The sequence below is a fragment of the Biomphalaria glabrata genome, chromosome 5, assembly GCF_947242115.1.
Source record: "Biomphalaria glabrata chromosome 5, xgBioGlab47.1, whole genome shotgun sequence".
Classification (NCBI taxonomy): domain Eukaryota; kingdom Metazoa; phylum Mollusca; class Gastropoda; family Planorbidae; genus Biomphalaria; species Biomphalaria glabrata.
The window spans coordinates 15,652,974-15,724,827 of record NC_074715.1 but is presented as its reverse complement, the minus strand read 5'-3'; the positions used below and the strand labels follow the sequence as shown (position 1 = coordinate 15,724,827).

General features: G+C 34.8%; 6 protein-coding genes across 11 annotated transcripts in view; 4 read left to right on the top strand and 2 right to left on the bottom strand.

Annotated features, from left to right (window-relative positions):
- The first annotated feature begins 751 nt into the window (after positions 1–751).
- LOC129926225 (uncharacterized) lies at positions 752–1,495 on the top strand. The gene has a single exon (XM_056028789.1). The coding sequence runs from the start codon at positions 752–754 to the stop codon at positions 1,493–1,495; it is 744 nt and encodes a 247-aa protein (XP_055884764.1).
- Positions 1,496–7,022: 5,527 nt separating this feature from the next.
- On the bottom strand, positions 7,023–11,981 carry LOC106064436 (transcription elongation factor 1 homolog). Its single transcript, XM_013222995.2, has 4 exons — positions 11,830–11,981; positions 9,990–10,111; positions 8,948–9,018; positions 7,023–8,536 (listed from the first exon to the last, which is right to left on the bottom strand). Exons 2-4 carry the CDS (start codon positions 10,103–10,105, stop codon positions 8,472–8,474), a joined length of 252 nt encoding a protein of 83 aa, XP_013078449.1. The 5' UTR covers positions 10,106–10,111; positions 11,830–11,981; the 3' UTR covers positions 7,023–8,471.
- Positions 11,982–17,902: 5,921 nt separating this feature from the next.
- Positions 17,903–30,326, top strand: LOC106059434 (pancreatic triacylglycerol lipase-like). The gene is made up of 10 exons (XM_056029151.1): positions 17,903–18,130; positions 19,418–19,610; positions 20,518–20,638; positions 22,869–23,097; positions 23,280–23,399; positions 24,455–24,583; positions 25,714–25,962; positions 27,653–27,767; positions 28,739–28,906; positions 30,175–30,326. Exons 1-10 carry the CDS (start codon positions 18,037–18,039, stop codon positions 30,260–30,262), a joined length of 1,506 nt encoding a protein of 501 aa, XP_055885126.1. The 5' UTR covers positions 17,903–18,036; the 3' UTR covers positions 30,263–30,326.
- Positions 30,327–31,133: 807 nt separating this feature from the next.
- Positions 31,134–52,755, bottom strand: LOC106064391 (tetratricopeptide repeat protein 39B-like). 4 transcript variants are annotated; one of them, XM_056029148.1, is made up of 20 exons: positions 52,618–52,746; positions 52,180–52,271; positions 50,937–51,023; positions 48,204–48,241; positions 47,386–47,499; positions 47,195–47,270; positions 46,531–46,663; positions 45,857–45,989; positions 45,634–45,733; positions 45,394–45,459; positions 44,605–44,716; positions 44,196–44,263; positions 43,159–43,218; positions 42,755–42,846; positions 41,630–41,788; positions 41,405–41,522; positions 39,818–39,929; positions 38,413–38,539; positions 37,206–37,322; positions 31,134–36,285 (listed from the first exon to the last, which is right to left on the bottom strand). In XM_056029148.1, exons 3-20 carry the CDS (start codon positions 50,994–50,996, stop codon positions 36,099–36,101), a joined length of 1,872 nt encoding a protein of 623 aa, XP_055885123.1. In that variant the 5' UTR covers positions 50,997–51,023; positions 52,180–52,271; positions 52,618–52,746; the 3' UTR covers positions 31,134–36,098. The 4 variants fall into 4 exon arrangements, with proteins under 4 accessions (XP_055885123.1, XP_055885122.1, XP_055885124.1 ...); XM_056029147.1 differs by lacking the exon at positions 52,180–52,271 and having other exon boundaries at positions 52,618–52,755; XM_056029149.1 differs by lacking the exons at positions 52,180–52,271; positions 52,618–52,746 and adding an exon at positions 51,433–51,998.
- A 120-nt stretch (positions 52,756–52,875) lies between these two features.
- LOC106064408 (prolyl 3-hydroxylase OGFOD1-like) lies at positions 52,876–65,212 on the top strand. Of its 2 annotated transcripts, none has more exons than XM_013222974.2 (13): positions 52,876–53,125; positions 55,466–55,617; positions 55,742–55,788; positions 56,703–56,800; positions 57,612–57,731; positions 58,212–58,303; positions 60,326–60,454; positions 61,016–61,129; positions 62,158–62,237; positions 62,459–62,631; positions 63,602–63,739; positions 64,446–64,504; positions 65,059–65,212. In XM_013222974.2, the coding sequence occupies exons 1-13, from the start codon at positions 52,876–52,878 to the stop codon at positions 65,203–65,205; spliced, it is 1,599 nt and encodes a 532-aa protein (XP_013078428.2). In that variant the 3' UTR covers positions 65,206–65,212. The 2 variants fall into 2 exon arrangements, with proteins under 2 accessions (XP_013078428.2, XP_013078420.2); XM_013222966.2 differs by having other exon boundaries at positions 62,459–62,640.
- A 3,567-nt stretch (positions 65,213–68,779) lies between these two features.
- LOC106064382 (uncharacterized) overlaps positions 68,780–71,854 on the top strand; it is a 16,632-nt gene continuing 13,557 nt past the window's right edge. The window contains exon 1 of one of the 2 annotated variants that reach the window (XM_056029154.1): positions 68,780–68,916. The gene's annotated coding sequence lies outside the window, so the exon portion shown is untranslated. Of the gene's footprint in view, positions 68,917–68,962; positions 68,984–71,854 lie in introns of those variants that run through there. The other variant, XM_056029155.1, reaches the window with a different exon arrangement.

Genomic DNA, 71,854 nt, shown 5'->3' with positions numbered 1-71,854 from the left:
GAAGCCAGGAAAACCAACCACTTAGTTTTAACTCATTGATTAACACACATGACTCGATGGACACATGAAATGCGTGGAACGTTATTATCTTCTTTTTTGAAGTCACGTCTTTAGTATATAAGATACATCATGTGGAAAGAATGAGTTCCTAATAGTAAGCCAAGCGGTTTATGCTACTATTATTTGTTACGTGTTTACGGTGTTTATTATCTTAATATAAGACAATAAGAGTAGATGTACGAACAAAATATAAATTCCATTATTAACATTGTTAACAAGTTTAAAAACAGACATTCTTTATTTAGACCGGTTCTAAAAACGTATTTGTCAATGTCATACATAACAGCTAGAATGTTATGTCAAGGAAGAAAAGTATCATTAAATTTCCCCGCCCCCCCCCCCCCCCACACACACCGATTCGTTTGTTGTGCCCTCTGTGTCTTTAACAAACTAACAAGGTATGACGCCTAGTGGCACCCAAAACAGATCGGACATTCACTTCTAAGATTTAGGATGGGCAGGTTTACATCCTTACTGCAAAATAATTTTTACAAAATTGTTTTTTTATATAGCGCAATTTTCATGATCGGAGCATTTTGGTCCAGTTGGGGGGGGGGGAGGGAAGAGGTATCTGGGAGAAGGTTTCTGTGGTGCCTTTAGGCGTTCAGTCGAGAATCGAACTTGATTGATAGCCAAGCGGCTTTTGCAACTCAGCCACACATGCCACTTCTCTTACGTAACAATCATTAGAATGAGAAGAGTCACACAGAACTTAATGGAAGCCTCAACTAGAAGTGTCATACAGAACTTAATGGAAGCCTCAACTAGAAATGTCACACAGAACTTAACGGAAGCCTCAACTAGAAGTGTCACACAGAACTTAATGGAAGCCTCAACTAGAAGTGTCACACAGAACTTAATGGAAGCCTCAACTAGAAGTGTCACACAGAACTTAATGGAAGCCTCATCTAGAAGTATCACACAGAACTTAATGGAAGCCTCAACTAGAAGTGTCACACAGAACTTAATGGAAGCCTCAACTAGAAGTGTCACACAGAACTTAATGGAAGCCTCAACTAGAAGTGTCACACAGAACTTAATGGAAGCCTCAACTAGAAGTGTCACACAGAACTTAATGGAAGCCTCAACTAGAAGTGTCACACAGAACTTAATGGAAGCCTCATCTAGAAGTATCACACAGAACTTAATGGAAGCCTCAACTAGAAGTGTCACACATAACTTAATGGAAGCCTCAACTAGAAGTGTCACACAGAACTTAATGGAAGCCTCAACTAGAAGTGTCACACATAACTTAATGGAAGCCTCAACTAGAAGTGTCACACAGAACTTAATGGAAGCCTCAACTAGAAGTGTCACACATAACTTAATGGAAGCATCAACTAGAAGAGTCACACAGAACTTAATGGAAGCCTCAACTAGAAGTGTCATACAGAACTTAATGGAAGCCTCAACTAGAAGTGTCATACAGAACTAATGGAACCCACATCTAGAAGTGTCAAAGACAACTAATGGAACCCACATCTAGAAGTGTCACAGACAACTAATGGAAACCTTATCTAGAAGTGTCATACAGAACTTAATGGAACCCACATCTAGAAGTGTCATAGAGAACCTAATGGTATATTGTACTAGCTACATTGTTGCTATATTTATGTATGTTCAGTAATGGTTGCTGCTCGTAGTGACTGTTTAGTGGAGAGGCATGGGGGGTTTGAAATGTCGCCAAGATGATTTTGAGTTTGAATCTTGTTCGCTGCCGTCCCCACATTTTCTGCAGTTGGCTTGGACTAAGACATAAGATGTTTTCATTATTATAGAAACGTCCGAGACTTTGTCAAACTAAAAAATACAAACGTTATTGACAAAGCCATGATCCTATCACTTGTTTGGACCAGTTGAAAAGGGGTAGAGGGAGAAAGAACGGGGTATCTGGGTGATCGCTTTTTAATTTTTTTTTTAAAAGGCAACGACATAAATTCGAACTTGTGGACTAAAGCCTTCTCAAGCCAACACTGTAACCACTCTACTAGCGAAGAGTCTATGACCATGGAAGGTTGTAGAGTTATCTTTATTTTTCTACTTCATGTTTGTGTTCACTAAGCCTCGGTGGCGCCTGCGAGTGATAATAAATAATTTATTACCAACAGATAATTTACTAACTGGTAAATTTAAAAAAAAAAGGATTCTTGTTTTGTCAGGTAAAAGACATCATTTGGACCAAATTTCAGCTTGATCCGAGATTGGGTGTGGGAGAAATAACGTGTACAAGTTTTTGGCCAGACAGACAGAGTGAGTTGATGTAAGCTTTGTTAAAACAAGCAAATGTTCCGTTATTTAGTCAGAATATAGGAATGTTTCCGTTAAGGAAAACGTTTTGGAAACACTGAAGCTAGAACGACATGAAGACAAACTGTTGAGTTTTTTGTGTTGTTTTTTTTTTTTGGCATTAGTGACCTTTAAATGTATCGTCCTTGACAATAACGATTTGACCCCATCTATTCATTTCAAACTCTCTACCAATCTTCCAATCTCATTTTCTTTCCTTTGTCTTTAGGTTCCCTTCTATTGAGCCCACATGTACCTATGTCGCTTTCTCTTCTTCACATATTGCTAGAGGTATTTCATCTCACAACCCATACGGTAGTGAATACCTGAAGTCTCGTCCTATAGTCTCATCCCAATGAAAGCACGAGAAACATAAAAAAAAAAAAACTGTAACAAAAAATATTGACCAAAAAAAAAAACAAACTCTAAAAGAAAAAAAAAAGACACTTTGTCCTCATTCAAAGAATAAATAAGAATTGTGTTGGTTATTTTTATTTATTTTAAATATATATATTTACCGCAGTGTACCTGCCACTGTTGTTTTAAATTTGAAATGTGTCTTATAAATAAACATTTTTTGATAAAAATGAGGTGGTTACACCTTTGAATCGCTCTGAGAGTGACGTTGATAAGAAATAACGTGAGAGCACCTGGAGGACAGCTCATTATGACAGGATGTAAACACTTTCCTGACATCACCAGCACTCAACGCTCTATCTCTTCAAATCATCTTCATCACACCGGAAAGAGGGAGGGAACTCGTCTGTATCATTATAATATATGGGGGGAGGGGGGGACTGTAGGAACACCTGGTCAAACCAGTTACGTACAAAGATGACACTCGTAGCTGGGTTGACAAATGCCAGCCCGATGCCAACGCTGGCCTTTATGACACAAACGACTATTGATGTTATCTGTGAATCAACAGATATACGATTCATGATCTGAATGATCATTGCTCGAGGCAGGCGGAAGAAAACAACAAACAAACAATTGTGTTGGAAAGTCGCTTTGAGATTTCTTCATTGACGAGCTGAAAATGTTCAGTTTATATAATAAAAAAAAACTGCTTACAATAAAGTGTAATTGTATTAATACATTTGAATCAGTGCTGTCATTATATAACAAATCGACTTTGACATAATAAATCTGTGCCATTACAAATATTTTTATCAATTTTCTTTTGTTTAGCTTTTAGCTTTCTCAATGCGCTATGACCTATGACCTATCACATGTCTGGACCAGTTGGGAAAGGGAGGGGGGGGGGGGAGAGGGAATCTTGTGAATGTTAACATTATCGTTTTTTAAATGCATTTTAAAAAAAAGTTCACTGATAGATCAAGAGTCCTCAATGGGACTAATTCAACCGTCAAGTACAATTTCTGTCCCCTTTTTTCAAAATACTAAACAAAATAATTAATTATAAATAGGTAATGAACTTAATTGTTGTTGTTTTTTTATTATTATTTATTTTTGTGTTGCCAGGTCAAAGAAATAATCGTGCATAATTTCAGCTTGATCCGTGATTGGGTGTGGGAGAAAATAAAGTGTATTTAACCTTTTTGTCAGACAGACAGAGTGAGTTAATAAAAGCTTGGAAAAAAGTGCAAACAATGGATCCCATAGATTTTTAGTTTAAATATCTATGGCCTCCTTGAGCTGATAAGCGACTAGGGGTCATAGAAATGAGATGAAATCGTGGGTGGGCATTAGTTATGGTCGGAACGAGTACCACCACAGCTCTCCTCTCCCCCAAAGCAGTCCAAAAGGAAAGGCAGCCGATCCACGAGATATCAAACTCAGTAGCATTGGATCACCAGTTCTTCATTTTTTCCCCAGGGTTGACTTCTGAAATCTTTCCAGTTTGTTGGGTAAAGCCGCTAAGCAGCGGAGGTTTGAATTCATAGTAGCCGGTTCCCTCCTGCCCGAAGCCTACTGATACCAATGGTCATATTACCGTCATATTCAGTTATAATAATAATTCCGAGTGTGACATAGTTATTATATGTTCAAGTAGGAGAAATACATTGTTCATATCTCGTATGATACAGTAGCTGAATACAGTTTTTATATCTTTTACTTAAAAGACCATTTGTTTACCAACAGCTCAACTGTGCTGAGAAAAATAGCTTTTGTCCATCGACACTCTTAAAATAATAATAGTAAATATGATATTAATAATAAAATAATATAATAAAATGCCTGGTTGATCTATCTCCCAGTCTGCGAACGAATGGTTCATATCAATAGTTGACCAATTTTTATTTTATTTCAGATAGAAAAATACACCCTATGTCTACTGCAGACAGAATATTTAGTATTGAAATTTGTGATAATGTTAAGGGAGGTAATAAATAAAAAATACGAATCCGGAATTATAACCAAGAGTTATCTTTCATGCATACATATCTGTAGCATAAAACTAGAGGACTCCTTCAGTCGCGAAGCCTAACGGTACAAAAATCATCAGATCTATATATTGTATAGTCCTATAGAAGTCGAGTTAGTGTGGCATCTTAAACGGGACACTGAACTAAAAAAAAAATTAGTGGCCTAAGTATTTCTTTATGTTATGAGGTAGTTGATTCTGTAGATCCATAAGTTGCCAAAATTGATTCGTAGATAAGATAATGCCCGGCCAAAATGTGTATTATACAGAGTGTTTCGAAAAAGAATAATTCAAAACCATTGCGCTAAATAAAAAAAAAAATTGATTTCTAACTGGACGTATATAGCTTCAAGTTTTTATTTCATGCTTTACGTGTGCTCAATGGGACCACCACACAGGGCCGGATTTAAGCATAGTAGAGGCCCAGAGGCAGGATTTTTTGGAGCTTTAACGCACACTTTTTAATCACAACATTTATGCTAGCCTTAAAAATGAGAAAAAAAAATATATAAGAAAAGATACAATAACATTAAATAAACAATAATGCACCAGTGGATCCTGTAGGATGGCTGCCTGGTCGTGCGGTTTGCGCGCTGGACTGTCGTTCAGATTTATCGGTGGTCAAGGGTTCAAACCCTGCCCGCTCCCATCCCCCGTCGTCCTGCGGGAGGTTTGGACTAGGAAGTAATTATCTTTAACTCTGAAGGAACATCCGAAACATGTAAAACATTTTTTACAAACTTACACTAATTAATGGCATGTAGTAAGTTTATCCGAAACAAATTCTGAAAATCCGACTGCATTGATGAAACACCAAGTGGAAGCACTAAATCTGGATGTTCGTCTGTGAGGCGACTACGCAACATTTGTATCGCCCCTTTACGCTCGCTAAATCGTAAATGAATAGTTGCATTTTCGTGTAGAAGACGCTTATTTCAGCTATTACATGTCAAATCAATTTGTTTCTCTTGTAGTTTGTGTTATGAAGTGTGTGTGTGTGTGTGTTTCTATGATGAGAAGATGTAAGTGGGAATGATGCAAGATAAGTGGCAGTGTCGTCAGCGGTCTTAGGAAGGACAGACGACTCCAGACTGAAAAGACATGTTTTTGTAGTTAGATTTTGTTCAGAATACCATTTGTATATTATTGCTTAAGTCTACTACATCTATTTCATTTGATCTCAAGTTGAATTTGTCAATATTGTAATAAAAGTTTTATTCACAGCTGGAATAACCTGCCCAGTGTGCAGCCGAACATTCCGGGCTCACATAGGTCTCACCAGCCACATGAGGAGGCAAAAACCCCAGTGCAAAGCCATCTGCCCCCTGGATGACAAAGTGGTCATCATCGAACCACGATGGACGAACTATAGATCTATTACAAATTTAATTGTATGACTGATCCAAACTAATTGATACAACTAGCTACACTCCGTAAAGTATTTTTTTTCCCTGTTATTTATATTTTTGATCTCATAAAGCTGTTTTTATTGAAACAGCCATAAAGACCTATATACAAATCAAACATATTTGCTTATTTCCATGTTCCACAAAAAGGTAATGATCTGTCTACTTTTCTACATTCAGTCTACTTTTCATTTCTTCAAATCTCCCATTTTATTGACGCACAAATATTAAAAGGTACGGCACCCATTGGCCGTGAGAGAGGCTTCAGCTCCTTTCCTATCTCTACTTAGAATATCTTTTAGTATGCGTTGAATTTTTTAAATGAAGAGTGATGACTCAAAAATTTAGTTACCGAGAAGAATTTCGAATTACTTCCCTTTCAATATACAGATTTAACAACGAGTAGGCCACGTCCTCGACTACATGGTCTCTCACATGATCTAGACATAAACCTTGAAAATAGAAATTTCAATGCCAACATTGTATTGTTTTTTAATGTGGTGAAACAAATTGTGTTTCTTCCCCCCCACTGAGGCCTTCTCAAGATAATAACTTGAGTTTAGTGTTACATGTGGATGCTTGAAAGATAATCTATTTAATTACAACCATTGGGGGGGGGGGGGAAGCAAAATATGATTGTAGACTTTTTATTCTCTTCAAAATTTAAATGTAAAAGTTCGTAGATTTAAAGAAAGTTGAGCTGACATTCAGAATACGATTCACCTAGAAATTGTCACAGCAATTGTATTATCTTTACTTCTTTATTTTGCTGCATTGGGTCACAAGTTTCCATTTTGAATTACACAGACATAAAGTAACTATTTATTTAAAAAATAAATAAACAAACACAAAATAAACTATTAAAAAAAAAAACAAATAGATTCTCAATAGACTTGTGTTTTAATTTCTTGAGTTTTCAACTGAAACATGTCACATTCATGCAGGAGGCAATCACCTCACCCATGACAACTCACACAGCACTCTGTCTTGCCTCTATGCTCACTAACTATTTTTTTAAAAAAGGTTTCAAGGTCAAGTTTATAAGTAGTCATAAAAAATGTGACAACTCTTGATAATCAAATCAAAACACACACAAACCTTTTGATGAAAAGCTGCAATGATCTACAAGATAAATTATATAATAAATAAAAATTATTGCTGTATAGACAATAGGTTCAATGTGGGCCAATGTCTAAACATATTCACTCAAGTTTGTTTTTTTACTAGAAAAACAAAAATATAAGATTAGGCTTAGCTTAAATCATTTTTTGTGCACTGTAGGCTGGTAGCTTCCTGAAAAAAAAAAGACACCACTTGAAAACAGGAGACTTGCTATGAACTCACATGACGTTTCAGAATTAAGTGAACAGCGCAAAACAAGGATTGCTGGTTAGATTTTGTCATGTGTCCTGTGGAAGCAGTTAAAATTGTTTTCTTTTTAACACTGGCCCTTGTTTGTTTCAGTGCCGAAAGGTCTGCAGAAAACATCATTTCTACAACTCAAAAGTATTTATTTCTTAGAATCTAAAGAGGGCATTAAAATAATTTTTTTTTACAGATCTAGTCAGAAAAAGGAAATACAAAACATGTTATTTATTTTCTCTTATATTTATTATTATTTTTTTGTTACAGTTAGCAAGATGAATCTAATGTATGAGCATACTATCACAAAGCATTCAAAGAAATCACCTAGGGATAAGTGCTTTAGAATCTTCTATACACAGACACACTTCATCAGTCCAATACACATTCAAAGTAGAAAATAAAATACTATACACAAAATGTAAACCTCCCAGAAATAAGTTGTCATCTGGTAAAACATACCTATAACTGTAAGACTTTAAATATAAATCATGTATCAAGCTCACTTCCATTTAAACATCACACAAAGTCTTTCTGATTAAAAGCAATTAAACCAATGAACATAGGTTAGAACATAATAGTTTTATCCAGTGTGTAAATTTAACCTTGGGCCTGCCTTGTACGACCAAGCACAACATTTATGTCCGAACATCATATCAGCATATACAGCACATCTATAAAACCATTGGACCATCCAAGCATCGCATATCTGGCTTATATATTTTTTATTTTTTTTTACAAAAGACTGGTCAACATTCAGAGAGACGATTTTTGTTTTGCTTTCAAAGATTAAAGCATCATTGGGCCAATGAATCCACTGTAAGTTCAGTTAAACTAAACAAAAAAAATGTAATAAGCCAAATCTATGTAACCCCAAAACTGTAAAAAACAATCATTCCGTGACTTTTGTTGAGTCTGTAGATAATGAAAGCTTGTGACCCATCTTGGCTGGGCCACAAAAACCATTGCTACTGATTGGCAGACTCACAAGCATCAATCCAATCACTGTAGACATCTACAGCTTCTGACAAGTCTGTGAGATTGTTAAGGAAAAAATGAACTCTTCTAATAAAATAAAAGTCCTTGAACCATTACTTTGAGCACTGGAACATTTTTATAACTGGAAAGTGATTTGCGACCAAAATATATTATTCAAAAAGAAAACCCCCTGAAAACATCAAAATTTTTTAGGTCTAAGAATCACTTCTTGAAACTTGTTCAAAAAATTTTGAAGTCACAAAAAAAATTATTGCGTGGTGCGAGCACGGTTAAGACTACATGCATTTAATTCTCAAAGTTGAAATAGTCTATTTTTAAAAAAAATAATACATAGACTTGGGTTTGGAATCAGAGCACTCTATACTTCTTTAAAAAAAAAACAACAACAGTTGAACTATTCAAATATGTTTTGCATGCTCTAAAATAAAGTTTTGTGCAAGGATACAGTTGATATTTGTTTGAAAATCCTCAAGACACACATTGCAAGTAATTATTCCTGTGTTACGCTCTCTGTCCCTACAAAAGAAAAAAAAATGTTCTAGTGAAAAGACTAGCCTAATACATAAAAAAATGTGGGACATGTAGCTGAGGTGAAATAGAAGCATAGCTAATGCCGAGACTAATTAATGAGGATGGCATGTGATCAAAACAATAAATACTTTTTGCCCCAACAAATTTAGATAACCTTCCCTACTTAAATAACCCATAAAAGGTGAATTGTGATTTTACACATTTTCGCTATCAGGAAATGTCATATATATATATATGCAATCAGATGTCACAAATTTATTAAAAAAAAAAACCCACACAAAAACAAATATTCTTTACAATGCAGGGCAAATCCTTACACTGGTTTAATCACACAAGAGGGCTGCTAAGTAATTTGGGCAAAGTAAATGTGAAAAGGTAACTAGTTGAATCCTGATTCTACACTGCATCAAATAATACTCTTTTAGATGGTAAACCAATTAGATCCTCTGATTTATATACATTTTGGTAGTTACAAGCCCAGCAAGTAGAGGAAAGGTCCTAAGAGCTTATTTTAATTAATATTTACATTTGATAGGCCATCGTCTTATAAAAACATCGGGTTTTAAATATTAAGCAAACAAATTTTTTTTTTTCTGGCACATATAGTAAAAGTTAAGTACCCTTTTCAAACTTTGTGATCTGTAGGGCAGAAGAAGTAAAGGTCTTCTATTTCTAGACTGAAGGTAATCAAGGGTGTCAATGTGGGCAGAGAGTTAGCTTTTTTCCCCAACTAATTTACTTATATCAGGTACCCATTAAAGCTGGGCGAGCTCAAGGGCGTCCTTAAGATGTGAAAATGTATAATGCCAGTTAACACAGTGATTAAAACAAAAGACCCACCAATTTGAAATCCAAGCACTTTACCACCTAACCGCTACACCCCATAATTTAAAGACAAATCTAATGAAATATTTCAAACTAATCAAACATCAAATAAACGTTTAATCAGTACTTACAATTTGACTTCACATGATTTTTCATGGTTACAAAATGGGCAGTTAAATAATGTATCTAGTGGTACAATTGCTTTTCGTTTAGGTGGAGGTTTATTTGCCTTCTTGCGTCGACCCATGTTTTTCTATTTTAAAAAAAATATGCATAAAAAATAGATAAAATCAATAAGCAAATAATTTTGATCCATATTTTGTTAATGAAATTTTAAATTAACTACGAGATTTAGGCAAATATGCCAGGAATGTAAAACATAAATGGTGACCAAAAGTTGCAAATATTGTTGGTGAATCATCAAGTGAGTTTCGATAACTCATTTGTACTAAGCATACTAAGCTATCCTAGAATACTAGAAGCACAATCTGTACTTTTGATCTGTACAGTCGCCACAAATATTTTCCAAGAGATTTTTATACTTCTCCAGAAATGAAGCGAACGTGTCAGAGTCAACTTGCTTCATGTTACCTCACAACTTCACATGTACAGGTCGAAGTCAGAGTCAAGAACCAGTCTATGTTTAGTTGGTCTAGAATAGAGAATTGAGTGCAAGTCTAGGAAGAGGGAGTGTGAAGCTTTTGTACAGTCAGTGTTACGTTGTTGCCAATTGTACAGTATTGGCTGTGATTTATTGAACATTAAAGTATTGTACATTATTAAGGAGAGCCCTAAGTTATCTAGTGTGGTGGTGTCGTGTGGAGCAGTTTGTAGAGTGCCTGAATATTGAGAAACGTTACAATATTAATATCTAGTCCAAATCTAGTAGGACTCGATAGATCCATGTACTAGTCTAGTATATTTTTATAAGTTTATAAGGTAATAAACTAGACTAGACTCTGTCTCAAGTCTACACTCAAAGACTCATCAATATGAATAGTCAATAAATTCAATACAAGACAATAATACTATAGTAATAATACAACATTATTGACATTATCATTTATGATTCAATGTCAATATCTATCGACTTTCGACAGTCATCTTTTAATCTGACTGCCATTCTTATGAAATTAGAGAGCTTATCATCTAGATTTAGATCATTTATGACATTGATGTCTTATAATTTTTATTAACTATATTTTAATATAGTCAATATAGATCTAGATTTATAGATCTAGCTAATAATTCTAATAGACAATAGTAGACCTAGAAAAAAAATGCCTAGATGTAGTTAGATTTGATTCTCAAGGCTAGTCTAGATCTCTACTAGATCTAAATGTCTATATTCATTGATATAACTATAGTGTCTATAGTATAAGTATAATAGTTTAATACAAAACAATATAATATGACAATACCTAGAGTTAGACTATACTAGAATAACTTGATCTAGAAATACTGAGTAATAATAAAATAGTCATAGGTCATAGATGATTAGACCAGATGACAGTCATATCACTGATTATCACTCACTGACTCAGTAAGAGTAAGTAAGAGTCAGTATGATTATCATTATCAGAATTAATTATTATCTTACTAGAATAACTAGCTAGATCATGACAATCAATGATCATCATGTAGACTCTAGATCTAGAATCTAGAGATATATTAATAATATTTAGATCTAGACTAAGACTAGTATTCTATAATTTAATCAAGTTTAAGTGACTAAGTCACTAATCACTAATCTACTAAGACGTCTAAGTCTAAGACTAAGTAAGATCTAGAATCTAAGTTACTTCGATTATCATTAGTTAGTTACTTAGTATCAATAAGATTCAATATCATTATTTAGATTTACAGCTACAAAAATTATGAATTGTACTATTATCATACTGGACCATTAGCTGGTCTACTTGTAGATCTAGATCTATAGTTTTAATTCGAAGTAAACAAATAATTCATTACCAAGATATAGATATATAAATCACCGTATGTTTGTATTGTTATAAGACTAGACTAAATGTCTCTGTAGGTCTATAAATCTATAGTAATCTATACCCCCGTTGCTGTCTATTGCTTGCCACGTGCACTGTCATATTTGTATTTTATTTTTCACTTGGTTTTCTTTTGGATGGAATAAAATACATCGTAAAAAATTACATAAATTAGATATTTATATTTAACAAAAGCTTTACAAAAATATATATGATATATATTGCAAGTATAATTCGATTTGTGATATTTAAAAAATTAGAAGTTCATTTGTAAAAAAATAAATAAATAAATAAACTTAAAAGCTAATTTGGCAATTTCACAAGGCCTACTTTTTTGTTAGGTTATTTAAAATTGTGTTTTTCCGGAATTATTTATTGCATTGTGGGAAAGACAACATGTAGATCTAATCTAGATCAAGAAATCTTTAGAAAAGATGCTAGCTTTAAAAATAAAATGGTTTACAAAAATTATTACATTTTGATCTTTTGTCCATCTGAACTTGTTTCTTTATTAAAAGATCAATACCCAAGTATTATTAATATATATATATATATATGCATTATCTTCATAAATAAAGGGGGAGGGGGGGGGGCGAGGAAAACAGCTTATAGACCTGACCTGGAGAGTGAGGAATCTATGTCGATTTGTAAATCTGCGAACGGCAATTTAATAGGTCAACTAAAGATTCACATACCACTGCACTATCTACTGTAAAAATAAAAAAAAGTAAAGTACCCCTTCGTAAAGTGCAAATGATGTAAAGGTCATCTGTTGCTTTGGCCAACGGTTGACGAGATAATCACGTGGCCAGCACAACGACCAACTGCCTAAATTTGCAAGAAAATTCAGGTAGGTCTACCCATTAGAGTTGGGTGGACTCAGGGGCGTCCTAAAAATCTGAAATGATTAAAATTCTAACACAGGACCTCTCAGTTTGGAAGCCATGCGCTTTACCACACTGCACTCAGCCCCCACTAACTACTATAATCGTTGATGCTGGATATTATAAACTGTTTGAGGCCGATAGACTTACAGGGTAAAGAACGTTTCAAACGATCAAGTCATACGAGCTTAGATCAAATATTACAAGACATGCTAGAGAACACATTGGCTTTGGTTGAGACAGAACAAAAAAGTCTCAAAACAAACCAGACATGTATGCAAATAGATTGGCCTGAAATACATAGGCCTACGGTACGTTTACATTATTGAACGGGTGCATTCAGATTTAATTTTTAAAAAAAGGATACATAATTAAATATCGAAATCATTAAAACAAGTTAGTTTCATCTTAAGGTCATTTATTTTAAAACAAGTGTAAAGATAAAGATAGCATACACTCACTCTGCATTTAAATCTTAAAATGCATTCCCAAACCTAAAACCAGCCTTAGTATCTTTCTATATCTCTAAACAATCTCCAACCTCAAGACAGGCTTAACATGGGGATATAGGCCTATATAAACTATTTGTTAGCCTCCATATACTAAGTTGGGGGAGCGGTGGTTGAATCGGGGGGGGGGGGAGCTAGTTCTCAGATTCGAGTACTGGCAAAGTCTGGGATTTTTAATTTCGGGATCCTTAAGGCGTCTCTGAGACCTGAGTCCACCCAACTCTAATGGGTACCTGACATTATTTGGGGTAAAGTAAATGTTTCTCTGGGTTTTTCTATCTCAAAGGTGGCTCCGCACAAGGCAAGATCCCCGCATGCACCAGTTCTATCGTTCACAAGACAAATTTAGGAGTCTCGCTAATGGAGACAAAGCTTTTTACCTAGAGCTCGTACTATGACCCCCCCCCCCCCTTCCCCAATCGCATTGCCTCGCATAGGCCTATCTGGAAGCTCGCCATCAGCTATGCGGCTTAATATGTCTCGCTTGAAGCAATGCCACTGTGTATAGAAACTACTTTCGAAAACCCAAACGCTTACTTGCTCGCCTAAACGTAGCGTGGAGCCTGTTACTTTGGTGGACTGTAGTGTCCATTGTCAGACTCTCACACATCAAGGGGGGAAGGGCTGAGCGTCTAGTGCCTGCACCACTCGCTTGGCCATAAAAAAGTGCGCGATTGGCAACAATTCTCTGTTAGTCACCACGATATAGTCGTGTGTGGTGTTTATAGCGGCCAGTGCGGAGAGGTTGAGAGTAGCAGAGGTATCAACGATAGAAATGTACACTAGAAAGTTTAACAGTAACGATATATATAGACCATCATCAAAAATGTTTGTAACTCTCCAATGTGAAACAGGAAATGGGGTGGCGATGTAATGGAACGTAAAGAAAAAAGTGAAGAAATTGAAAAAAAAAAAGTAAGATTAGGATATATTTTGTATTCAATAGTTCCATGATTAGACAAAATAAACAATGTCAATGACGCCATATTGAAAGATTACTGTTACCAACTAGATAATAAAAAAATAATTTCTGCTAAAAAAAAAATAATCCTATAGTTATGGTTACCAGACACATGCACTCATAGAGAAGGACAAAACGGAGGACGAGGCCTTACAAAGGAGGATTCACAACAAAAAATACAAAGTAAAATTTAAAAAAATAGATTAAGGATTACACGGTATTAAATGAAACATTTCAGCCAATCAAAGGCCCAGAACTTCGCTATATTTAGTAGTGTATTTCTCAGACACATCTTTCCCTGCTGTACGTCATTGGTGCCATCTTAGTTGTAGAGTTCCGTGCACGACATTTTGTTTCAGAGAAGAGGCGACATTTGGAGAAAAGTGTCTCTCGCTGGAGGATGTGTTTCCCCATGTTGCCCACTGCACGCTGATTAACGAAAACGCCTTTTCAACTTTATTATTATGCCTCGGCGTGCAAAATCAACACTAGCAGATCTTTGTGTATTTTGAGTAACTGGTATAACTGGCATAACTATGGGTATATTCACTTAGTTCTGTTAAATGTTAACATGGTAATGATCACTTATATGCATTTAGAATTGAGGAAAGTTAATCATATTCCAATTTCAGTTTCATGTGTAAGAAATCTTCAGAATATTTCGATCAGTAACTAAAGGTTTGATTAATAAATGCAAGTATACATCCTTCCTTGCCTGCTAAATCATTCAAACGACACTTCAATGTATTCTGTAGAACTGACATGATGTTCAAGACTTTATTTAAATGTGGGAATCAAATCTTTTTTTTTAAATGACGGATAAACAGTTTTAACTTCATTTTGAATCAATGATATCATTGTCAAAGCTAGAAATTATTGTGTCCTTGCTCCTTGCCATGCAGTTTTAGATTTTGGTAATTGAAATGTTTAAATGATAAGTAGCATCAACTAACAACTAGTAGTACAAGAAAATGGAATTCAAAAACTATTAGCCAACACCAAACCAAATAAAGCGTCTGGACCTGATGGTATTCCAGCTAGATTACTCAAAGAACTAAGCAATGAGCTTGCCCCAGTGTTCAAAATACTCTTTCAGGCTTCACTTAACCAGGGCAGAGTACCAAAGGACTGGAAATAAGCTAATGTCACCCCCCTATTTAAAAAAGGAGAAAAATCTGACCCAGGAAACTACAGACCAGTATCACTTACCAGCATCACATGTAAAATCCTAGAACACATAGGCCTAATATGTAGAAACATCATATAAACCACTTAGACAAACATAATGTCCTCACACCATACCAACATGGCTTTAGGAAATATAGATCATGTGAAACACAACTAATAGGACTAATTGATGATTTTTCAAAAGGTTTAGATAATAGTGAACAAATAGATTCTATCTTACTAGATTTTTCTAAGGCTTTTGACAAAGTTCACCACCATAGTTTGCTTAAAAAATTAAAATATTTCGGCATTAATGGTCCACTGCATCAGTGGATTAAAGATTTTCTGATAGGGAGAGAACAAACTGTAATAATAAATGGCTCTAAATCAACACCGATAACAGTGAACTCAGGTGTACCTCAAGGAACAGTCTTAGGTCCACTACTATTTTTAATTTACATTGCAAACAAAAAATTATCATTGAGCTTTTGAAAAAGAATAGTATAGGCATTATTAGCATATCAACATTTGTTGATTCCCTTCATCAGATACACCAAAAACAACGCTTGCTATGAAGTAGTCTCCCCATGTACGCACATCTTCAAGAGTAAAACTATGAAGTAGTCTCCCCATGTACGCACATCTTCAAGAGTAAAACTATGAAGTAGTCTCCCCATGTACGCACATCTTCAAGAGTAAAACTATGAAGTAGTCTCCCCATGTACGCACATCTTCAAGAGTAAAACTATGAAGTAGTCTCCCCATGTACGCACATCTTCAAGAGTAAAACTATGAAGTAGTCTCCCCATGTACGCACATCTTCAAGAGTAAAACTATGAAGTAGTCTCCCCATGTACGCACATCTTCAAGAGTAAAACTATGAAGTAGTCTCCCCATGTACGCACATCTTCAAGAGTAAAACTATGAAGTAGTCTCCCCATGTACGCACATCTTCAATAGTAATACTATGGATTCAAATAATAATTTGTAAAAAAAATTAAAAAAAAAAAAAAAGCAAAAAAAAAAATAAAAAAAAAAAAATTTAACAAAACAATGTAAGAACGACTCAAACACATTGCCAAAGTTATAAGGGAGTCCCTACATCAGGGGTTCTCAACCTGTGGGTCGCGACCCCCTTGGGGGTCGATTGACGATTTGCCAGGGGTCGCCAAAGACCATCGAAAAAATGGATTGTTTTTGTCTATTCTTCTATTCCTGTGCGTGTGTGCTGGAGGGGGGTCGCGGCGGAGTGGTGGGTTCTAAGAAATGGTCACCGAGCTTAAAAGGTTGAGAACCGCTGCCCTACATCGTTAAACGTTTACCGTGTACCAATAGTAGGGGGAGGGATGAAGCGGTCAAATGCTCGACCTAAACACAAGCCTGACTCTTGAACTCAGCAGCAACTGATAAGACGTATGTTTTAAAACAGCTACATCTTTCTCGCTTCACCCTACATCATGCAGATTTCTGTTTTTAAAACGAAGGTTCTCGTGTTCTCACAGATACGTCTTGAGGAAAAATGGCGCAGAAACTAGACCTAAGGCAGTCATGAGCTACACAATATCGTACATAACAACAAATCGACACATTCTGATCGATTTATTAAATGCCTGCCTACTCATATTCAATGATGTGAGATAAACACTTCCATGTTTGGAATTGAACAATAGTAGGCCTAACAGAAGCATTGACTCTCTGGTTTGAAAATTATATACAGAACTGTGTGATATAAAAACATGTATGAAATTGAAAGCCTTAATTACACTCTCACCTTTTCAAATAAAAGTGCCCTCTTATGTTATGTTAGGCCTGCCATTGAAATACAAACATCACTTGAAAGGATGCTTCTATGAGTATCTATATTGTATTTTAATATATCGATTATAAACATGTTGTCCAAAATTAAAATAATCACACACATAATTGTGTCTAATACTACATTGAAGATATGGAATATCTGCCAGTGGCTTTGATGCCCATTTGAAGCTTTATCGAGATGATATTAGGCAATATTTAGGTGTAAAAGTCGAATCTGTGGCTCTATGTAAAATAACTATTTCAGTTTCGATTGTTCAACCAAACATCAGTCCCTATAGATCTGGTTTTATTCATGCAGGTCTTTTCAAAGTTGTTTTTAAATAACAAAAAAAAAACACCACATTTTTAAACAGATGAAAATAAGTGTAATGTTTGGTTATGAACAGTTTACAATACAACTATTTATGTCTTTTCAAAGTTTTTTTTTAAACAAAAAAAAAAAAGACAAAAAAAAATGCAAAACATTTTTATAAAGGTGAAAATAAGTGTAGCGTTTTTTAATCTATGGTAGAACTATTTATTTCTCAAAGTTGCTTTTTAAACAACAAAAAAAACATTTTTATACAGGTGAAAATAAGTGTAGCGTTGTTAGTCTGTAATAGCCCTGGCACCGCCACCTGCATTGAAACATGAGGAGAACCCTTTGCACCTACATTTTCAGCGAATCACAACTTTTATTTACTTGCGTTGTTTTTTTTTTTAACCAGCATTTTTATTTCCTTGCAGAAAAGTGTATTTAATATATCGACTTTAAAAAAAAAGATCTAGGCCTAAATATAAATGTATTTTTTTAATGAGCAAACTTTAAATAATTACTTGTATTAACTTAGTAAACTAAAATGGAACTTGATAGGACAACTCGGACTTTCTTGGTGTTTTTTCTATGTCTAGCTTTGGAAGTATCAAATTTGTGCGAGTCATCAATGAGAATAGGTAAGCAGGAGTTTTACATCGGCAAACTTCTCTTAAACATGATTTCTAGTTTATTATCAACGAAGAAGTGCACAAACGGTACCTGAAAGAAGAGGACACAGTGAATGTTGAGAAGCTGATGTACAATACAAATATATAATAATAAGGCTTGTCTTCGAGTCTGAAGATTAGCGAGGAATGCAGTATTTCCAGTGGCTACACAGCCCCAGCTGCGACCTACATACTTTGTCACATCCAGCGCAGAAATAACCATTGACCGCGGATGGTCGATTTATATTTATGTATACGAATAACAAAAGTTTATGTATTGGTCTAAATATTTTATTTAAAAAAAAAACAACACACTATATGTTTTTAAGTTCTAAAAAAGTCTGATTTGATACACAGCGTCATGATCCTATATTATTGTCAGTTAGCAGCACCATATAAATCAAATTATTTTTTTTATTTCATGATTTCTATTAGTAGGCCCTCTATATGTTATGTGATGGTATGATTCTTGTTTTAAAATGGATACATTTGTTACATTAATAATCATAACAAGGTGAAAACAGGTTTGCATTGTTTGCATATATAAGCCTACATTTAAAAATACAAAAGGATTTGCTTACAGGAGACCAACAGAAGCCGTTGTGTTCATTTTCAACATGCTCCAAAACACGGAGAAATCGGATTTTCCATCAGCGATTTGAGCGATTCTATTATTATTATGAATCCAGACTTTTCGAAGAAAGCAGTTCTCTTTATCAATATATAAATATATATTATTTAAAAGTAATAATAAAAACAATTAAAAGCCTGCTGTTAAATAAAAAACAACAAAAAGTAGACTGGTAGCGGAAACATGTTTAGTCCGATCAAATTACTGCAGTAAAACAACGTCACCTACCCCTTATTTTGTTGAACCGTTGGGTCACCACACGTGATCTGTTGACCGTCTTTCTCCATTCAACTCTGTCTTTTGCCTTGAATAAAATTTTTTTATGTTGTCTTCCCATCGCTTTCTCTGTTCGCTTCTTCTTTTACCTTCTTCCAGAAGGAAGGTCTATCCGCGCATTGAGGACCTAGTGATATTGATATGGCCATAGAGTTTATGCTTGCTTTGTTTTGTTTGTTTACAGTAGTTAGATGGTCATCGTACAGTAGGCCTGGTATTAAGGGAACTTGAAGATATCTGGACACCCGTAAGACGGAGGCATTGATTACTTTTTTTTTTTTGTAATTTATGAGTTAAACTTTGTAGTGTATCAACTAGTTGTTGTTGTTTTTTGTGTACATGCGTACAAGTTCCATCACGAAGAAGAGTTTCGCTCAGCAGATGCAGGGGCGTGAGATACTCCAGGCTGGGGTGCTTCACCTTGGACCCTCCCTTCAACAACACCCAGTGGCTACCTCAGAGTCCTTCGGTGGTGAACACTCGGTTTTTGCTGTACACCAGACATAACCCTACTACCGGACACAGACTGGACGCAGACAACAGGTAGGTCTTTATAAGTATGTCTATTTCGTCTCTCATTTAGCTCCGTGACAGTTTTTTAGTCATTACCTGGTGCTCAAGTAGTAAGTAAAGTAACTTTAAAAAAAAAAGCTTTTGAAAAAGAAGCAAGGAAACTCCCCCCCCCCAAAAAAAAAAAAAGAGGGCCACAGAAGTAATTGGGCCATAGAGCCCTGGGCATGCTATAAGCAAGAAAGTTGCGCTAATAAAAAACAATAAACTATTTCCAATCGCACAAATTTATTTCTGTTAATCTAGAACGACCAAAAATTAATTAAATGATTGATTCAAAATAATTGATGCAATTTCATCCTATATAAACTTTGTTTTAAAAAATGGTATTTGTTCATCAGGGACTCAGGAAAATACTTTATAACTATTATAAGTTTGTCTCCCAGTTTGGTCAAGTAGGCTTTAAGTCCTCTTTTGTGGTCGAGGATCAGCACGGTCTTGAAGATTGCTTTGAAAAGCCGGCCACACACAAGTTAATGGAAGGTTGGGTCTGTCGTAGAGGTGCCAGCTTTTACTGTGATCTGCGTTCTTAGCTCAAGACTGAGCCTCTTGTCTTCAAGTCTTCTGGATTATTGTTCTTTATAACCTTAACTGAACCTCAGTTGTTTAGAACCTAAACAGAACCTCCTTTTTTAAAAAAAAATTATAAAAAACATGAAAACATTTTTTTTTTACAATGATCAGTAGACAAGGGATCAAGCTCACGACAATATTGACCAGAGTCCGCAGAGCACATCACAAGGCAGTCAGTCACTGTCAATGTGCGTGAAAGTAAAAGTTTTTTTCCTATGAGCGGCTTCCATATTTGGAGATGTATGTCACTTGAATGGCGTTAAATAATACAAATGTATACATGTCTCTTTGTTCTACTTTGAGCCAGTTCCAGCATTACTTCTTCACATCTGACTGGTGACAAAGACATCAAAATATTGATTCATGGCTTCTTACAGTACGGCAGTATGGAGTTTCTGGTCAACATGACAGAAGCCTTACTTCATGTTGTAAGTTGATATGTTAGTTCTCTGCGTTACTCTTGCTGCCTATTCTATTCTAAACATTTACGGAGAATGGTAAAGCGCTTGGCTTCCGAAATCCGGTGTTTCTAATTCAAACACAGAGAAATTTAAATTTGAGATTTTGAATTTCTGAATCTTTCGCACCTGAAATTTGATGCGTAAGTAATGGAAGAATGATTAAACCTATGTAGGCTACCCACCATCTTTAATGATCATTGGTTTCCTTGGCTGATTCAGGCAGCCTGTTATATGGCACTTAGAAAAGTAAAACTAAAAGTCAACTCTGCGACAGACTTTGTGATCTATAGGGCAGACGACGCCACGCTGTTGCTTGAAGAGATAGACATGTGTAGTATCCTTACCGACGTCACGCTGTTGCCTGAAGAGATAGACTTGTGTAGTATCCTTACCGACATCACGCTGTTGCTTGAAGAGATAGACTTGTGTAGTATCCTTACCGACGTCACGCTGTTGCTTGAAGAGATAGACTTGTGTAGTATCCTTACCGACGCCACGCTGTTGCTTGAAGAGATAGACTTGTGTAGTATCCTTACAAGAGGTGCCGTTGATACAAGACCATAACTTCTAAGAATCAATACAATGACACGGGTGTAGATATAATCTTGTTGAGTTTTATTCTTTTAAACTCGAACTCTAAACAATAAATATATATATACATACATTGTAAATATGATTCAGATAATAGAATATTTATGATGATACAAAAAATAACTAACCAACTATGTACGTTGACTAGCGACATCTAGCTCTTACTCTGTAACTCTAAAAGGAACACAAAAAATTCAACTAACCCTTTATAATGTCGTCACCAAAACATCTACATCTGATTCTATAAAGTAAAGTAAAGTCTCCCTTTCAAACCTTGTGATCTATGGGGCAGATGATGTTAAGGTCATCTGATTCTATGGCCGACTGTTAACGAGGGTGTCATGTGGCCAGCACACCAAATCAACCACTTTTTTCTTCTTTTCTTCCCCAACTTAAGTCGGGTACCTTTAAGAGTTGGTTGGAGTCAGGGTAATCCTAATAAAATTCCAAAGTTCAAAATACCAATCTTCATCGAGATTCAAACCCGGCAACCTTCGGTTAGGAAGCCAAGCGTTTTATCACTCTGCCACCTCATCCTCCGGGAAAAAAAAGTGTTCCTGAGATGAACTATTGAATAATCAGAGCAGGAAGGACTCAATCCTCCCGTAGTGCTCTGGCAAGAAACTGGGCCGTTCGTCGTAATGCCTCGTAGCTACCCTACAAGTCGAGTGACTGCTCAGACACTCCCCCCTTAGCTCTCGTAGCTGGGGACACTCGTACAAGATGTGCGACACTGTTTCAACGCTCTCTCCACAGTGACGGCATCGGGAGTCGTAGTTCGGGCGGAACCGGGCAATGTATGCCCCAAAAAGACAATGTTCCGTCCAACACTGTGCAATGATTGCTTGTTCTGACCTACTTAACCGCCACTCACGGATCGTCGCGATCTGGGTGACGCATATGCTGCTAGACACTACGTGCTCTATCGGATTCCTCCCAGGACTTGAACCACTTCTCAGGAATGAGTGCTCGGATTTCTGCCGTTGCTTGTAAAAACGTGCTTGGTGCTTCGAGTGGCTGCCAAAGCTCCCTCTCTTGCAAGGGTATCTGCCGTTTCGTTGCCCCTCACTCCGCAATGTGAGGGCGCCCTCTGCATGAAAACGAGGAAATGAAAGTGTTCCAGCTTCGTTTAGTCTCTATAACCATGTGTTGTTGTTTTTTTTTTGTGTTTGTTTTTTTTTTTGTGTTGGTTTTTTTTGTGTTTTTTTTTTTGTGTTTTTTTTTGTGTTTTTTTTTTTTTGTGTTGTTTTTTTTTGTGTTTTTTTTTGTGTTTTTTTTTTGTGTTGTTTTTTTTTGTGTTTTTTTTTTGTCTTGTTGTTTTTGTGTTTTTTTTTTGTGTTGTTTTTTTTTGTGTTGTTTTTTTTGTGTTTTTTTTTGTGTTGTTTTTTTTTTGTGTTTTTTTTTTGTGTTGTTTTTTTTTTGTGTTTTTTTTTTGTGTTTTTTTTTTTTTTTTTTTTTTTTGTGTTGTTTTTTTTTTTGTGTTCGATAACCAAGCTAACAGTAGACCAGATTTACTTTGGACAAATGTGTATGCTTCATATTTAGGCCTACTAGAGATAATCACGTGGTTTATAATCATATGTGTTTCCTTTTTCCTACCACTAAGGCTGATGTCAATGTTGTAGTTGTTGACTGGGGCGACGGTGCCGGCTTTCCCTATACGCGCGCTGTAGCCAATGCCCGACTGGTGGCAGCACAGACATCAAGGCTACTAAACAGCATTTTCCAGCTCACTGGAGCCAACTCCGATAGAGTCCATCTGATTGGACACAGCCTTGGCGCACATGTGGCGGGCTATGTTGGAGCAAGCATCCCTGGTATTAGTCGGATCACAGGTCAGTGCAGCCATTTTACTATGACCAAATCTTTTACAAAAGTATGCAGGAATTGTTAACACTTTGTGATTGTTGAAGCTACTTGTCTTATATGTTGCCCAGTATTTTTATTGATTCCAAACACGTGAAAAGAATATGTAAAATTGTTACATTCTTTTAAAACTTGGAAATGTCTTCTTTAGGTCTGGACCCAGCTCAGCCCAACTTCTCTGGATTCAGTCAGGCGGTGAGACTGGATCCTACTGATGCTAGTTTTGTGGACGTTATCCACACAGATGCTGAGCCTTACGACACAGTTAGAGGTGAGACACTTTGGACATTGTCTGTGTCAATTATCTTAGTTGTCTTTTTATTTCTTCAATGACAGCATAGTGCCGAGTTCAGGCACATTCTTTGTAGAATTGAAATGAGAATTTTGTCCCGTATAAAGCTAAGGTATTATTAGGTTGTATTAAGTTATCACAAATAACCAGTAACTTAGTAACCATGGCGTGAAGTAGTGCACCTGGGCCCGTGACTCTTAAGGGCCAGCAAGGGGCCATTGAAAGATAGTTGTTTGCGACATCTGTATGGATAATGGATAACCAAGATTTGAATGTTACAAACTATTTTTACTCCTACAGTATGAAGTCGAATTTTTTTTTATTCATTCATTTGAATATTTCTTTGTTATGCACTCCTCATATGTACTCGATTTTGTTTGTGACACTCAGCCTTCTAGTTCGGGGGGAGGGGGGGAGGGGCAAAACCAGATTCCTGAACAGGGCCCAAGTTGCACCTTGCTGCGCTTCTAAATATTGGATCTAATTAATAACCCTGACACCCAGAGGCGGACTGGGTGTTAAGATCGGCCCGGGCATTTCTGTAAAATCCGGCCATCAAAATGTTTATCATTTCAGGAACATCCACTTCTACGTCTACCTGTCCTCAAAATCATTCTGTTCAGTTTGAAAATCTATCGATAACTGAACGCATGCTTACAATGAACTCTGTATCTTTATAAGAAATAATAGCCTTATGTTGCTTTTTAATCGCTAAGTGTGTAGGCCTTAAAAGGATGAAGCTTACCAGTAGCACTGTGTACGAATATAGGCTATTACATTATTTTGGAAAATGTTTTAGATTAAATTAGTATTACATTTTAGAGTCTGTAAAAGATTTTTCTCAGAAGGCCCCTTTTACAAGAGAATATTATCCAAACAGTTAACAATGTAATACGTTCTATAGTGTCATTCATGAGGCCCTTTGGGTGGCCCTACAGGTCCATTTGGGTACCGGCCCACCGGGCATTTGCTCAAATGCCCATATAGCCAGTCCGCCCCCTGCCCTTTATCAGCCTACGTTTTTTACTCTGAAGGTTACGGCATGATTGAGCCAGTGGGTCACGTTGACTTCTACCCAAACGGGGGACGTGCTCAGCCAGGATGTCAGGAGGAGACCTCGGTCTTAGGATTCATGGAGGACGTGGTCAGCAATGGAATTACAGGTCAGTAGATAATCGGACACCAAATCGGACACATGAGCCCTTATTGAATTGCAGGGGCTCTATTCCAATCTATCTGGTAAGCTCAACCATATATAAGTAAACGACTGAACATACAAGAGAACACTAACATGACGCAAAACTTTGAGATAGATACAAAAGCTTCTCCCGACAATTGGAAAAACGTTTACTTACAATAAGGAAAATATCCACCGACAATAAGCGCTGAAGACGAAACTAAGCTTTTAAATTTCTTTGTCCAGTCTATACTAATCGATAGTTTTGTTCAAAGTTGCAGCCCTAACTTCTCATTACCGGGTTCTTCACCCCATACAAATCTGGAACATATAAGGTCTATGTCTGGAACATATAGGTCTATGTCTGGAACATATAGGTCTATGCCTGGAACATATAGGTCTATGTCTGGAACATATAGGTCTATGTCTGGAACATATAGGTCTATGTCTGGAACATATAGGTCTATGTCTGGAACATATAGGTCTATGTCTGGAACATATAGGTCTATGTCTGGAACATATAGGTCTATGTCTGGAACATATAGGTCTATGCCTGGAACATATAGGTTTATGCCTGGAACATATAGGTCTATGTCTGGAACATATAGGTCTATGCCTGGAACATATAGGTCTATGCCTGGAATATATAGGTCTATGCCTAGAACATATAGGTCTATGTCTGGAACATATAGGTCTATGTCTGGAATATATAGGTCTATGTCTGGAACATATAGGTCTATGTCTGGAACGTTCTCCAATTTCAGAATCTCTTCTTTTTATTTGTATCGAATTTAAAGATCGTCACCGTTTTTTTTTCTTAGTTACTTGACAATACTAGTAGAACCCGCGGCGTCACATGTTTATTGACGGGTGAACACTTCCTGAAAGACACAGTTGTCCAAATGGGGTGGGTTTGGGCTAACGACTGCATAAACACCGGAAGTATTCATGTAGGCAGCGTATTGTCGACCAGAGTGTATGCCTATGCTTCCGTGAGTAAGAACAACGGACAGGGCGTCGCCATAGTTATCCCAATGTTCGCAAACAAAGCTTGCAGTCATCTTGCGAAGATTGTATATACCTTGATGTTTTCATGTGTTTATTCTCTGACATCAGATGCAGAGTTTCACGTCAGTTGCAGCCATGAGAGATCCACCGAGCTGTTCACTGCTTCCATTCGGCAGACGACATTCGGCTCGTGCCAGTTCACAAGTTACCCATGCTCCTCGGCGGAACGTTTTTGGCAGGGGGAGTGCCGTCACTGCGGTAACAGACCGTGTCCGGTCATGGGCTACCATGCTGACTTGTACTTCAGGTCAAGGGGATCGTATTATCTCAATACAACTGGATCGCAGCCTTTTTGTAGTAAGTTTTTGATGTGTTGAGGGGTGTGTGTGTATGTGTCGCGAGTTTCAAATATTATATGTAAAAATTAAATGAATACACTACAATACACACCATTCAACAGATGAATATAAATCAAGTAAAACGCCCTCTTTAGAAATAGAACTATTTATTGCATAAGAAAACACATCTTATCCTAAGCACTACTGAAATGGGTCTCTTGTCCGTTAATTTGTCTCTAAGCTATTTCCGTTCTAAGTTTTTAATGCACTTCGCGTCACTAAGGAAATCCCCGATCAGTCCCAACTTCTACGCGTCTGCTGACTTTTGAGTCATAAGAATGACGGGATGGAGTGGAGAGTCATCAATGAAATGAAAAACTCGATCTAGTTAATGCGAAGCTAAGTGCTAAGTACATGCAATACAACAATGAGGACCAAAATATAGATCTGGTTTCAGATTGAACCAAATTGATATATCTTATTTTATAGACGTTTCTTCAGAAAAAAAAAAAAAGTTCCATTTCCATAATAAATAGAAGTGGAATGTTTCTCAATTAATTAACCGACCATAAAGGAAAAGGGGATGGGTATGAAGATACTGCACGCGCTGGAGCAGTTCACTTCTGCTTGTCCTTTATGCCGGGGATAGATCGGAATAATTGGCCTCTTAGGAGAGCACTACAAATATGCTTGCATTGAGTTTCCGTTGGTTAATCTACGAGTTATTGCAATTTCACGGCATAGTTTGGGTATTCGTCTATTTGTATGATTCCGGTAGTAAACTTGAAATGGGTCACTTATAACAAATCATAATGTAAATAAGGTTTTATGTAAATGTAAATGCGACAGCAGCTGTAACAGCAAAAAAAAAAACAATTAGGGCCTTCACTTAGTGAAGAGTTACACTGAAAAGGGCCAACTAACTGCAGCAGCTCGCAACAGTAAACCAATCAATCGCATTGTTTACAATACTGCACGCACGAAGTTTATCTGATCTTCTAAGTTTATAGTTGCTGGTGTTTAGCTCCAGACAGCTAGTAGGCCTACAGCTAAACCGATGTAGGTGTAGTACGTTCTTTATGAAATAAACTTCAACAAATTTCTTTCTTATGACAAAATACTTAATATTGGCCTAACTTCTATCATTAATATTTAATATACACAGATTCAACTTGAGATGAGCTATAGATCTAGTAGTAACAAAATCTATATCTATATATATAGGCCTATATATATAATTCTCTTCATGGCTCAAGAGTTTGGACACCAAGTAATGGAAAGATCACTCTTTTATTTCTGCAAGTCGGACGGACTAGAGTTACCCCACGTAATTTTAGTGGTGAAAAAAAAAAAAGAGGGGGGGGGGGGCAATTATTATTCACCCGTCACTAAATAGCAGGGCCGGACTTAACCATTGTGACCAAGAAGTCATGGAAAGAGAAAAAGTAATCTACTCTGTTTTCGCCCGTCACTAAATAGCAGAGCCGGACTTAACCATTGTGGGGCCCTATGCTAAACGAATTTCGTGGGGCCAAGTTTGGATAGGAATACGAATTATAGTTTTCTAAGGGGGAAACATGTTAAGTCCATTTTATTTTGAGCCATTTTAAGAGAATTTTGCTCCCCCCCCCCTCCAGCATGCCTGAACTGCAAGACTGGCTAAAACTGGTTGTCTTACTATTTACTTGTTATTCTTTGTTCTCTTGTAGCATACCACTATGTGGTCACATTGAGGGCAGCGCCACGCACGGACAATTTGGCAGGAACGGTCATGTTTCAGCTGACGGGCAGCCAAGGAAGTGTCGGCTGGATGGAGATGACGTCGTAAGTCGTCTGCAACAAGTCAACCATGTCGAGTCTTGCCTAAAAATAAAAATACACTGCACATGCATTTAGGTTCATTATAGATGGGTAAATAGGAATAAGGCTCTACGCAAAATTCACCAACATTCAAATAAGTCTTCTCATGGGGTATCTCAGAGGAGTACTATTTATAATAATAACTGCAGTAATACATCTTTATTATAATTAATGAAATTTTACAATTGTATATTTGACATAACAAAAACGTTTTAAACGAACTATAGGCCTACGTTCGTACCACAACTTCAACATTAGATCTTCAGGGGACATTGTCATCTAAAAGTTTTGAGTTTATAAATGCTTTGATTAGCAAGGAAACAAAAGAGTTCTTATGTAGATTTCTTTGGTGATCTGTGTCTTGTATCTTTCTACATTGGCGGTAGAATGTTACAATCATGACACAAAAGGTCTAGATGGGGGCTAGGGGTTTGTTGTTCGGATAGGTTAAGTTGTGCAAACCAATAAGACCCATGTACATTAATATTATTTTAGTTCCTTCTATACTGCTGCTAATGGAAACGAAGAGCTCAACTCTTTCTCTCCTAACTGACGATACCAGCATTGATTCCACCAGAATGTGGTAAATAATTACGGAGAGAAAGAGTTAATTTTTAAAAAATCATTAAATAAATAGTGTACATAAAATTCACCTACTGCTTATAATCCTAAAATAATGAAAAAAAAAAAAAAAACTTTATCCACGTTTTGATGGGTAGGCCTATTTTTTTATAATACTTTGTAACTAAAGTCTACTGTTTTATTGAAGTCAAAGACACTTTTGGGCCATTGCCTTGAAAGTATGCATGTAACATTATACATAAGGATAGCCAACCTAATTTGAAAGGACATGAAACAAAAGTGTGAGTGGAAACAGCGTGCACGCTCATTAATCCTCCATTTTCCTTTTCACTTCTTCTCCAAATGTATCCCAGAGGTCAACAGCGGATATCAGGAGACATGTCGAGATTGGTTGTTGTGCACTTTGATATTGGCGACGTCACTCGAGTGGACATCCGATTCTTAAGTGCAGATGGACAAACAGACCAGAGACTAGTAGATGTCCAGTGGATTGAGGTGGACAACATGATGCATAACCCAACGTAAGCTTCTCTCACTCCCCTCTCTCTTTTTCTTTCTTTCTAAAGTCTTTCACTCCCCTCTCTTTTTCTCTCTTTCTAAAGTCTTTCACTCCCCTCTCTTTTTCTCTCTTTCTAAAGTCTTTCACTCCCAACTCTTTCTCTCCCTTCTCTCTTTTTCTCTCTTTCTAAAGTCGTTCACTCCCCTCTCTTTTACTCTCTTTCTAAAGTCTTTCCCTCTCTTCTCTTTTTTTCTCTCTTTCTAAAGTCTTTCACTCCCCTCTCTTTTTTCTCTCTTTCTAAAGTCTTTCACTCCCTCTCTTTTTCTCTCTTTCTAAAGTCTTTCACTCCCTCTCTTTTTCTCTCTTTCTAAAGTCTTTCACTCCCCTCTCTTTTTATCTCTTTCTAAAGTCTTTCACTCCCCTCTCTTTTTCTCTCTTTCTAAAGTCTTTCACTCCCTCTCTTTTTCTCTCTTTCTAAAGTCGTTCACTCCCCTCTCTTTTACTCTCTTTCTAAAGTCTTTCCCTCTCTTCTCTTTTTTTCTCTCTTTCTAAAGTCTTTCACTCCCCTCTCTTTTTTCTCTCTTTCTAAAGTCTTTCACTCCCTCTCTTTTTCTCTCTTTCTAAAGTCTTTCACTCCCCTCTTTTTTTTTCTATTTCTAAAGTCTTTCACTCCCCTCTCTTTTTCTCTCTTTCTAAAGTCTTTCACTCCCTCTCTTTTTCTCTCTTTCTAAAGTCTTTCACTCCCTCTCTTTTTCTCTCTTTCTAAAGTCTTTCACTCCCCTCTCTTTTTCTCTATTTCTAAAGTCTTTCACTCCCCTCTCTTTTTCTCTATTTCTAAAGTCTTTCACTCCCCTCTCTCTTTTTCTCTCGCTCTCGTTTTCCTTCTCTCTTGCTGTCCTTCTTTTTCTTTTTCTTGCTCTCCCTCTGTTTCTCCATTTCTCTGTCTGTTTCAACACTGGTTAATAAAGTCCTTAAGATTAAAGGCTTATTGTATTAAAAATGGATATCGCACATATCAAGAACATTTCAAACTCGATGATTCATGTTTCAGAATTTTTTCTACATCGGCATTTTTCTTTCTCTTTTTGAGTAGAAACTGACATTCACAATAGAATGCAAACAATCACTAAAACAATAATAGCCAATGAACACACACACGCACCAATCGTTCACCATCTATTTAGACTCCTGTATATTCAATCTATGTCTTTGTTTATTGCCACCTTGCTAAAACACATCGACACTCGTGTCAATCTACAATAAGCTCGTAAGTCTTTATGTTTTCAACAGGAGATACTTCAGACAGCCCAGCATGTCAGTTGGCTGGGAGCCGCCCCTGAGTGTTACCTCATGGACCTATACACCACCTTACAGTTAACTCACTGAACCACGTATCAAGCATTTATGGATAAAACTCACTGTCGATACATGCTAGTGTCACATGTTGATTCTTTGTTGGTTGCTTATAACGGAATGGCTTAAGTTACAGTTTTGACAACCGACTTGGCTAAAGTATAAATAAAATATGTTAAAGTATAGACAATATGACCCCAAGAGAAACAATATCACCATAAAGTGTATATGGCATAAAGAATCATAACCTTTTTATGCACTAAATTAATTAGTTTAAAATTCTTTAGTTTAAAGAAAGTTTATAAATGTCATTTCATTGGATGAACTAATGATAAAATGATAGAGACATCGGCTGCTCAGAAGGTTACCGGGTTTTATGCCTTGACCTTGTTCGATGAAAACGGATTACGTCATAGCTTACAGGGGAAGTAAGTTAAAAAACAATTGCTGTGTAGTCAGTTAATTCCCCTGTCAGCAGATTTTTATGGTAATAACTATTTTACACTTAGCACCTACCCAGACAGACTCACGAGAGTATCAGAGAATTGATCTGACATTACATGTTTTAGAGATAACTCCAGCATCATTCTATCCCTTTAAAATTCCCAGTAGTATCTGGGCTGACTCAAAGGATGTTCTTAAAACTCATTAACACCAGTCATGTCAACTTATGCATTCTACCAGTCACCAAACTTAAAAACTGAAATAAAAAAAAATATTTGAATATATTTCCCTCACCAACCAAGGCCAAGGTAACCAAATGTTGATTTGTACATAGATCTAATACTATTCTTACAACCAGAGTAAAACCCAGATTCAACCTAGATACTTTCAACTTAAGTAAATCAAACATTCATCCTAAAATAATTATAAAAAAAAAAAACAACACACACACATAGAAAAGAAAAAATATTCAAAAATGTGTGATGTTTATTAAAAAACAACAACAACAAAGAATAAATACCTAAAAACAAGGTTCAAGTTTTAGTGAGGAATAGATGTACAGACTGAAAGGCTCTACTAACAAGATAAGAGTTCCCACTTTAAATAGAAACTGAATTGAGCTTCAGTATTTCAATAAAGTGAATGAATGTAAACTCTTCAATATTTAGAACTACAAATAAATAAGCTTGTAGTAAAAGTTCCATTAAAATAACACATTATTTCATGATATTATTGCTCTAAAAGCATTTGTAAAAAAAATTAGAGACTTTTGAACAGCTTAATCACTTCACTTATAAATTTAAAATACATTTCAATATGTAATATACCGTATTAACAATAATGAATAAATATATATAGATATGTGATGATTGCTGACACAGCAATACTGTAAGCTATCAAAATAATGCCTAAGTTTCCCCATGGAGCCAAGGAGGCTTAACTCCACTGATTTTGTGTCAATGTTTTACAAGGTGTTGTGTTAAACCAATCTGACATCTGTACCTTCTTCTGGCACCCAATAGAAATGTGTGCAGCCAAGACAAGCAATCCAGAATTCAAAAATAATTTTAAAAGATGGACAGAAATATTTAAATTTTAGATTTATTTTTACTCAAGTTCAAACTTATTGAAACTTATTCAAGGGGGGGACAAAAATAATACATTTGATTATGTCCCTGCATCAGTACTGTAAGCCATCATCCAATATTTCTTTGAGCAGGCAATAGAACAAAACCAAGTAAAATAAAATCATCAGGGATAAGATAGATGATTTGTACAATGTAAGAACACACAAAAAATTGTACTGTATCACATCATTGGTTCTAGGAACTACACAAAATGTTGAAATAGAAACCAACACAAAATGTATAGATGAACAAACAGATGAACAAACAGAAATATTATTATATAAAACACACACACATTTCAAATAAATAATTCATGTTATTATCACAATCTTAGCCAGAGAATACATCACTGACATACATAACACATTTACAATTTTAAACTATTTTATCTTTTTTTCTTCTTTTTTGGTAGATTATATTTTAGAAATCGGAGAGAATGATATACCAATGACAATTTGATAGTAGAATTCATTTAGTTAAATTGAAACTTCTTCAATTTAAAAAGAATATGAAAAAATATTTGTTCATGAAATTTATTCCAGATTGAACTGAAATCACTGGCAGAAATGGAGTAAAACAATAAAAATCTTTAAAAATCAAAAGCCTTCTACTAAATATAAAAACAAAAATTCTAACAATAATTCAAGTAACTAGACACACTGGTGGGATAAAGTTTCTAGTACGTAGAGTATGCAAGACTAAAACACCAAAGTGGGATCTTAGAAAAAGATAAAACGTGACTTGCTTGAATGAAGAGTAAAAGAAATAGGCAGCTTACCATTGTTAGAGACAAAAACTTTTTTTTTCAATGTGATTTAATAATGCAATCAGAAACCCCAGGAACATTTGATGTGTGTTTATTTTTGCTAATTTGTTCAAAGTCCCATTGGTTAAAGATCTGGTTAGCTGATTATTTAATAGGACCCTTAATAAAAGTAACATTTCAATAAAAACTTAGTAATAGAAGCCATGTTGAACATTCTATTCAATATCTCGAGCATGACAGCCTTTTAAAATGAAATGGGAGGAAATAGTAACTTAATGCAACAGACTGTGAGTGTTTAACATTTACATACATTTCAACATAAATATTTATCATATTTTTCAAGGATGTTTTTACTGTCAAAACTGGGACTATTTTTAAGGGATTGGACTATAATCACACCTGTGAGCAGATATCTAATCGAGTGGTTTGGCTCAAGTGAGTGTCCTTCCTCTAGTAGGAATGGCACACAAGGGTGTGGGGGGGAGTGGTAGAGTGTATTGACCAGTACAGGTCAAACCAACATGACAGTGCATAGAGGATTAACAAGAAAAACATAAAAAATTCTTTTTTAAAAAAAATATACGAAGATTGTTGTATCAATAAGTTTGGATCAGTCATGTCATTAAGTTTGTAATAGATCTAGACAAACAACATCGGTGTGATTACACATATTTTTACCAATGTTTTTGTTTAACACTATTTCATACACTTAGCTTTCTCAATACTTTTAAGATCCTATCACTTATCTGGACCAGTGGGGAAAATGGGAGGGGGGGGGGGGGAGGAATGATAGGGATATCTGGGTGTTGTTTTTTTTACCATAATTGTTTTTTAAAAGCATTTATTAAAAAAAAAAATTCAAACTCATGACTCAAGCCTACATTTTAAGAGCTCTGCTAGTGAGGTGTGTATAAAAATAGATGATTGTATAGTGATCTAAAGTTTAATTTAAACTTACTTTAAAGTGGCAACCTATGGAGGGGACTAATTCAGCTTATACCACCACCTCAGTCAAATACAATGTATTAGAGATACCAAACAAAATAATTAATTACTGATTGTCAATTAATTGGCTAATTTTTTTGTTATTGATTCTTGTGTTGTGTCAGGTAAAAGAAATAAATTTCCGCTTGATCCATGATAGGGTGTGAACAAACCAGATAGACAGAGTGAGTTGATATAAGCTTTGTAAAAGTTATTTCTATTTATCTATAAATAAAAAAAAAATGCCTGTGAATGGTGGTAACTAAACTTCTATTTAAGGTCACTTATGAAAAAATTCTAACAAGAATGAGATTAAAAAACAACAACAACAAAACAAACGTGAGCTCAAAAGATAGCAACTTTCAGTTCATCACAATATAGATGCAGAGAAATATTATAACATCTTTTAATGTTTTCTTCACTCTGTGGTCCCCAATTTCAATTTCACTGTGATTTTTAATGTTAAAAAACATAAATAAATAAATGTTAAGTACATACTAGGTAAAATTTAGGACCTATAACTGTAGCAGATTATCAATGTTATAGAACTTCTGCCACTCATTGGCATGTTTCAATGTGAAGTTTTCACTTGAGACCAGGGTGAAATGTAGCCATCACAATGACTTCTACAATTTAAACAGATATAAAAAAAAAGCAATACTCAAGAACATACAAAGAATCAAACTAAATAACTGGATTCATATTCTATTCTCAATTTCAAACAACTAGGCTCCAATAGTATTTGAACCCCCTACACCATTAAATCCACAGCTAATGGCTCTAAAACTTAGCTTACCTTACATGCCTATCCAACACACTCAACAGATTTGCTTAAATTCAAACCCAGAACCCTCTGTTCACACATACTCTTCCTTCTTTACTTAAAAAAAAACCCCTAAAAAATTGAATAGCCTCTTTATCTGTCCTATGAAAGGTTTTAAAAAAAGAGGAGGTTAGTGTTGAATAAATAAACTCTATATAGTTATTTTCATCCATTAGCAGATCTCTTAATTTAATTTTTTTGCAATGTTGAAATATACATATCATATACATTGCTACATAAATGGGGAACTGATCTTTTGAGAAAGAGAATTTCACCTGCTGACTGTTTAGTGTATTCCTGACTATTTTATACAAATAAATAGTTACAATTGAAAATGTATGCTCCAGAAAATCATAGTTATTCATTGCCAAAAGGGACTAACAGAATATACAAAAAAATATAATATACTTATATATATATATAATACTAAATACTAAATAAAATGAATTCAAGACTGATAACAAAATACAAAGCCAATGATAGAAATGTTTGTTTTTCTTGGCTTATTCACATTACCGGTATGTAAAAACACAATCAACAATGTAGCTGAAGCTATGCACCATAAACAATGCCCATTGTAAACTAGAGGCTATCATTATATCTGGACTATTTTAGCAAAGCAGATTCATCAACATCCAGGTAGATTATTATGAACTTAATAGCAGACTTAAAAAAAAAAAAAAAAAAAAAAAAGAAAAGTTACAAGAACATTCACTCTGGTTTAGAACTCTTGGATTGATTCTCTCATGTAGAATGTTGTGACTTTAAGCGTTATCAATTAAAAATTCACTTTTTTTTTCTCTCCCTAATACAATGTTGTAAAGGAAACATAACCAAATATTTCTATTCATTTTGATTGAGAAGCTACAGTAAATTGTTTATAAAGAGTTTTCATTTCAAAACTGCTATGTAAATCTGTTCAAATAAGCTTTAACATTAGTCCATTGGGTACATTAAAACATTTATAACACAAAACCAAAATTTTGCTAGATTTCAATGTCTCCCCAGTTTTTAACATGCCAAAAAGTTACTCTCCGTCACTGGTGGGGGGTGGAGTCTCTGAAATCTCACATACTTTAATTTCAAGAACAGATCACACATATTGAAATAAAATCAAAAGTTGCTTCGTCAACTTGGATACAATCAGCACTGAATGTCTACTTTCATATTAAGATATACATTTTTTTATGTCTTAAAAATACATCAATGTAAAGAATAATTGTAAAATAACAATGAAACTACATAGTGCTGAGAGGTCAAAGGTCAGTCATACAAATAATTTAAAAAAATGGAGAAAAAGAAAATTAATTAAATAAATTTTGATTAAAAATTTATATTTCTTCCACACCTCATAAGTCTGTTAGTTCCACGAGAAAAAATAAAGATTTGTAATACTTTGAAAAAAAGAATATAGAGTTTTTTTTTTGCTTATCATTTTCACTTTGTCAATAAATTAGGGAGATGTCTAAAAAGAAAAGACTACAAAGAACAATGAAATGAGACATTTATTTTGAATTTCCTAATTAAGATAATAAATATGACAAATACAAACCCTCAGCCAAGTAAATTATAAAGGTAACAAGAGAAAGTTAACAATGGCCTTCTATGAGAAAGCACTGTATTTAAAACTGTATATGTCCTTAAAATGAACCTTCTCTGCAGTCTTCTAATACTATTGCTTGGGGGAAACAATAAGTAACTAACTAGGCTTTTCTTCTCACTTGGCTTCTTCTTTGGCATCTGCAAAGTCTTCTTCCTCCATTGAATAGTTATCCCCATGCCCAGCACCATCCGTCAAAGAGTGAGAATCACTGTTGCTGTTCATAGCAGTCTTGAGCTGCAGCCGTGTAGCATGAAGCCGAAAGAGAAGACGATTTTCCAGGTAATAGCTCTTGTAGTTTTTCCTGTGAGAAAAAAAAAAGTTATTGAAGTCAAGTATTTTATTGTTGATTAAGTGACCAACTACAAAAAATCTATTGCTTCTCAATATTTTGATAGAGGGTGTGGTGGTTGAGTGGTAAAGCACATGGCATCTAAACTGAGAGGTCTCTGGTTCAAATCCTGGTGAAGGCTGGGGTTTAGAATTTTAGGATTTTTAGGGCGCCCATGAATCCACCATCTTCTAATGGGTATTTGAAATTAGTTTGGGAAATGTAAAGGAGATTAGTTTTTGTGATGGCCTTGTTAATCATGGCCCAAAGAACCAGATGACCTTTACATCATGTGCTCCATTAATTGCAAGGTCTGAAAGGGGCACTTTTTTGTACACCATCTTGGTAATTAGACTGAGCAAATTTCTACAAGTCAGAGAACACAGAGTACCTGAATTTAAACAGATCAAAATGAATATTTCCCTCAGCTTGGTATCTGCCTTGTCACATCTTCAAAAAGATAGCTCTGCATTTGGGAACTTCAAAATTGAACCACTTCATCCTATTACTCATTATTTTGAACTAGATCAAGAGGTTGGCAAATACATTTTTGTTAAATTTATATGCATACTCCACTGACCATTTCTTCAAGAAAGATCATCAGCATAATGAGTAACATGAAGCTTAATAGCATTCTCAAGCCTAAATAGTGTCTTAAATGTTTTTTTTAATTACTAAGGAACACTTTTAGAAAGTTTCACCACTAATTTCAATCAATCACTGCATTAATTCCAATCTATCACTGCCCTCAATCACCTTTCTAACTCAACTCAGCCAAGTAGTCAGTCATTACAGTTAAAGTTAACGTACACATCACAAAATTAATTTCAAAGTCATTAAGTTGCTAGGGGGAATAAGTCAGCTCAGGATAACAGGACGCATCAATTACATACTTAGTTTTGTCCAACAGTTTCCTGCAGTCCTCAAATTTCTCCTGGTAAAGGTAGAGTATAGCCAGCTCAACTGTACTGTAGGGCACCAGGTAATGGTCACTGTGAAGATTCTTCTCACTAGACAAGGCAGCACAAAAACAAAACATGGCGCTTATCAGTATGGCAAATGTGACAACAAAAGATAAAAAAAAACAAGGGTTAAGCTACTGTAGGGTCCAAAGTTAACTTCTATTTGTAAGATTAAGTTCAATTTCATCTCAAAGTTGGATTTGTAAAATTTTATATATTTTAAGATATTCCAAAAGTTGACAAAAGGATTGTTGTAGAGTTGGTAACTCAGAAATTTGCTTAAAAAATATTCAGATTTAATAAGCACAGTCAGGAAACAACTATGGATCATCTTATAGAAACGCCTGTCATCCACACAGAAGTTCCCCCCTCACCACCCAGCTGATGTATCCAAAAAAACAGCAAGTACTGATATAATTTGGGATAAACTACACCACAGACTCTGCCAGGATGTAGCACTGTGTGCTGCTTAAGGGTTACTGGCTCCTGATTTTTCCTCCTAAACATATTTGGGTATAACTGCAAGGCAGCAGAGGTTTGAATTCAGTTTTCCTTCTCCTAGGTGGGTAGCCAGCTAAGGCTAACCAGCCCCACCTGCCCAAAGCTTACAGGTTTAGATGCCAGATTGTCACCTTTGCCCTTATTCCTGTTAGTAATAAACAGTTCCCCTGGGCCCAATATCTGAGCAACACGTGAGGGTCAGGAATTGTCAGAGGCTATGTGAGATGCATGCCATTGGAAGCATTTTATTTCCATTACCACTTCCAGGCAATGACAACCTCATGTATTCTAACAGACTAAAGAGATAGAAAATTTGTATAGACCAATGAGACACATATAGCACACAGCGAAATCCCTGTATAAAAAAAAAACAACTTAAGGTCTCCGTTGCTTCACAGTTTTATTTACACCATCATAAACCAACTGTATGTTCCCCTTGAAAAAACACAACTGTTGATCTAGCCATTGTTGATCTAGCCATTGTTTTTCATTACATTGTAATTTGTAGCTGAAATAGCAGCAAGTGCATAGGATTCCAGAAAGCAGAATAAATTTAAAATCAACACCATGGGAGGGTAAGATGGTTGCTGTGGCACACCCTTTCGTTGATATCCCACAATAAAACAGAAAAACTTACTTGCTGATCACCTCCAAGAAACATTGCTCAGCTTGAAGTAATAGCCCCCTGTGTCTCTGGCAAACTCCTTTCAACAACAAGGCCAGGGTGTAGTTGTCATGATAGAATTTATCAGAACTGGCTTGTTCTGGGAAAAGAAGAATTCCAGGAAATGAATCGTAAACATTAAGAGCCAACTGTATTCTTTAGAAAACAACAAAGCTAAAATATAAAAAACTAATGTTAACCATCATGCATCATGATAAAAATTCCCATGATAGCCAACTACAAGACTTTGATGACAGTGAAACTATAATGTCATTATTACTATACTTGCTGCTATATTGTGAATATAGTCCTATAGAAAAGCTTGGGGAAACAGGGTATCTGGGAAAAGGTTTCCATGCCATCTTTATGTGCTCTAAGAACACAATTCAGGAGAAGTCAAATCTCGAATATGACTAAATTCTCAGTCTGGGTAGCAAAGCTCTTTACGCCATTCAGCCACAACTCTATTTACAAGAAAAAACTGGCATCTAGACCAAATATTACTGTTTTAGCTAGGAGCAAACAGATAATACTAAATTAAATATTGGTCAATGTTAACTTTAAAACTTCATCTTTACCATCCCTATAGTCTGTTGGATGGTTGGAGAACCACACAAGATCTGTTGACTGTCTTCTCCATTCCTCTTTTGCCTTGGGTAGAATTTCTTTCAATCACATGACCATCCATTCTTTGATGTTGTCTTCCCATCGCTTTCTCTATCTGGCTCTTCTTCTTTTTCCTGGTACTGTTCCCTGAAGGAAGGTCTTAGCGAGCTCTTGTAACATTGTGTTTTAGTTTGTGTCTTTTGACAGTAATTAGCAAGTCAGCTAGCTTGTCTTTCACCTCTTCGTTTGTGATATGGTCTTTGTATGTGATACCTAGGAACTTTCTGTAGCCTTTTAGTTGCATAGCTGGGATCTTTAAGCACCACATTTCAATACAATTATTAGCTGGATGGAGGATACTGAGTCGCTCAACATCTAAGTCTAGAAAAGTAGCTCTTCAATTGATGCTCAGTGGGAGTTAGAAAAGTCTAACACCATGAGATGATTGAATGATAATACCAAGTGAATAATTTTTCAATAATTGTTGTCAACTCTGCTCAATAAGTGATCCCACGAATCATACAGATTAAAGAGTTATAGTCAATATTTCATTTCACCCCTTCTGAACATCAATGCATGCAAACACTCTGAAGGTGAAGCTCAATAGTCAGCTTCAGTCCCATTTTCATGGCATGTCAACTTGCACAATTTTAATGACTCTGAACATTAATATACACTTAGAACTCTTGATGTGCTGAGACTAAAGCCCAATACGTATTTCCAACTATGAAGTTATGGAACTTTGTTGTAACAAAAGAAAAAGGGTGGTTACCTCTCTTACTGGCTAACTCAGTGACAGTGGCTTCCACTACTAGTAGCATTTTGTCTAACAATTCCTGGTTCTTGCCTACAATGTTGAATCCATTCCACACATAGATCAGTTCCTAGAAACAAATATCTTTTTGTTTGTATTAAAGTTTATGGCCATATCAGACCAAGGACAAAGATGACAGACACAATGACACACTGAAGATCAGGTAGGCAGACAAAATGACAGACTGAAGATCAGGTAGGCAGACACAATGACACACTGAAGATCAGGTAGGCAGACAAAATGATAAGGGAGGTAGACACAATGACAGACTGAAGATCAGGGAGGCAGACAAAATGACACACTGAAGATCAGGGAGGTAGACACAATGACAGACTGAAGATCAGGGAGGTAGACACAATGACAGACTGAAGATAAGGGAGGTAGACACAATGACAGACTGAAGATCAGGGAGATAGACACAATGACAGACTGAAGATCAGGGAGGCAGACAAAATGACACACTGAAGATCAGGGAGGTAGACACAATGACAGACTGAAGATCAGGGAGGTAGACACAATGACAGACTGAAGATCAGGGAGGTAGACACAATGACAGACTGAAGATCAGGGAGGTAGACACAATGACAGACTGAAGATCAGGTAGGTAGACACAATGACAGACTGAAGATCAGGGAGGTAGACACAATGACAGACTGAAGATCAGGGAGGTAGACACAATGACAGACTGAAGATCAGGGAGGTAGACACAATGACAGACTGAAGATCAGGGAGGTAGACACAATGACAGACTGAAGATCAGGGAGGTAGACACAATGACAGACTGAAGATCAGGTAGGCAGACACAATGACAGACTGAAGATCAGGTAGGCAGACACAATGACAGACTGAAGATCAGGGAGGTAGACAAAATGACAGACTGAAGATCAGGGAGGTAGACACAATGACAGACTGAAGATCAGGTAGGCAGACACAATGACAGACTGAAGATCAGGGAGGTAGACACAATGACAGACTGAAGATCAGGTAGGCAGACACAATGACAGACTGAAGATCAGGGAGGCAGACACAATGACAGACTGAAGATCAGGGAGGCAGACACAATGACAGACTGAAGATCAGGGAGGGAGACACAATGACAGACTGAATATCAGGGAGGCAGACACAATGACAGACTGAAGATCAGGGAGGTAGACACAATGACAAGACTGAAGATCAGGGAGGCAGACACAATGACAGACTGAAGATCAGGGAGGCAGACACAATGACAGACTGAAGATCAGGGAGGCAGACACAATGACAGACTGAAGATCAGGGAGGCAGACACAATGACAGACTGAAGATCAGGTAGGCAGACACAATGACAGACTGAAGATCAGGGAGGCAGACCATAATAATACAATGAAAAGAAAAAAAAAGTTCTCGTGTACCTTGAGGACACAGAAAAAAAAATGTTTCTTGTTTGTATCATTGTCTTCCCAAATAAACATCAACAATTATTTATTAACTAAGTTAAAAGAGAAAACTTGCAAAGAAGGTATCACTGGTTTAGTAAGCCAGCACACAAACTATTAGTACTAGACTTACCAGTGCTGGCAGGATCAGGTAGCCGCCTTGTTGGAAGTAGCGCTGAGATTTAGCTACTGCAAACTTCTCAAAGGGTAAAGACTTGCCAGCAATCCTTTGTTTCAGCTTCGGAACTTCACTAAGGGGAAATAAATCACCAATTCGAAACAAAGAACAGCACGGAACACATTCACACTCATTGATAGTACATGACAATTAAGTCCAGAACATATAAACATTCCTGACCTAAAAAGATAATCCGTGTGTTTTTTTGTCTCCTCCGTCTGGTCTGAACACATGACAAGAAACGCAGCTTTCTGGTACGTGTAGGTGGCTTTACTCCAGCGACTCTCTTTAGACAAACGTTCTGCATACTTCATGGCCATCAGCCAATCACTTTTGAAACTGTCACATGACAATGTAAACAAAATTGATGATACATAGATACACATTGTTTTTAAAAATGAATCTAAGCCTTAAAAAAATCTCACACATGACAAGCAATATTACATTCATGCTGGCTCTCATACTTACTCTCTGTTCCATAGTCTACTACATATGCATTCAGGTATCATTTCTTTCCAAGTGTTCAGGAACAAAAGATGGAACAGTTTGAACAAGCCAGGAACTCAATTCAATAAATACTAAACAATGATTTCATTTTGTAATTGAAATAAATGAATAGATATATTAGGGACCATATTCATTAGACTGAACTTAGGTACAACATACAACTATACAAAATAAGGACATTTTAAAACTTAAGTTGAAAACTTTGACAAATCAGTTTCTGATGACATTTAGCACATTATAAGATTTCTATCCTCTTGATTCTGTAGTAGAATTTGACATTTTTGTGGATTAAAACATGCAGAATCTACATTTGATGTTTTTCTCTTTTAGAATGAATGTTTGAAGATATCAACTTGCCAAGTTATTTCTTATTATGAAAACATCAAGTCAAAAATAACAAAAACACCTAAACTTAAAATTGGGAATATTCTAAAAAAAAATAATTTATCTACAAACAGCATGCCTCAATCTGATTATTCAACATAACAACTACTGATTGATGGTCTAAGTTCACATCTCGTCCAAGAATGGGATTTTTATGTCCACTAATAGCTGAAAGTACTTGACAATAATGGAAAAAGTGAAAGCTGTTAGTCATTGGATAACAACAAAAAAATAATTTTATTATGTATTTCATAGGCCAATATCTGGATAAAGGAAACTTTTTGTTCACAAATAAGATACCAAGTAAAATATTCAATGAGAATGTAGTCTGGATGATATAAAATACTACCAATGTAATTAGGATTTTGTTTCTATCTCAATTCTTGTTCACTAGCCATACAAATACAAACTGACCAGTGGCACCACATAAGTTCCCAGTAACACAGGTGATGAAACTGTCGCCACTCACTTTGCGACTCTATGGACTCTTCAAACCTGTTGATGGCCTGGAGAAAAAACAATTGACCAACAGACTAAACAGTTGACTAATTTGTGCAACAAATTATCAACATCACCTAGGTTACATCTGAATTAAATGTATTGGTGAGCTATGAGATGTTTCCTAATGCTTTTATAGTGATAATCTAATCTTATCTTAATAATAACTACCTTGATATCAATGTACAATGAATGAAGCTAATGTTTGGGACAGATCCTAAACCTAAATGACTTTCACCAACCTTTTTTTTTTTTTTACTATTAGTACTATTTTCATTAAGTTACTAAACTTTAATTTACTTTAATCAATAAGTACTCACATCATCAATATGACCTTTGACCTCCTCTAGCCTGGCTGAGAAGAACAGGAAGATGGCCCCCTGGAGGTAATGAGGAAGATGACAAATGTAAGAGAGAAAAGATCAAATTGAGCCAGTCTGTAAAAATACAAACATTGGTGACTGAGGATTAGGGTGACCTAGTTAGGGCGTGCACTCCATATGGCACTAGAAATGGTGACCATCCAACCAAAATGAGTTTTACATACAGTCATGCCCCTAGAAATGGTGACCATCCAACCAAAATGAGTTTTACATAGAGTTATGCCCCTGGAAATGATGACCATCCAACCAAAATGAGTTTTACATACTGTTATGCCCCCTGGAAATGATGACCATCCAACCAAAATGAATTTTACATATTTTATATATTTAGCTTAGCCCCTAGAAAACTGATGATTGAACAAAATTTAAGCCCCTACAGATAAAAAAAAAAAAAAAAAAGAAAGGCAGAAGGGATTTGATTTGAAATTTGCATCTTAAAAGTTATTTTGTGTCAGATGAATGGAAGAATACTTCTTAAAAAGAAAATGTACGAAGATTAGTAAGAGACTGTTTCAACCAGACTATTGCTCAGGGTAGAGTCCTTTACACACTGGGATATATGTCCCAAATGTACATTTAGTGTTCATTAGTTTCTTAGACTGTCAAGTGGCTGCACCAAGACCTTAATAATTCTCCCTTTAATTGCAGACAACCTAATGCAGAAGATGATTATTATTTATACCATTGTAAATTTGACAAGAGAAACATAAGTCTTGATACAACCCAATGTCTGGATTTGTAGCTGGCATCATCATTAAAGGGAACAGAAAAGGTTCTGCTAGGAATATAATGATCCTGTATGAATTTTTCTTTATCTCTAGACAGTTATAAAAGAAAATAAACAAACATGAATGACAATACCAGTTGGTTATATTTACACTAAACTGTAATGCTTCATTAAGATCAGGAGTTAAAAAAAAACTACTACAGTAACAAGAAAATTCATGGGTCATGCATTCAAAAAAGAATCTTACCTTTGGGTGGTCCTTTAAACATGGTCTAAGAAGTTCTGTAGCCAATTCAATGTCTCCCTCAGCCAAACCTTAACAGAAATTAAAAAAAAAACTAGACAATGTGATTGATAAGTTTTTTTTTCACCCAATTATTTCCTCCACACTCAAAAAAAAAAAAAAAAAATTTGGAACAAAATAAACTGACTGATCCATGAGATTTGAGTTGCATCCACCATTTTATAGTAAAATATGAATGGTTATGTTTACTTTTTAAATGCCAAATGTTATTTCTTCATAAAGAAGTGCTTAAGATTTCATTTCATACTTTATGAACAAATGAATCTTGTTTTATGAACATGACATTCTAAAATCTAAATCCCTACACATTTTCAAGTAAATAAAATTAAAAATGTTAAAGAAATTCTTTTACCCAGAACATAAGTGACAAGTGAGTGATATGCTACTAGCATTATTGCACATAATTTACTCCTGAGTCCAACCCGTAGTTCACAACCTCTCTGGAGCTCAGATAAACCCAGACTCTGGGGATGTAAGTAGAACACAGGAATTTCAAATTAATAACTCAACAAAAAGTGGCACAAACTATGTTTGTTAATTCTTAAGGTGGGGCTAAATTTTGGGAGTTGTGCTTTACAACAGTTTGACCATGGCTATCACGAGAAGTGCAAATTTTCTGGTCAACAGGTGCAGGGGAATAGTAAAGGGGGAGGAAGCTGGAGAAGGAGTGTGTCACATGATTTACTTGGATGCAGTCAGATTTTGGATTAGAGAGTAGGACAGGTTTTAAATCTGAGAGAGATCATTGAGTAGTGTGGTGTATGACCATCTAATTTGTAGTCTATTTGATGTACATATGTTCAGTAGTTCAATAAATTCATTATTAACTATATGATCGAGAAGATTACAATTGAAAAGCTATCATCTTAATTTAGGAGTGTATTATTTCTTTTTCATTTCTGTTGGTTAAGAATTAGAAGAATAAGCACCCATAATTTCATCTACTTCCATATGATAAAAGTTATAGAGAACTGAATTAAAGCTTCACAGAGAACAGCTTACCTACTACATAGCATAACATTTTTTACTGTACACTGTGTTTTAATGTTTTGCATATATTCCTCACTATTTCTCTGATGTCTCTCTAAAGCACACATAGTCAAGAGTTCAATATTTTAGTAAAAATAAATACTGGATTTACCTTTTTCCCAGAGAATCCAACAAATTCCAAAAGTTTCATGATCTTACTAGGCAACAGTGAAATCATCTGAAGATGTTACAGATTCAAAGTTGAATATACATCCATAAATTTTAAATAAACAAATGTAGTACTTATAAACACTTAAGAAATATGGGTAAAGCACTTATGTGTTACAGCAGTTTAAAAACAAATGACTTTATCTTACAGGACCAAGTGTGGGTAGGACACAATAGTACTTACTAAGTTGAAAGCTCCTATACCCATACAAACACCACTCTCAAAATGGACTCTGTGTTTGTCTGTTGCAACTTTTCTGTTGAGTGATATTTTATGGCACTCTCTGAGGAAAAAAAAATGTAGTCCAAAATTTCTTTCAACATAAGTTTTTAATATGCAATATCCTACTTAAAAAAAAAACAAGAAAAGAAAAAACCTTTGTGGTTAGGAGCTTAGAGACACTGACCTGTATATTTTATAGCATTCTCTTATTTTGAGGCCACCTTTTATAAAGCTGATCAAATTCTCATCTTGTATAAAGGTAAGGAAGGCTCGTATCAACAGGCATTCGGCATAACATAGCTCTGCATGAATTTCCTCTAGGAAACAAGAAAAAAACATTTCGAATGATTCAACTCTTAAAAACAAAAGATAGAGAATAGATGACATTATTATATTTACGTTTAAAATTAAAATTTGACTGTGGACAATTAATCACAAAGAAAGCATTTATACCCTCAAACATTTATTTTATAGGTCAGAGGGAAAGGGTATGTGGCCTTTCAATTAGAATCAAGTGCTTCAGGTTCAAGTCTAATCAAACCATTTATTCTTGTCAATTTATTTGTTTTTATAATAATTATAATAAGAAAATTTCTCAGTGGATTACAATGAATTTTGTTTCTCTTCAGCCAAACTCGACCCTGGCAGTGACAGAGAATGAAATTTAATTCATTTCCAAATAATAATAATAATAATCTATATTATCCATGAGTAAATTTGTTTTACAATTGTGAAGTACAAAAAAAAAAACATAATTAGAGCAAACACTTTGTACGATAGCACACATCACAGTCTATGCAAGAGTTCTCCACAAATAGTCTTAACAATTTACTTACAAAGCAAAACAAATAGTAATACCTTCAGTATAGCTATCATAATCCACTTTGGTGGCAAACTTGGTTAAAGAGCCCATGATAGTTGATTTCTTTCTGTTCTTGTTGCATACAATAACAGCAGACTTGATGGCTTCTATGGCAACCTCAATATCAGCCTGAAAATCAATTTGTAACTTCATGGAAACTTCCATGTGGATGTGATTCTCGAAAATGATTTTCCTAGAAAATCGACAGATGCTGTATATCATTTGGAAAAGAATGACTTAACTCATTGGCCACACAGGGAAAATCTCTAGCTATATAATGGAGGTATTGTCTTTATTAAAAAAAGTATTTTTAATGTTTGTTTTTTTTTTGTTTCAAGATAAAAAATTGGATTGTGTAACAAAAAGTACTTTTTTTTTCATTTTATTTCAAATGTATGATTTGTATGAGCAAACTATAGGCCTACTTGATATCAATAAGAGATCAGTTGCAGAAACCAAACAAAGCTTCAAGATAATGGCGAACTTGAATTTTCAATAGTAATTAAAATTTTATTGTTAGATCTAAAGTTGATGGGATATCAACAAACACAAAGCAACAGCGGCTTTTAAATACAGTTTAGAAATGTATCTTTTTTTTTCCTGTTTTAATGTATTTGAGAATATTTTACTAAAATAAACAAATTTAAAAAAGCACTATACCATGTCAAAAGTCATGACTGCTTGTATATACAGTACTGTACCATATCCTGTAGCATGGTACATATTTTGGTCTGCCCTGGGAAACAAAAAAAACAACAAACTTGTGAACGTTTTAACTGGTTTTTACGATTGTAAGCATCTAGGCAGGTCCATTGTAATACAATTGTTTAAAGTAAATCAGTGATACAAACCATGGCTGCATACGTTCTTTAGCTTGTGCAAACTTGTTGTTGAAGAAAAGACTCAAAGCCAAATCTGACTCCAGGATGGTAGTGTCAAGGTCAAGCTTGGGAAGTTTCAGGTTTCTGGAAAAAAAAAAAGGAAAACAATTGTCAATTTTGTTTTTTTTTAATTATTTTTTTGTGCTATTATTTTATGTTAACTATTTGCTGGCAAGATTTATTCAAAACCAGAGCGGATACATTGACCTTATTCTAGAAGAAAGTTTGCCTGTAGACGCCTGTAGTGTTACAATGTCCAACCACCTATCTATACAGTGCTGCCAACTTTTAACAAATGTCACTGAATAAGAGCAAGGCAGGCTCAAAAGTATTCTCATCACAATAAACCAAGTCAGACATTATGAAGTTCAATGTAGCACACCATCACTTGTAGGGAACTTCTTACACAGATCAAACAAAGTTATAAGGACCAATGTTTCATCATATCACTTGTAGGGAACTTCTTACACAGATCAAACAAAGTTATAAGGACCAATGTTTCATCACATCACTACACAGATCAAACAAAGTTATAAGGACCAATGTTTCATCACATCACTTGTAGGGAACTTCTTACACAGATCAAACAAAGTTATAAGGACCAATGTTTCATCACATCACTTGTAGGGAACTTCTTACACAGATCAAACAAAGTTATAAGGATCAATGTTTCATCACATCACTTGTAGCGAAATTCTTACACAGATCAAACAAAGTTATAAGGACCAATGTTTCATCAACATCACATCTTCTTACAGAGATCAAACAAAGTCATTAAATTTACAAACCTTGTAGGGGCCACAGAATCAAGTGCATCTTGAAAGTCCTGTAAGGAAATAAAAACCATTCAATGATGTTCTAAGTTAAAAGAGAGAGATTTTGCTGGAGCAAAATCAAGTAATGCAAAACAGTCTAATAGTTTGAATAGATATAAAGAGGTTAAGTAAAAATGAGCACATAGCTTTCAAGAACTTAAAAGAAACATTGTACACTCACTAATGATGACAAATAAATGTATATCAATACTAAGTTCACTTCCCATAAATTGTTTCTTTTCTTAAGAAATCTTGGTGCCAGGTAATTTGAAAAAATCTCTTTCCCCATAGCATCAGATTCCATGGAATGACACTATTTTATGTTTCTCATCTCATGGCTTTTTCTACATAATCTTTTTTTTTATTTCTTGCTCCCCTAAGATTGACCCTTTCTTTTCTAACTCTCTTCAAAACAGTAAAGATAGCCACATCAGACAAATTTCTTACAATGTCTTCTAGCTTTGAATATAATACATTCAGATGAAGGTTTTTCAAATATAGTTTGAAATATACGAATAAAGGTAGAACTAAACAAATATGAAAATTAATTACATTTTTTTAAAAGGAAAAAAAAATAGTGTCTACACTTGTAGTTAATCAGTATTAAACTAAATAACAATGATAAACTAACTCAAATTTGTATCATTTTTAAAGAAACAAATAAAACAATCTCTATTTGTTACAAAACCAAACATAAAAAAATTGGAATATTGCAGAATAGGGAAAAAAATAGACTTTGGAAACAATAAAGTGTATGCCTCTATTTTCTGCCTAAAGTGTGACTAAACATCATAAATGAAACAAAAACTAACCCTCTGTTTCTATTAAATCAAATCATAATTAAATAATGGGTTTGAAGATACCTACAATGACACAAAAAATACACAACAGTAAAGCCACAAGTCGACCCAAAAGGAAGATTGAACAAAATATAAGGATGACCCAAAATGAAGATTGAATTAAAAATAATGATTTTAATAAGATAAGTTGCCCAGAGTGCATTAAAAAACTAAATGCTATAGGGCATTCCACATTCAACTTGCTTGATGCCAACTAGGTACTAATGAATCATAGAAATACTACAACACAAGTATGTTAACCTTTTGAACCCTGGACACCAGTTTTCTATCAGACTGTTATAAACCCAAAGACCACTGGACATCAACTATACATATTAATGTAAATGAACAAGTAGTAATTGAAAAAGTCAGCACATAACTGATGGATTGAGACTTGGTGAATTTCTTCTTGATAGTACAATGAAATATATTTTTCTTTTATCATTTTTTTTTTACCATAAAACCATTGTAATCAAAATTATGGTTAAAATCCCAGGGTTCAAAGGGATAGATTTTGAAATTGTGAGCATCAAAAATAAAATTTCAATACTCTGCGCACATCAGGCTTGACAGGCTCATCACCACACACTTGATAACTGGGCTAGAAAAAAAATGGTATGGTGGGACTTTTGTAAATAAGTTACACAGTTCCTTTGACAAGAGTAACTCGATCAAAATATAACAAAGACAGACCACGATTAAACATCTTCTAGTTATGTACAATTTCACATTCACATTCCCAATTAAAAGAAAACTATGAATCTTTTCATTTGTGAATATATTTCTCAGTAGTGAATTACAGAGACCACATTAAAGATAAACAGCATTAAACATTATAAAAAAAAATAAGTTGAAGAATAAGTAGATTTTTTAAACTAGATGATTGTATGCAATTATTTATATTCCTTGCATGGTCAAACTGTAGGCAGAGTACCACTTAAATGTTATATATATACTTGTCTAGGTTGAAAAGCATTAAACTAACTTGAATAATTTATTACCTGGATGATGGGATGAGGTTGAAAATTAAACATGCATCTGCCTATCCTTTCCTTTACATAAATTCAATAATCAGGCAGCTATATTTAACTTTGTTATTTTTTTCAAAAGAACACTAAATCTTTCATTAATATGGTGGTCATAATAAGAGCTACAGAGTGATAGGAAGTTATTCAAGGTAAGGTAAAGTATTCAACAAAATTGAATAATTGAGGTGTTGGCCCATAGAATGGTAGGGAGGTCAATGGTTTCTATTTTGATTGTAAAGTGACAGCAATGGAAATATGGGATCTGGTTTGGTTTAGGAGCTTGAATTATCAAATATCTATGACTAGTTACTTTAATCTTTCTGAGAAGGCATGGCAGCTGAGTGGTCAAGCACTCGGCTTCCGAATCGAGGGGGCTGTTGGTCAGTGTGCTGGCCACATGACACCTTCACTTGTTATCCGGTGGCTAAAGAAACAGATGACCTTTACATCATCTGCCCCATAGATCACAAGGTCTGATAGGGGGCACTTTTAGTTTAATCTTTCTCAGAAATTAATGCCAACACTCAACCAAATGAAATACATAAAATTCCTTATAACAGTTTTCCTCACTGAATGGCATTAAAATTAAGAATTATTGATTTATTCCATGAATTCCAAGTTTTCCCATAAAAATAAAACCTTTTGAGCTTTGAATCCTCCTTAAACTAGCTTGGATATTGCTGCTGAGCAGTAACCTCTTTGGCAGTTTGTGACAAGTAAAAATAGCATGCTGGTTTGATTCCAGCTATTCTGTACTGTCATACAGAGTCAAATCCATAAAATGAATAATTTTGCTTCTTAGAATAAGTTTATTTAATAAGTAATTAGTTGAAGCTTACTTCATTGTCCTCATCTCCACAGTGCTCAGAATTAGCAGCAGTTGCCATGGTGGTTGCCATCAATCAAAACACAATTTCTCTTTTCCTCTTCAATGTAATACAGTTTAAAGTTATTGACAGTTTTAGATTAGTACTTAAATTGTTAAGCGTTGAATGAACATAATTTATAAGCAAGTGTGAATGGTATAGTTTGACAGTGAGCGTTTTATTAGAAAATGGGTACAGTCTAGTAAATTTTAAATATATATATTCTGTTTAAATTTGTTTCACCATAATAACATGTCATTAATCAACTCCAGTGTGTTCTACATTTATACTATATATATACAATAAAAGTAAGGTATCACTGTTTGAAAATGAAAAAGGAATTAGAGAGAAACTATAACTTGCGGTGAGGAACTTGCTGAAACTTTTGACTCTAAATGACTATTATAATATGTATAAGACTTAAAGTAATAAGGTGCATTAAAAAGAATTGTCATGTAACATTCAATACTAGTATTAAAATTAATAGATTTATATATATATATTAGATTCTCCCCATTTTCAGCCTCAATAATCCAACAATGACCGCCCAGGGTTTCCCCCAGCAATGGAGAAGTTGCAAGGGGAGATAATCTAGTCTCTTGAGACATAAAATGCCACAATAATAAAACAATAGAACAAAACATAAAAATACAATTTTTTTTTAAGTGAGCTACTATCTTTAGTAGTAAGTCTAAGTCTAAGTCTAAGTCCTAGTCCTAAATTTACAATGTCATCATTGAGTTAAGTTATGAATGTCTTTGAATTCTCAGTCAAATGATGAATGATGATCTGCATTTATAAACTATGAGTATGATGCTTAATTCTTGTCTTTTCTGTCTACTAGCTAGCTCTAGTCATAGTCTAGACCTAAACCAGGCTAACCTAACGTCACTAACCATAACATAATCTATAACTAATCCAGAGCCAGAATATAGAATAATAGATATTAGATCTGGATGGCTGCCTGGTCGTGAGGTTTGCGCGCTGGACTGTCATTTGGATTTATCCATGGTCCCAGGTTCAATCCCTGCCCGCTCCCATCCCCCGTTGTCCCGCAGGAGGTTTGGACTAGGAAGTAAACTATCTTCAACTCTGAAGGAACATCTGAAACGTAAAACATTTTACAAAACATGTTTCATCTAATCTAATAATTCATATGTTGTTATAAATAGATCTAAATAAGACTTGTTGATTAAGTTGATAGACTGTAACTCACTGTAAGTCTATGTAACAGTAAAAGTTAAGTAGTGAGTAATGTAAGCCAGGTACTCTCACTCTGTCTCATCTCTTTCTAGACTGTAGTGTAGTCTGTTGTGTTACATAATTATTATATTTATAATTAATATGATATTATTATAATTATGATAATATAAATATATATTTTAATTTTATAAAATGATATCTGATCTAGTCTATCTAAAATCTACTAGGCTCTAGATCTTAATTAGATCTAGAATCTATTATACTAGATTATACAGACTATATATCTATTCTATCATATTTTATTAATTATAGATCTAGAAATAGAATATCTAGATCTATAATCGACTATATCGAAATTACAGATTATCTCCCTTATTCTATAGAGAGTATAGTCTAGATCTATATTAGTATATATTTATATTAATACTAATAGTAAACCACATAGACCTACTTCTGTAGTAATACAGTAATAGCTAGATCTAGACGTCAATAACTAGAATCTAGATCTAGAATAGTAGACTCTAGAAATCTATTTTGTGAATGTTTAGTTATTTAGTAAGCTATGGGTCGCCATATTGTGCTGCTTTTATGTTTTTATTCAAACTGCTAGGCTACCGGTGTATGCATGATCGATATGTAGACATTATAAACATTCATTTTTATGAAATTTATTTGTGTGGATCTGATATCTAGACTCTAAATTAACAAAATGAATAAAACACACACTCAAATTGGCACAGGAAAAGGAGATGAAGATTCAGAACCTAATTCTAAAATAGCTAAACTAGATTGTTCTCTCTCAACTTTATCATCAAATCTCGACTGTCAAATAGCAGACGAGCCATGCTCCAAAACCAAGTCCAACTCGCTCAACAATTTGCTCAATACAGGTTTTTTAAATGATGGTTTGATGAGCAAACTTCATAAAGATTTTGTATCAGGAACAGATCATGTCAATGGTAAAGAAATATATTGTCTAGATCCAGATGGCTGCCTTGTACAGTGGTAGTGCAGTTTGCATGCTGGACTGTACTGTTGATTGTTAGGACTTATTGAACTTACTTATTGTCACTTAAGTCACTTAAGACACTTATCAATGGTCTCGGGTTCAAACCCTGTCCACTCCATCCTCCTTCTCTTCATGACAATACTTAGTCTTCATCCTGTGGGAGGTTTAGACTAGGAAGTAAATTATCTTCAACTCTGAAGGAACATCCGAAACATGAAAAATGTAAAACTTTTTACAAACAAACAAACATTTTAGTTGAGTACAGAGACTAGATTGATTGATTGATGCAAAATTATAAATATAGAGAATTAGAGTAAAGCTGCCTTATCAAACACCACCCTTTTCTATAACGTCTCACCATATTTTTATCAAGGCATCTTTATTTTGATGGTTATTACAGAAATACTGTGGGTAGTACTGTGCGCAATCCATTTTTCTAATTTTTAACACATTTATTTTTGTATTCCTATGTAAGATCATTTTTCTACCAGGCGAAAAGTACACTAGTATAAAAGCTTTTTTTTTTTTTAACTCATCCACATCAATGGGAGTGCTTGATACCTGCATGGTGCATTAGCCAAGCAAGACATTTGGCCTCGCAGATTGAGTGGAGAACGTATATAACTTATTGTACTTCCCTTGCTTTCCATTAATCCTATTCAGAGTTATGGGGGTGTTTGATAAGGGAAACCTTTCAAAAAATGCAACAACATTGAACAAAAATTTCTTTTGAGTTTTCATGTATTTTTATGCAATTTCTTTAATGTTCAAAGCAAAAATAAATGTAATCAGTAATTTTTTAAAACATAATTACTTCCCTTTGCCAAAAAAAAATTATATTAAGTACATTCTCTCCCCTGCCATTGCTAAATCTATTTATAGCATTCACCATACCTAAATGACACGTGTATTGCAATTAGTCTACGTGTTTTCTTTTTTTTTTTTTTTTTTGCATATGGTAGTTCACCTCTTGCTTGACCAGAAAATACCTGAAGTGAAAGAATTAGATGATTAAAACATTTTTGAAATACATTTCGTTTGATATGGTATATTGTTTACAAGGCGTTCTTCTTATATATTACAGACATTATTTTAAAAAAGAAGATAATTACTTCTTACGCATTTCATGTGTCAATCTAGTCATGAAATATTAATCGCTGTCAGGGAAAAAATTGTCTGATAAGGTTTGGCATACCTACCCCCACCCCTCTTTGACATTAGAATTTTTTTTATGCATATTGAAACTTGGCAACATATCTATTTTTTTTTAGACCAATGGATGATGAGTTTATAGATGTTTTCATTTTTTTTTCTAGGTAGTCAGGTATGGAGCTACAACAATTCAGATGCGAAAAATCCCTGCTATTCGGCTTAATTTTTTCGATAAGGCAGCTTTACTCTAATTATTGGCAAAGTTAATTGTTTACTTTAGAAATTTAAATAAAACATTGAGATCCAGATCTAGAGTCTAGTCTAAATTTTATATCTTGACTCTTCAAAATGAAAAAGCCACTAGATCTAGAATCTAGATTCTAATTCCTTGCTGGTCATCACAAGATCTCCTATTTTGATCTATGCTATCTATAGAGTATATAGAATGTTCCTCCAAATTCCGAAGATATTTAGAACTAGCCCAAACCTCCAACAGGATGATGAGGTATGAAAGTAGGTAGATTTTGACCCTGGGACCTTAAAGGCTATCATATTACAGTCCAGAACGCATACCACATGACCAGCAGCCATCCTGGTCGTGCTCTTGGGCCTATTTAAATTGATCATCCTAAAACATTAATTGGAATTTCTCTTTTTAAAATGACCATCCTAAAACATTACTCTTTTTAAGCTATTGACAATCTGCAAAAATTTTTATTTATCACACACATGAGTTTCCACTTTAGTGATACCACCTTTGCCAACAGCTTAACTTTTTCTTTGTGAATAAAATCTATGTAATCTTGATATTTGCATTTGAAGTTGATTGAAATATTATTTTTATTATTAGAGTTAAGCAGTTACCTGACATTAGCTGGGAAAAGTAAAGGTGGTTAGTTATTTTGCTGGCCATATTACACCCCCTTTAACTATGGGGCACAGAAACAGATGAATTGTTTGTCATCTACCCCATATCTCACAAAATTAAAGCCAGTAGTTCTAGATCTAACTGTTGGATGATTAGTAAAAAAAAACCCTTAAAGATAACCTATAGCTATGTCTAGCAAAGGCAAACTATTATATATGAAATCAATGTATATTATTACATTTTCATTTTTGTTTTATTTTGTGTATTTAGATTCCTTTGGCATAACTCTAAGCTGTGTGCCCTATCGACATTGCTTGATACCTGATTTCATTATTGACAAAGAATATATCCAGACATTACAATCTGTTCTGTTAGATCTTCCAATGAAAAGAAAAAATAATGATCTCTATACTTTTCTTCAGGTTGGTATAGTTTGGTTTATGTAATATAATAAATTAACATTAACTGTTGAATTTTTGTTTTTCATAATTATGTTATTGACTCACAGGCTCTAACTTATTGTTTCTCTCCTTGTATTCACCGTAGAGTGTTGAACTTAATGATAGTCCTGATCCAACTATTGCAACATTCAGGTAAGAACATTCTAATTGTTAGTAAATTTAAAACATACTTGGTTGATAAAATTAATTTATGTCACCAAAAAAAATCCTCTCTAATGTGATTAACAGTTGGGAAAAGGTTACATGTTGTGGCTTTGCGTTTTCATTTTTTTTTTTTTTTTTCCTGCTTTGTCTGGGAATTTTTAATTATGTTCTTTGCACTTAGTTTAAAAAAAAACAAACTTGAATCAATAGAGAGATAAATTAATATATCCATGCATACTTTATAGTTTATCGTTCGTATGAAAGGTCGATGGGGCCTCATTCTTTAGTTACCAATGTAAACAATGTTAACTTTAGTGGTATAGTCACAGTAGAAGATCAGGGGGGAAATAAAGAGGCAGACAAAAAAAAAAACAACAGGAAGACAGCATCTGTTAATGAATTTGGGTGAGACACTAAGTTAAGCTGAAACTGAAATGGATTGCACTGGTCATAATAACACTTGTGGAAGTGCTGACTGGGATGACAGAGGTAAAGCGAGTCTATGATCCATTTACCACCAACCACAACCACAAGTATTAGTAAATTGTATGTAGAAGTGCACTATGCATATAGTTTGATCACCAGCTCAGTAATACTTTCCTCACTACCCCTTCATACCAGAGGCTTAATGAGAGGGGCAAAGGGGGCATGATGTCCTGGGCGCCACCCTCAGGGGGAGCCACACGCAACCTATATTTCTGTGATGTGATGTTCATGGAAAGGGGGGAGGGGGGGGGGGCTAAAATGTACCTTGCTCTGGGCGTACATTTTGCTCACTACAGCTCATACACTATGCTTCATAGACATACATACTTAAAGGATGTAGTTTAATTTTAATAATAGTTACTTTCCTTGTTTTTTCTTCCATCAGTTTGTCACTATAATAACTTTGTGTGTTTTAGGTCATTGTGTATGTCTGTGAAACAGTTTGTTTCAGAAGTGACTGGGATAGTGCTCAATGACAAAATTGATTTGTTCTGTTCACAGTATAAATACAAAGGTGATTTACATTTTTTAAAAATCTTTTTTTTATTTGTGATCCAGATCAGAAAATGTTTTCAAACTGTATTTGCTTTTTGAGATCTTGTGTAGGTCTACCCTGTTAAAATTAAACATGACAGTATATACATATATTTATTATTATTAAATATAATTAAAACAATTCAGTGAAATTAAAAAAAAAACCTGTAATATGTATCCTTTGTGTGTGTGTGTGTGTTATCTTGCCTGTGAGATCAAAGAAACAAATTAATATTGGTTAATTTGGGTCTCCATTTGAAATTTATTATTCAAAACAATGTTGATAAGTATAGAGCAGAGCATTGCCTAATACAAATATATACAGACTTGTTAATACATTTTCAAACAAACAAAACAAACATGTGCTTTGATGGATGAATTTTCATTATATAGTCCCTTGAGAAGTTGTAAAGGGAAAAGATAAGTCTCTTGAGACGCAACATGCTACAGAAGCCCTAAAAATGAAGACAAATAAATTTGGCTAATCATTCGTTTTAGAGATTTTAGATTTTTAGAGACTCTAATTGTTAAAATAACACACACATCTGAATTAGTACTTTTATAGGTATTTGAATCATGTTTCTGGAATGCAATGTTACTATAGTTTCTTTGTGTTCATTCCTTCTTTTTCAATTCTTGCATCCTGTTTCAACGTGCATTCACATCATTCCACATTCACACCACACTGCAAACTGACGGTAGCTCATTCTTTTATAACTTTATTTCTCTGTTTCATAAAATTCATAAAATCTTGATTTTTTTTTTCATTTTTTATTAAACCATGATTCCAGATGTTTTGCTTTGTCATGATGATGAACTAGAAGCACGCAGAGTAGCGTTTATTTACTACCTTGTTCCTGAGACTTGGCAGAAATCAGATGGAGGAACATTGGATTTGTTTAGCACAGATGGTAGACTACATGCTTTTGTACAATTTTTTCCATATTAGATTCTCATGTATTATCTTTTTGACAACTGGCTGTTTAAACAAAAATCAATGTGTTTTTTTCTCAATAGAAAATATTGATTGGCTAAATATGTGAAATAATGACTGAGAGGCAGAGTTTAGATAATTTGTTGTTTTGTATCACAATAATTTTATTCCTAAATCTTCTCAGTTTTAATGAGTATTGTACCAGATACCAGGAAAAGTTTTAATTATTTGGCATATTGATAACCGCACAGCACTTTCCAAAACTAGCAGCCTTGTTAAGAATACATTACCTGCTTTTGAATCTGAATTTAAGGGAGAAAACCCTTTTTTTTTATGGCTATAACATTGCAACTTATTTGTTAAGAAAAGAAAATAATTGTTTGAAATCTAGTTACTAGTAATTTTTTTTTCACACAATGCAGTAATGGAAATAAAATATATTTATATTAAATTACAGAGTTTGGACAGCCTGGAGCTATTATCAAGTCCATAGTTCCTGTCAGAAATAATTTTCTGTTCTTTGAAGTATCTGAGAAATCTTTCCATCAGGTAGAGTTGATTGAAAGATCTTGTTTCACATTTTCTGTTAAACAAACTGTGTATGAGTTGATTTGATTTCATCCAATACATTCTGTTAGTACTGTGTATGCACTGACTGACATCACTATTTTTCATCTACAAAATGCTGAGAGTATAAATGTTGTGGTGCAAACTCTCTCTATTCCCCCCATCCCTCTTTGGTAGTCTTTTCTACAATGTAAACATAAAATTTAATAGATCTAGTGTCAGTAAAAGTCTCTCTCTCTCTGGCATTTTACACCTTATCAAGTACTTACTTCTCTTTGCAACTTCTCAATGGGACTAAAGAGATCATTCTTTGATACCCATGCATGGTCATTGATTGGCCCATTTGCTGTCACCTGAGTGTAATCACCAGTGAATGTACATTCATACATTATAAGTAAAGTAAAATTCCCCTTTCAGACCTTGTCGTCTATAAGGCACGGTACGTGACGTTTTGGCGACGGGACGTTTTGGCGCGAGCCTTTTTGGCGACGGGACATTTTGGCGCGAGATATCATTTGACGATAATTTAATAAGCACGTAGCTTTTATAACAATGTTTATTTCACTCTACCATAATATTGTATGTATAGTATGAATTCTAACACCGTTCAGCGAATTTTTTTTTTTTTAATTATAAAGGTTTTGCTTATTTCATGAATATAGGTCTATAATAAGTCAGATTTCTGAATGGTAATGACATGCTATTTGTGAGTTCTGCTAATCGCACTGGATGACATTTTTGGATTTCTTTCCAAAAGATTTTTTTTTATTTGACATTAGTGTAATATACGAACTAGCTAAGTGTCACACTTTAATATAACAAAAACCATGTTAGCATCTAAAGCTCTATTACGCTGAATGATGACAATAACTCCACACATAGTAAAGATAAAGACACGTAATGTGGTCAGTACAAACTCTAACGTGAAAAGATATATTTTGAGAAATTGGGTAGGGGTGACGCAGGTAGAGTTAAACAAATGAAGACAAGACCAGCACCGAGCACTGGTCGTTGGCGTCATGCGTCTGGCGATCATCTCCTTGGGAATGGTCATTACATGTGACACCTATCCTGGCCCCTCTCTTCTGCTCACATTTCACTCCTTGTATATACTCTTTCCTCCACCCCTCCCCTCTCTCGCGCGATTTTTGTTTTTAATTTTAACGTAGTATCTTAAAAAAACTTTTTTGAAAATAAAAGTGTGCCTCTTAATAAACACACATACACAAGCCAAAATGTTTATTAAAGAAAATTATGTGAAAAACAAACACACATTTACATTAATAAGTTAAAAAATATGTCTTAACACAAACACTCATGCAAAACATAGATATGAATAATTCTTTTAAAAGAAATAATACAATAAACGTACATAATGTATTTTGCGCCAAAACGGCTCGCGCCAAAACGACTTTCGCGCCAAAACGGCCTGCTTTGATAGGGCAGATGAAGTAAAGGTAGATTCTGTGGCCTACGTTTTTTTTGAGGGTGTCATGTGGTTAGCACAAGGACCAATCATCTTTACTTTTCCCCAACTAATGTCAGGTACCCATTAGAGCTGGGTGGACTTAGAGGTGCCCAAAAAATCCCAAAATTAAAATTCCAGTCTTCACCAGGATTCAAACCTGGGACTTCTGATTCAGAGGCCGAGTGCTTTACTGCTTGGCCAACGCGCCTCCTACATTCATGCATTACACAAGAAAATATTACTAATTAGAATCCAATCATTGTTAAATTTTATTTGAATCCAATCAGTTTTAACTTTATTAAATTTGCAGTGTTTCATTGTACATGTTTTCTTTTACTATATTATTTAATTATTTAGAATTTCTATTTGACTCTTACTAGGTGATATGCTTTTTTTTATTTAGTACCTCTGAAGATTAGTTGTGATGAATGGAAAAATCTGCATAACCTTGAAGTTTGAGAGTTGACATTTAGAGGAGAAAAGTAAAATGTTTATAATCAGCTTCTCAAAAGATGTATTTCTCCTCTGTATTGCAGGTGTCTGAGGTGTTGTCTAAGACGACGACTAGACTCTCTATTAGTGGCTGGTTTCATGGTGCGCCACTACCCAGACCATTACCTTATGTGGAAGTCCTAGAGCCAGCCTTGCCATTTGGGAATATTGATGTGAGTTTAACAGTTTAACTTCATATAGAAAAAAATAATACTATATGCAAAAAAAAAATAAAAAAATACATGTTATGCTTAAGCGGTGCATTCCACTTTTAAGCTATCAAAAAAAAAAATCACTGATTATACATTAGCCTGCTTCTCTGTTCAATGAAGTCACATTGCATTTTGAGAACTACAAATTTATATTCTGGAGTAAGTTACTTGAGGGTTTAAAATTTTTTTGTTCATTTTAAATGTAAAAATGAGTAATTAAATTAAAGTTTTAAGTTAAGTTGTACCTGTGGTTTCAGAGTAACATATTAAAAAATACCTTGTTAGGTTTCAGTATTAAATATTTACAAAAATGAATCACAACATTTTAAAAATAAACAACTCAAAACACTTTTTAATTTAAACAATGTAAACAAAAACTTTGATCTCCATTATTGTTAATAGATAAGATTCACCTGACCAACTTGAATGCCATTCTTTATACCTTTGCATACTTTTAATTGATGTCCATTGTGTATGCTTGCTCTGTGTTCTTTTTATTTATTTGTTTTATCTTGTCTTCAGGAAGAAATATTTTACTCTTGGTTCAACCCACTGTACTTAGACCCTGAGGTTCAGGCTGATATAAGGAACAAATTTGAAGAGGACTCTGAGATTGAGCTTCAAGATTTCATTCAGGTAATGTACCAGCAGCAACACAACCTGAAAAATGTAATTAACAAGAAAAAAAAAATAGATATGTTACAGCTATGTCTATGACATATGTAACCAAATATGCAGGTCAATATTGGGTCTGCATAGCTTGTTTTTATTTTTTCATGTTTCTTATGTTCCTTCAGAATGTAAGATTATTACATTCTAGCAGCAACCTCCAGCAGGTTGCTGGAAATGGCCTCAGACAGGGTTCAAACCTGGAGTCATTGAGACAACAGTCCAGAGCATTAACCACATGACTAGGCAGACTTGAAATACTGTGCTCATCTTTCATCTTTGGACTCTGTGCGTTATTAGTGTAGGATATACTCTCAAAGCCTATAAACATTTCCAAAAGTTTGAAATGCCTCCTTCATAATAAAGGATAAACTCATTCTCATAAACTAATAAACATATGGTTTTATTTTTTAGGACAAGCTCATACAAATACTATTTCTTTGTTTCACTTAGTGATCAAATGAGGATTCTGAACTAGCTTTTACACCAGAGGAATAAACTTCATTTTGATACCCAATTGACACGTAAACCATTATTAACATGATACTGACAAATATATTAATACCTGCTGGATATGACCTGTGACCTGCGGGATGGAATTTAGTTATTACTGATCTAGTGGATTGGATTTAGATCTTTGTCAAAAATGGCAAATTTTCCCTTCACAATTTTATTTTACAATGTAAATAATAGTAGTGTGAAAATGGGTTTGCCTATTTAGCCGACATATTCATATCAGATATAAAATACTGTGAAAACTGCTGATTTGTTTAAATGTTTTGTGGGTTTTTTTTTTTTCATTTCTAAGGCCCCCCAGTTGGGGAAGCAGCATTAAAGATATACTATGATTATTTATGCAAAGTTTTGTTTAGATTGGTCAAAGTTTTGTTTAGATTGGTCGAATGCTTTTAATTTCTATACAGGACATACATACCTACATATACATTACATTCAATAATATATATTAGATTTTGTTTTTGTTTTGTGTGTTCTAGAAAGGTAAATACAAAAGTCTTGAGGCTGCCCTGAAAGATCACAAAGTAAATTGGTCTACTTTAGGACCTGCTAATAAAAGGTAAAGTAATATTGAGGCTTTATAATTTAAAGATTGTTTCCTAATTCATTGAATTTTTCATCAGTATTGATGAAATATATAGAAATACTTTAAAATAATGTTTTTACTTCTTGAAATATCTCTTTAAAATTGATTAGATCTGTTTAGTAAAGTTTAAGTAAGTTTTAATAAGTTTAGTAAATTGTTTAGTGAAATTTTTTTTTTATCTATACATTTAACAGGCATTATTTTGGAGCAGATAAAAGTAGCCTTCCACCAATAGTGTCTGAGTTCCTTCAGGTTATGCAGTCAGATGCTACATTCCTTGTGATGTCCAGTTTGACAGGCCTCAAACTGCATCCTCTGGCTCCAACAGATTCGGATGAAACTGAGCCAAGCTCATCAACATCAAGCAGTAACACAAGTAGCTTTAGTTAACATTGTCTTCACATAACTAGTTGACTTTATGTTCCTATTGTCAATTCTTAAGAGCCTTGAAGTACAGTTACAAAGTCTGCTTAGTACATCAACCCTCATCCCATTCAATTTTAGTGGATGGCTCTGGGCTTGCTTGCAATCAATTATTCCTTTATCTCATGTCTTTTATATAATTTGGCATTGTATCCCATGCTGGAGTTGGATTTGAGATAAAACCAGCTCAATTAATTTTTTTTTTTATAGGTGTTAGGTAGCTAGGTAAAATTCAATCTTAACTGATAGTTGACAAGTGTAACTTAGCCAAATGAGCTCATTTAGGGACTTAAGGACTTGTTCACTCTTTACCACTTGGTTTTGCATTCTGTTACACAACTACACCTTATTTAACATATTTTTACAAAGCTTACATCAACTCACTTTGGTAAAAAGTAATATATAGGTTATTTCTCCCACACCCAATCTTGGATCAAGTTGAAATTTTGCACTATTATTTCTTGTATCTGGCAACACAAGAATCAATAAAATAAATAAACCAATTAGTTACTTAGCTATTGATAATTAATTAGTTTTTTGGTATCGAACAAGTGGAAGAAATTGTACTTGACATATTTTTTGGTATAAGTTGAATTAGTCCCCTTTATACTTTGTGTAGAGAATTAGGAGGCCTGAGCCCTTGAGTTCGAATTCAAATTGTACAACTTTTTTTTTTAAATGCATTGAAAAAGCGATCATGATAACCTTCACCCACCCAGATATTCCTTTCTTTCTCTCTACCCCTCCCCCTCTTTCATAGCACATTGAGAAAGCTAAAAGCATGAAACAATTGGTAAAAATATTTCTATTTTTTTAATATCTGTATTGTTATTTATATATTTTGTATATATTATGTAAATTTAAAGTTTTTCATTTTATGTGAAGATATTAATCTACTAAAATGTATTTTCTAGCATCCGAGGCCTCTAATCCCCGGTGTAAGAGTGAAGTACGTAGATGGCAGCATGGATGCTACACTCTGGCTCACGATACTGACCCAGACATGACTGACTTTGCTTTGGATACTATTTTATATATTGGCTGCGAGAAAGGTAAACTCAGCAACACTATATCTGGGTACACTTTTTTCCTTTGAGTTATTCCCAGGTTTGAATTCTAGTATAGAAGTATTTTTACTTGGATCTGGGGAAACCCTGGTTTTAGTTCTTGAGCCTATCTACACACTAATTTTGTAAACAATATGGGCTATGTAAAACCATCAAGAAAAAAAAAAATTCTTTGCCTTTTGAGACCCAGTGTTATTATGTGAAGAGATTTAACAAAAGTGGCCCACACACTTAGCGTCCTTCTTAAGTTTACTCAGCTAATGTCAGGTACCCAATGGGTAGACTCATGAGTGTCGTATATTCTTGACTTTAAATTTCGGCTGGGAGGTTAGAGCTTTGCTTCTCTTCTAAGCTTATAGCTCTTAATTTGAATAAAAAAAAATGTTTGGCCATTTTACATAGGTCTCTAAGTTTTTAAAAATTAAGTTTCTTTCTTCTATTGTCAGTTATTGTCGTGAAATATTTCAGTCCAAATTTCTTTGTGACATGTTGTAACAAGAACTGAATAGAAAATTAACACTTTTTTTTTTAACATGGATTTCTAAAGTGTCCACCTTGCCTTTCTGTGAATCTTGACTCACCTAAATTGACCTAACCATTATTCTTAAGACTTTGCATTGGTGACTTTGTTTAATGTAGTGAATTAAACTGACACTATTTTGAGCTAATGTTTACATTGCCTTTGTTTCAGACTGGGACAGTGATTGTGGAGGGTATACATCCTACATAGCTAAAGGAGAGGATGAAGAGGTGAGAAAAGAAAGTGGCACTTCTGGTTTGAAAGAAAAAATATATGTTCAGGGATAGTGCTGACATATACACATATTTTTTTTTCATTTTGTAGCTTTAGCAACAGCAAGGAAACTGATTAATAAAAGAAAATTAGGCATTTGAAAAAGTTCTTTAGAGAAAATAAAATATCTGAAAATTTAAAATGGAAAGAAAACTAAATAGTAGAGCCAAAAAAAAAAAGAAAAATACAATAGTGTAGGCCTATTTGATTTGAAAAATTCCTTATCATTTGTTTTTTTTTCTCATTTTGTCAGCACCATTCTTAATTATGAAGAGTTAGTAAAGTAAACAAAAAAATAATAAAGTACTTCATGAAAACATTGTAATTTGCGATTCCAAACATCTTCTAGTTTCAGTAATTTAAAATACAGCAACTATAATCTCCATGGAACCTTAATATAAGAAATATCCAGTTATTTTATTCTAAATCTGTATCTTACAACACAAAACAATCAACATTTTAGTAGTACAACTATTGTTTAACCTTTTGTGCACATTTTTTGTTTCTCCAGTTGTTGTCAGTGTTTCCTTCAGGCAACTCACTAGCTCTGGTGTACAGAGATAAAAACACTGTCAAATTTGTAAAGCATCTGAATCATAAAATAACTGAGACATCACCTGCTTGTTTTTATGAAATAAATACTGTTTATTATGAATGAAAAGAAATATACATTGTTTTCGTTTTCTGTCATATATATGTTATTTTGGTCATAAATTTAAATAATATTCTTCTATTGTTGTTTTTGTTGTGTTTATTTTATTTAAGATATTTATTTTAAAAACCCCAGCTATCTTTAAAGTAGTAATTGTGGCTTAGAACTAGATTGCATAAAAACTCATACAGAGAATAGTAAATCTGCGTTTTTGGTCTAGAGCTAACTTGTTGAATAATTAAAGAATACAATTTGTAATAAGAGGCTTGTAAGATTCCTTTCTTTTAGAAGACTTCAATAAAAGTATAGTAACAATAATTAATAGTATTATAGGCCTATACAACACGGAACCAAAACCAACAACTGCTAAGCTTGTGCTGGGAACAAGGAATGGTCCCCTAAGAATTGAAGGATTCATCGTAACAATTCATAAAAATGAAGGTGACTTCTCCGATTGTAACAGCTATAGAGACATTTCACTTTTTGGCATAGTTGAAAAGGCTTATGCTAGAGTAATTCTGAAGCGGCTGCAGATCTTGGCGGAATATGAGTTCATCCAGAATCGCAGTGCGTCTTTAGGGTGGGGTCATCCACACAAAAATATGATTTTCTCCCTGCGGCAGCTGTAGGAGAAGAGCAGAGAACAAAAGCAGTCACTCTTTATAGTTTCTATTGATTTGACCTTGTTAGCAGAACCTTTTTTTTTTTTTTGGCCGTATAAGAGAGAATCGGCAGTCCAAACAAGCTACGGAAACTAGTGTCAATTTTTCATGAGAATATGAAGGGCACTGTACAGTTTAACAGTTCCGCCTCTATGCCATCTCCATCAGAGTAAAACAAGGATGTATTCTGAAGCCAACACTATTCGGCATCTTCAGTTGTACTCACCAGCGCTTTTAAATCCCTGGAAGATGGAGCATATATCCACAGTAGATCTGATGGAAAGCTATTTAACCTGACACATCTTAAGCCAATACGAATAGACGGCAAATCTTGATTAGGGAACTGCTGTTCGCCAATGATGTGGCACTCATATCTCATTCACAAGAAGGATTACAAAAGCAAGTGAATGCTTTGGCAGCTGCTAGTCAAAAGTTTAGCCGTGCAATAAGCCTCCTCAAGACCGAAATCCTGGCAAAAGACATAGCAGAAATACCTGCGATACATTTTGGAAATCACACGCTTACTGTGGTGTAGTAATTCACTTACTTGGGATCAACAATCGGCAGCAACCTAGATTTAGACACTGAACTGACAAAAAGAATAGGAAAGGCTTTGGCAGAATTGGCAAAACTCTCCAAGCGCGTCTGGGAAAATGCAAAATTGACTACGGCAACCAAAATCCTAGTCTACAATGCCTCTGTTGTGAGCACTCTTCTTTATGGTAGTGAGAGCTGGTCAACATACATGCGTCATGGGGAAAGATTAAATAGCTTTCACTTACGCTGCCAGCGACGCATAATGTGCATCTTCTAGAGGGATCATGTCTCCAAACATGGCGTTTTGAAACTGGCTAATATGCACAGATTCTATGCTCTTTTGACACTGCCTCAGACATGCCAGATGGAAGAATCCCTAAAGACATCCTAAATGTTCAGCTTGCGGAGGGAGTCTGACCCAAGGTCTACCCAAGACTAACCTACCGAGATGTCTGCAAGCGAGACATGAGAACCACAGGCATCAACGAAAGTGTTTGGTATGAGATAGCCTAAGACCGTAAAGCATGGAGACAGACTGTGCATGCTGATACGAGCCTTGCCGAGAGCAAACGAAACGTAGCTGCCTTAGTCAAGAAAAAGAAAAGGAAAGCTGCTTTATCAGCTAGCCCTTAAGCAAATGCACTGCACCATACATGCATGAACTGTGGCAAACTCTGCCGCTCCAGAATTGACTAGTCACTCCAGATTCTGCCCCCCCCCCCTTTTTTCAAGACAAAACCAAAACTAGTGAATCGTCAGGTCTGGGTGCATTCATTGTTTTCCGAGACAGAAGGAGACAAATATAGGCCCCTAACCTACAAATATAAAAGCCCAGCCTATTGAAATATTCAGAAAAATACAAAGGTATATTTCTTATTCTATATGCTAGAACAAATTCTTACAAGTGCTCCTTCCCTACTGCCATTAGAGTAAGTATTATTAGAGCAAGGAATATGTAAGGTAAATCAGCCAGGAAAACAAACGACTTAGCAGAGCTTAAGTCTCTTGTTAAAATGCTCGACTAGATTTACACAGAAATACGCACAGGACTTTGATCTAATTAAATCTATAAAAAAAAAACACACAAATATTTCTGATTTGAAAACGTCAGCAATTTATAAGATAGGTGAGATTTTGTACAATGTAGTCACTATAAATGTATTGAAAACGCAAATCTTACTTATTGATTATAGATCTAGTTCCATGATTAAACTTACATAACTAGATATAGGTGATTTCCAAAGATGAACCATGGAACTATAGATGATCTAGATCTATATAGAATCTAGCCATCTAAGGGGTAAACCGAAAACTGGAAAACATAGGCCATAAGGGGTTTACGAGTGGAAAAAAAAGTTTGGGAACCACTGATGTAGATCTAGATCTTATCTAGATCTAAGTTTAAACAAGGTTACAAAGACAGTTTGTGTGGAAACACAAACGCAAAATCGGCCCCCGAAATAGTTCACCCAGGAAGGTAAAAAGGCAGGTTTCAATATTTTCAGAAAGAATTTCAGAATGAAATTCTATCAAAAGCAATGACAGAAAAGAATGGAGAAAGAAGGTTGACAGATCTTGTGTGGTGCCCCAACGGTCAAGCAGACCAAGGGATAGGAAAGTGAAGGTAAAGTTAGATGTGAACCTGGCCTCACTGATTTCATATAATGATTATCTTATTGATCTAATTGTTTTGTATAGGGTCTATGTCTAATTCAAAGCCTCAGGAAAAAAAAAAACATTTCGTGAAAAAATTTAAAAAAAAAATCTTTAGTTAAGTGTCTTGGATATAATATGGGTCCTTACACTGTAGTTCAAGCGATAATATGAAAAACTACTTATTAATTGTTGTTTTAAATTATGTTCTGTTTATATGCATATTAAACAGATTTTTTCTCTTAAAAAAAGTTTTTATTTTTTTTTTGTAAATGTAGTAGTTAGTATGACAGAACTTACATAACTCAGCAATACATTTGTAAAAAAAAATATTTTTTTTGACAAAAAATCTAAAACCGTTTGGATAGATGTGTTTAAAAATATGGTAAATTGTCATCTCCCTTACTAAATAGCCTCCTGTGTTTGTTGCTATTAATAGTGAATAGTTGTAAATATGATGTATTTTTATGAAAAAAACTGCAACTTAAAAAAAAATCACTTTTGAAAAGAAAAAAGTAGCTGTTGGATCAGAACTTTAAAAGGTCTAAAATATCATTATGTCGGATTTTCAATATCTTTTCTAGTTTACGAGATCTAAACGGGACGGACGGACGAACGGACAGACATTCCACACAAAAGTAATAGTGTCTTTTCCCTTTGGGAACCGCTAAAAAATTTATGTCAGTGATTGAAAGTGTATCACGAAGCACTAGCCTATATGAAAATGTATTTTTTCCGCCTTGCTTCCGGATTCAAACTTGTTTACAAATTTAGTAGATTATAGACTAGAGTCTACAAGACTGTTACTTTTAGAAAGCGGTAGAGTAGATTAGGTCTAAAGAATACATATCTATCTAGATTCTAGGTAGGTATAATTAAAGGTCTCAAATACTGTTACAGAAAAAGAGGTTGTTGCAATCGTTGTCTATTCGGTATTTAGGGCAGGTTGATGTTGATCAGCTGTTTCTTAGAGTTTCTCAGTCTCAGTTTCTGCAATTTTTTTGTTTTAAAAGTTAAAAATAAAGTGACTTTTATATAAATATTTAAAGTCACAATCATCACAATCACGACACATTTGTGATATTAGTCATTACACATGTATAATTATAATATTAGACTCTAGATCTTTAATGTTTTAAATTTTGTAATAATTTTTGTGCGCAGAGCCACTCCCCGGCAATTTCCGCAATGAGCGTCAATATTTACAAACTGCAACTGTTGCCAGATTGGCTTGGTTGGTTACCGATAAATTAGATAAATACCACTCAAACCAAAAAATAAAATAAAATGAGTTCTCTTTTGTTGCCAACTATAAAATATAGTTCTGAAAAAGTTTGATAGCGTTTGAAAATGTAGATCTATTTTATTTAAACAACCCATGCATTTACTAGATCTAGTGCAAATTATAGAGCAAATGTAGATTATTTCTAGATCTAATTTTTTTTTGTAATGATTTTTTTTTCTTTACTCTTAAGAATTAATATGTCTTAATAAAATGTTAAGGATCTGTCTTTGTGTTTGTTTGTTTTTTTTTTAATTTCTGTTATATGTTGATGCATTATTTCATTAGCACGTGAACGTGTGTATGGTACACTGGTACTGGTATGTTTATTATTAAAATTGGATTTTTTTTTTTTTCTTTACAAGAGTACAGTATAGAAGACTTGCGTCAACAGTTACTGGCACAACACTCAATAGTTTCAGATAGATGTAGATAAGACTTAATTGAGATCTCAACTTTATTTCATTTAAATCGTAATCAAAATAATACTAAATAGATCTATTTAAAATGTAATCATTAGTCTTTATAGATCTAGATGGTCTATTTAAATTCGTTTTTTTCTTTCACACACACAAACACACACACAAATCTAAACCTAGTCTATATCAAATACCGGTACTATGTTATAGATCTATACATTTTTTTTTATTGATCTATACCCACTACTGTATGTAAGGAGCAAACTTGGAGATGTCTGACATGGCTAAACACATGTACCCCATTCGGCTGTTAGGGGTTAGCATGGGCTCAACTAAGGGGCAGTGATGAAACCTGAAAGGGCTTAATTTATGGGCCACATCTGGTGAACGAACATTGGCACAAACAGGTGCCCTTAGGGGTGAGCTTGGGCTCAGATAGTGGGCCTGACCATTAAGGGGGCACAGATTGAGAAAGCTAAAAGAGCTGTAACTCATGGTCTCTATTTGGGGGATGAATAATTGGCCCAAACAACAAGGGTTCTTAAGAGTGAGTTTGGGTTCAGATAGGGGGCCCAGATGAATTCAGGATAAAACACATTCAGGGCCAGTAAGAGGGGCGAACATTGAGGGGTCTAAAGGACTAAACACATGGGACCCATTTAGCGATTAATGTTGGCCCAAAAGGATGCCCTGAAAGGTGAGCCTTGGCTCAGATAGGGGGGTCGGATGAATTCCGGATAAAACCCAGTAAGAGCGTTGAACATTGAGGGACCTGTAAGGGCTAAAAACATGGCCCCCATTTCGGGGGATCATTGTTGTTCAAATGGGGGTCCTTAAAGGGCGATTCTGGGCACTATCATGGGGCCCAGATGGAGCCCTAGTGGAGGTCAGTAAGGGGCAAACTTCAAAGGGCTAAACACAATGGCCCTAATCGAAGGCATACGTTGACCCAAGCAGGCCCTTAGGAGTGAGCTTGGGCTCAGGGGGCCCAGATGAAACCCTTTTAGGGACAGTAAGGGGGCAAACATTGAGAAGCCTAAAAGTGCTTTAACTCATATATATGGGCTCCATTTGGGAATGAAAATTGGCCCAAACAACAGGGGTTCTAAATGATGACATGTGACCCATAGATAAGAATTAGTAAACCAATTTAGATCTCGATCTAATAAAAAAAAATGTCCCTATATGTGCACATGTTGTTTTTTTTTTATATTTATAAATTGTAATAAGTTAGAATTTTTATTTAAAGTGCAAAAATTGTACTTACCAGGTACCGATATTATCTTAAACGACTCACCGTGACTAACTAACGACTCACCGGGACTAACTAACGACTCACCGGGACTAACGAACGACTCACCGGGACTAACTAACGACTCACCGTGACTAACTAACGACTCACCGGGACTAACTAACGACTCACCGGGACTAACGAACGACTCACCGGGACTAACGAACGACTCACCGGGACTAACTAATGCCGCCCCTCCTCCTTTCTCATTCTGGACTGGAAACCAGGCAATGGTGGAGTTACCGACAGTATGGGAAAAGAAGAGACAGATCCTAGTTGCTACTGCACATTAATAATGTAGCTTACGGCATTACGTTAAGTAACTTGTCTCCACTTATTAAAAAAAAAAAAGTTTAGCCGGTAGAGGAGATATGTGCAATTTGATACATAAAAATATAGTTTCTGTAATAAATAACATGTCTCCCCATTTTCTACCTACTTATTACCTTTAAATATACGGAACTGTGTCTGGTTTGTGGGCAAATAGTAGGCCTAATTAATAGCTCGAGGCTGTTACGTGAATTTCAACAGATAGATTTTAAGTGAGCACCTAAAATATAAAGTAAAACTGTGTATAAATTTATTGTAAATCTTGCTTGGGTTTTTTAGATTTCGTGACGAGATTAAGCAATTTACAAAATATTTTTTTTTTTAAAAGGCGGCCTTACATAGACTGAGGGAGAAAATAACTGAAATAGACCCTAATGTCAGACAGTGTTTTAAAGTTGAAAAAAAAAATCATGGATAATTATCACCAATCGTTACCAGCATGCTGGAAAACATGTCTTCTTCGCGCATACTATTTCGATAT

Bases quoted from the DNA above. Each gene is read 5' to 3' on its own strand.
- LOC129926225 (XM_056028789.1), top strand. From the start codon at position 752: ATGAGAAGAGTCACACAGAACTTAATGGAAGCCTCAACTAGAAGTGTC.
- LOC106064436 (XM_013222995.2), bottom strand. From the start codon at position 10,105: ATGGGTCGACGCAAGAAGGCAAATAAACCTCCACCTAAACGAAAAGCA. The intron at 9,019-9,989 runs GTAAGTACTGAT...TTTCTTTTGTAG, and splicing joins AAATCATGTGAAGTCAAATT to GGACAGAGAGCGTAACACAG. The intron at 8,537-8,947 runs GTATCCTTGCAC...ACAATCTCACAG, and splicing joins TTTTCAAACAAATATCAACT to ACTTGTCAGAAGCTGTAGAT.
- LOC106059434 (XM_056029151.1), top strand. From the start codon at position 18,037: ATGGAACTTGATAGGACAACTCGGACTTTCTTGGTGTTTTTTCTATGT. The intron at 24,584-25,713 runs GTCAGTAGATAA...CTCTGACATCAG, and splicing joins GGTCAGCAATGGAATTACAG to ATGCAGAGTTTCACGTCAGT. The intron at 25,963-27,652 runs GTAAGTTTTTGA...GTTCTCTTGTAG, and splicing joins TGGATCGCAGCCTTTTTGTA to CATACCACTATGTGGTCACA.
- LOC106064391 (XM_056029147.1), bottom strand. From the start codon at position 50,996: ATGGCAACCACCATGGCAACTGCTGCTAATTCTGAGCACTGTGGAGAT. The intron at 38,540-39,817 runs GTAACCACCCTT...TTCTTTTCCCAG, and splicing joins TGAGTTAGCCAGTAAGAGAG to AACAAGCCAGTTCTGATAAA. The intron at 36,286-37,205 runs GTATGTAATTGA...TTTTTCTCACAG, and splicing joins AAACTGTTGGACAAAACTAA to GAAAAACTACAAGAGCTATT.
- LOC106064408 (XM_013222966.2), top strand. From the start codon at position 52,876: ATGAATAAAACACACACTCAAATTGGCACAGGAAAAGGAGATGAAGAT. The intron at 56,801-57,611 runs GTGATTTACATT...CCATGATTCCAG, and splicing joins TTCACAGTATAAATACAAAG to ATGTTTTGCTTTGTCATGAT. The intron at 60,455-61,015 runs GTGAGTTTAACA...TCTTGTCTTCAG, and splicing joins TGCCATTTGGGAATATTGAT to GAAGAAATATTTTACTCTTG.